The sequence below is a fragment of the Triticum urartu genome, chromosome 6A (genome assembly GCF_056163025.1).
Source record: "Triticum urartu cultivar PI428250 chromosome 6A, HENAU_Tu73, whole genome shotgun sequence".
NCBI lineage: Eukaryota > Viridiplantae > Streptophyta > Magnoliopsida > Poales > Poaceae > Triticum > Triticum urartu.
Window position 1 is genome coordinate 168,120,510 of NC_141878.1, and position 72,089 is coordinate 168,192,598.

A 72,089-nucleotide genomic window follows, 5' to 3' on the forward strand; every position below is an offset into this window, starting at 1 on the left:
CACAGCTTTCCACCCTCAAACTAGCGGTCAAGTCGAGCGTGTCAACCAGATTCTTGAAGATATGCTCAGGGCTTGTGTGATCTCCTTCGGCATGAAGTGGGAGGATTGTCTTCCTTATGCTGAATTCTCCTACAACAACAGTTTTCAAGCAAGTTCGGGCATGGCCCCATTTGAAATTCTGTATGGCAGGAAGTGCCGTACCCCTCTCAACTGGTTAAGCATCTTGAATGCATCCCTGCCATGTATTTTGTTGTCATTTTTGGGTGCCGTAGCATGTTCATCTCGTTGCATTTAGATGGCTACTTGCTGTAAATCGCAGACCGGTGTCAATTTTGAATCGCTTGCCATTTCCAAACCGTAACTCCGATTCCGGCGTTCTTTATATCGTTTTCAAGCGATTTCATCTCATCTTTCTAGTGGCACACTTGGAATTCCAAGTTGAGGCCAGGGTCATGCGTTTCCTGTCATATCTTGCATTTTGCATCCCGCATCGCATCCCGCATAGCATATCATCTTTGCATCATATTGTTTGAGTCTTGCACGTGGTTGATTGTATCCTTGTTGCTTGTTTGTCGTGTTTGGGTAGAGCCGGGAGACGAGTTCGCTAACGAGGAGCCCGTTGAGTTTGCTTTTGAGGATCCAGTCAACTCTGACAACGAGGCAAGATGATCATACCCTCGAAATCACTACTATCTTTGCTATGCTAGTTTGCTCGCTCTTTTGCTATGCCAATGCTACGATGCCTACCACTTGCTTTCAAGCCTCCCAAATTGCCATGTCAAACCTCTAACCCACCATGTCCTAGCAAACCGTTGATTGGCTATGTTACAGCTTTGCTCAGCCCCTCTTATAGCGTTGCTAGTTGCAGGTGAAGATTGAAGGTTGTTCCTTGTTGGAACATTTATTTACTTGTTGGGATATCATTATATTGCTATGTTATCTTAATGCATCTATATACTTGGTAAAGGGGAAGGCTCGGCCTCTCGCCTTGTGTTTTGTTCCACTCTTGCCGCCCTAGTTTCCGTCATATCGGTGTTATGTTCCCGGATTTTGCGTTCCTTACGCGGTTGGGTTATAATGGGAACCCCTTGATAGTTCGCCTTGATTAAAGCTTTTCCAGCAATGCCCAACCTTGGTTTTACCATTTGCCACCTAGCCTTTTCTTTCCCTTGTGTTCTACAGACTCAAGGGTCATCTTATTTTAACCCCCCCGGGCCAGTGCTCCTCTGAGTGTTGGTCCCACCGAGCGATGTCCGGGGCTACCAGGGGCAACTCTAGGCTGGCCTACCCGACGTCTTGCTCATCTGAGTGTGCCCTGAGAACGAGATATGTGCATCTCCTATCGGGATTTGTCGACACATTCGGGCGGTGTTGCTGGTCTTGTTTTAACCTGTCGAAGTGTCTCGAATTACCGAGATACCGAGTCTAATCGGAACGTCTTGGGAGGAGGTCTATTCCTTCGTTGACCGTGAGAGCTTGTCATGGGCTAAGTTGGGACTCCCCTGCAGGGATTTGAACTTTCGAAAGCTGTGCCCGCGGTTATGGGCAGATGGGAATTTGTTAATGTCCGGTTGTAGATAACTTTAACCTTAACTTATTTAAAATGAATCAACTGAGTGTGTTACCGTGATGGCCTCTTCTCGGCGGAGTCCGGGAAGTGGACACGGTGTTGGAGTAATGTTTGCGCAGGTTGCTCTCTAGTTTCTCGCTCGCGCTTTGCCTCCTCTTCTCGCTCTCTTTTGCGAATAAGTTAGCCACCATATTTGCTAGCCGCTTGCTGCAGCTCCACATATATTTATTTATTTTACCTTGCCATACCTATCAGCTTAAATAGTCTTGATCGCGAGGGTGCGAGATTGCTGAGTCCCTGTGGCTCACAGATTACTATTACACCAGATGCAGGGCCTGATGATTCCGCTCCAGAAGACGCACTTGAGCTCAAGTGGGAGTTCGACGAGGACTCTCAACGTTACTATGTTTCCTTTCCCGATGATCAGTAGTGGTGCTCAGTTGGGGGTGATTGGGACCGTGTCGCATGTTGGGTTCTCTTTTATTTTGGCGCCGTAGTCGGGCCATGAGTGTTTGGATGATGTAATGTTATTTATGTACTTGATTGACGTGGCGAGTGTAAGCCAACTATGTTATCTCCCCTTTTATTATCATATTACATGGGATGTTGTGAAGATTGCCTAACTTACGACATATGCCTTCAATGCGGTTATGCCTCTAAGTCGTGCCTCGACACGTGGGAGATATAGTCGCATCGAGGGTGTTACACATCATTAATACATGCCGGTTTAGCCAAAGAAGTGATTGCCTTAATCTTCTCCGGATTAGTCTCGATGCCCCTATTTGAGACCAAGAATCCCAAAAGCTTGCCTGCAGGCACACCAAATACACACTTCTCCGGGTTAAGCATCATTTTGTAAACCCGAAGATTGTCAAAGGTTTCTCTGAGATCAGATATCAAGGTTTCCGCCTCTGGACTTCACTACTATGTCATCCACATAAGCATGAACATTGCGCTCAATCTGATCGTGAAGACAATTCTGTACACATCGTTGATAAGTCACCTGGGCACTCTTGAGCCCAAACGGCATAGACACATAGCAGAAGGCTCCGAACGGGGTGATGAAGGCCGTTTTCTCCTGGTCCTTAACTGCCATCTTGATCTGATGATAGCCAGAATAAGCATCCAAAAAACTCAAACGCGCACAACCTGTCGTAGCATCAATGATTTGATCAATACGGGGGAGAGCAAAATGATCAGCCGGACAAGCCCTCTTTAGGTCTGTGTAATCCACACATATCCGCCAGGTGCCATTTTTCTTGAGTACGAGCACCGGGTTAGCCAACCATTATGGGTGAAAAACTTCAACAATAAACCCAGCCGTCAAGAGCCGGGCGACCTCTTCTCCTATAGCTTTTCGTCGCTCTTCATTGAATCACCGCAGAAATTGCCTGACCGGCTTATACTTTGGATCAATATTAAGAGTGTGCTCAGCGAGTTCTCTCGGTACACCCGGCATGTCAGAAGGTTTCCATGCAAAGATGTCCCGGTTCTCACGGATGAACTCGATGAGCGCGCTTTCCTATTTAGGATCCAAGTTGGCACTGATGCTGAATTGCTTAGATGAATCGCCTGGAGTGAAATCAACAAGCTTAGTCTCTGCAGCCGATTTAAACTTCATGGCCGGGTCATGCTCCGTAGTCGGCTTCTTGAGAGAAGTCATATCTGCCGGGTCAACGTTATCTTGATAAAATTTGAGCTCCTCCGCTGCACAGACAGACTCGGCGTAAGCCGCATCGCCCTCTTCACACTCCAGGGCCACCTTTCGGCTTCCTTGCACAGTGATGGTACCCTTGTAACCCGGCATCTTGAGCTGTAGATACACATAACACGGCCGTGCCATGAATTTGGCATAGGATGGCCGCCCGAACAAATCGTGATATGGACTCTTGATTTTGACCACCTCAAAAGTTAACTTTTCCGCCCTAGAATCATGCTCGTCTCCGAAGGCCACCTCTAGCTCAATCTTACCCACAGGATACGCCGACTTACCGGGCACCACTCCATGGAAGACGGTGTTGGAAGTCTTTAAATTCTTGTCAGTTAAGCCCATGCGCTGAAAGGTCTCGTAATAGAGGATGTTGATGCTGCTACCTCCATCCATGAGCACTTTAGTAAACTTATAACCACCAACTTGCGGTGCCACCACTAGGGCCAGTTGACCCGGATTATCAACCCGGGGAGGGTGATCCTCCCTGCTCCAGACAATAGGCTGTTCCGACCACCTCAAGTAACGAGGGACTGCCGGTTCAACAGAATTCACAGCCCTCTTATGAACTTTCTGATCACGTTTACACAAACTTGTGGTGAACACGTGATACTGCCCACTGCTTAACTGTTTCGGATGGCTCTGATAACCCGACTGCTGCTGCTGCTGACCTCCTTGACCAGACTGCTGTTGATTATAACCACCCTGGCTTCCCTGAAAACCGGATCCTGGACCACCGCCCGGGCCATGAAAGCCGCCGGCTCCTGAACCGCCGCCTGGGCCTTGATTGCCATCAAATGTGTTAGAATTCTTGAAAGCTTTCATGATTGCGCAATCCTTCCATAAATGAGTCGTTGGTCGTTTTCGGGTACCGTGTTTCGGGCAGGGTTCATTGAGTAGTTGCTCGAGAGACGGACCTGACCCACCAAACCGGGATGGCTTTCCCTTGCGCTTCTGATTGTTACCCTGTGCATTGGCCACAAATTCCGGGTTACTGTCCGCCTTACGCTTATTACCTCCTTGACTCGCCGTGTGCATGTGACATTAAGCAGCATACACTAATTTTTGAAGGGTGCCTACTCTTTGAGTTGGCGCCCACTGTGGGACCTGCGCACGGTGGTGTTCAGTTCTTGGAGGGATCTCTCCCAGGGATCGAGAAGTTTTGCACTCTTTCAGATAAGCCAGTCTTGAGGGATTTACATCAATTTCAAAGATCACTAGTCCAGATTCAAGATCTATGAGATTTAGGGTTCAAGAAAAGTTAGGGTTGCAACGGTGCGTCATCATAAGCTGTCGAGACCGACAGAAAATCAGCTTCCGCTGTTGTGCCGCCTTAGGGCATACACTATTCATCACCTCTTGCCGTTTATACAAAACGTGCACGCATAATCATCTGCTAGGCTGATTTAACTACGTGTGCCTGTGTATACGCACAAGTCCAGACGAAATTCACTGCGGCGGAGGCAGGCAAAACCAAGGCGTTTTGTGTTGGTATTTTTCTATGTGAAGGCAAAAATTGTCCAATCAGACTAGATGGAGTACTACTCCCTGGTATAAAGACCGAGTCATACAAGTCAAATTGCACTTTTTAAACATCCGTTTGCTACTAGGAGAGGTAAACTTACAAGGGCACAAATTCCCAGGCCAATTATTGCCTAAAAAGTTCATCTCACGTGAAGGATCAGGCTGATTCACTATTCCCAATTGCCAAAGCTAATGTACGAAAACAATACGTCTACACTGCTGCCAAATTATCATCAGTCTGAAGAAGGAAAGAAATAGCAAGGATTTCAGTGGACACCTCTGCAGCTGCTGTGGTTCACCCGCGCTGATTCGCCAATTCTCAGGCCTATAATCCACCATCACGGACCTGCCATCTTCGTCTCCTCCGAGTCGCTACCGCGCCTGGCTACCTGCGAGCCGCTCCTCCTCGCTCCCGCGTGAGCTCGCTGCAGGCCATCCGGGCCGCCTGGCGCGCCGTCCGTCTCCGCCACAGCCTGGTGCCTCTGAATCACTTTATTCCACGTCGAGCCGTTTTTTGCCGTCATCATCTGCAAAGAGCCGCCGCCCGGGGTTTGAATCGGGCCTTCACCAGTGGTTACACCAGCCGCCTGATTGGTTCCGCGCATGAGACGCCGCCCTGACGGATTGCTGACCCGTCTCCGCCTCGCATAGCCAGTGTAGTTCCACTGATGCTATGGCCGTGCCTGCCGCTTATTCTGACAAAACTGAAGAAACAATGAACACCTAGCTAACTGAAGGAATGTGCAACAGGATTCAGTGTTCAATAATGGACAAATTGCCGCTCCCAGCGTGCCCTGACAGCAGAGCTTAATCAACATCAACCAAGCTGGCTTGCACTGCGCCATCTATTCTCCTGTTCGGCGGTTTTTTCGGTTACACGTCTTCAAAAATTCCAGCTTCCGCCGCAGGCTCAAACCGTCAGCTGGGTTACCGATTTGTGATCCTACGCGGGATCATCTACTGCCTCACTGCGGTCGACCCCAACGGTCCGCTGGCTTATGCCACATCATAAAAACAAGCTAAGTCATTTTTATATTTAAATTTCATTTTTCTTCCAGTCAATTAAATATATCTGGCACCTTTGAGTTAATCTGGGGGGCTATCGTTTCTTCTCATAAAGTTGAGTCGTAAGGTTACCAAAGAGGACTATTTGCCACGATGCACAGTTCAAACATGGGTGCCTTACATATCAGCGAAATAATTTTACGTTCATTCTTTACTAAGTCAGATGCAACTCGTAACCGACCAAGTAGTGGGTATGGTATTGTCAATCGACTCTGATGCCTATCATGGACTTTGTCGACCCTGAACATATCATATTCCATGAAAAAAGTCCACGCGAAAGCCTACTTAGTCGAGTCGAATAATTAACAACTTGAACACAAGTTGACAAAGTCATTGAAATTACTATTTAATTTTGTTTTATACATCACGAACGGTGTAATGCATTCATGTGTTTTATTTCAGGAACAAAGAGCCTCAAGACAACTCCTCAAGTCGCCTTGAGCCTCGGGGGCTATCAAGCCAGAATTTGTGAAAAAGCGGACTTTGTTCGTTACCAAAACACAAGTTTACAGACCCCTGGGTTGTTAAAGGCCTAATCAAACCCAGCGCTCGGGGGCTACAGATGATATACATGCTATTCAGGTTGGAAAAAAAATTCGAAAGACCCGGCTTGGAGACAGAATCCAGCCTAGGAGGACAACCCGGCAACATCAACGTCGACGCTTCATGACCCGGCAATCTCTTCATCCACATTTCGGCATCCATTACGTCAACGATCCAGAAAAAAAAGCTCTGCGTTCAAGGAAGACAAAAGCATCAACAAAATCAAGACCTTCCGCTCGACTCTTCGAGTCACCCGAAAGCTCGGGGGCTACTATCGTGGATATGGGACACAGGTATCCTCACGGAGGTAGGCCGCGGCCCATCATGGGAGGTGGCCCAGCAGGCCGACTTAAACGGTTTGAATAAGATCTGGACTTGTATCCGGTTTGTATTAGAGATAGACCAGTCCTAATCCTAATAGGACTCTACATGTAACCCGCCCCTCCAACATATATAAGGAGGGGCAGGGCTCCCCAAAAGGGACAAGATTGACAAGTTCCACAAGTTGGACAAGTTAGGTTTAGACAATAGCTCTCGAGATAGAGCACTCTTGTAACCATGATCATCATCATCAATATCAATGAAGCAGGATGTAGGCTTTTACCTCCACCGTGAGGGGCCAAACCTGGGTAAAACATCGTGTCTCTCGTCCCGCTCAACCCCTCTCAAGCTACCACATAGATGTGTTGGCCTCGCGACTAAGTCCTGACACTAAGGACATCTGCCGTGATAATTCCACGACAGGCGTTGTAGGTCCCGGTGAAGCTTGGTATTCCGATGTTCAGGTACCTAGTGACTTCCTTCAAGTGGCGTCCAAAGGGTGTGTCTTCATCCGGTTGTGCAAACTTGTTCCTCGAATCCGCCATCCTAAGAGTAGAAAATGGAGAGGAGTCAGAAATGAGTAGAGAAGAGTGACCTATGGCTTATCTTAGTGGTCGTGTCCTACACTCAACGTGTGCTCTGATACCATCTTGTAGCGACCAGACCTCAGACAGTCAAGTCTCTGTGCTTCAGTGTCATCCCTGGATCGGTAATGCTGACACACACAATACTCGAAGGATTTATAACAGAGTAGCAATCATGCACTTATTACATCGAATGTCTCAAAAGAGAACTTATTACAATAAATATGGCTTAAGGCCATCTAATACAATAACAGCGGAAGGCTTGGAAGATAAAGTGAGTCCATCAACTCCAACAACATAGCTGAGCTGCACGGCAATGACCTAATGAACCTTACTTCTCATCTGAAAAGTCTGCAACATAATACGTTGCAGCCCAAAAACGGGTCAGCACATGGAATATGCTGGCAATATAACACAGTAGAGAAAGAACAGAATAATGCTATCACTACATGCATATTTGGCCGGTGGAAAGCTCTATGGTTATAGTTTTGCGAAAAGCCAATTTTTCCCTACAGCAAAGGAATAGATTTTACTTAACTATCATGGTAGTTGAAACATCATTGAGAAGGTTCCTCCAACTCAATCCCAATTAAAAGTAATTATCAACCCATCATATTAAATTAGAGTGATGAGATACATGTGATAGTCCAAGTACTAGATACTCAAGATGTCCATAACTGGGGACACGGCTAACCATGATTAGATTATACACTCTGCAGAGGTTTGCGCACTTTTCCCCACAAGACTCGATCGCCTCCGTTGAATTTCTCGCACTACAGGGTGTTCGAGAAACGGATGACCGAGACACAGTCTTTCAGAAGCATTAACTCTAACCCCGGGTAGACAGTACCAACCTACATCCCTCTACATCTGCTAGCCTACCACTGGAAGAGGTCATGCAACTTACTCAACTATGCTAGAGCCCATAATAGCTTGTGGCTGCACACGGAAGTTTCTAGCATGTAATATCTCAGTTCCCTTTGAGCCTGGGTGGCGGACCTTAGGATTATCACACGGGTACTCCGGGATATTCTAGGACAACACTGGATTCTCCAAGTGCCAGACAAGCAATCCACCCAGATGTGTATTAAAGTTTCCACCTTAAGTTGAACCATTAATTAACAATCCCATATTTGTCATGGATTCACTCACCCAATCCACGTCTACGAGCATAGCATAGCAATATAAGCAATACGTAGAAGTAACTCCCAAGGGTTTGATAAATAACAGGGCAATAGGTTCTACCTCATCAACGACTTCCCAATACCCACAAGTTAATCACATCCTAATCATGCAGTGTTTGAGGATTGGAGCTAATGCATAAAAACTGGGTATGAAAAGAGTATGATCAATGTGTTACTTGCCTTGCTGACGATCCGCAAAACCTAGGGACTCGTAGTAGCACGCTTCGCACTCCGAGAATTCTATCGCAAACAAACAATAGCATACATAAGCAATCAATCACACATGCACAAGTAAAACTCAAATAGGAAGATCTAACCAGAAAGTTCAACTTAAGAACTCTGGTTTGCAAAAAGAATCAAATCAAACAGAGCAACGAAACTCAAACTGCGAAAGAAGCAAGATCCGATGACTAATCTGGACTAAAGTCAAATTTTACAGTACCAAAATCTTGTTCAAGTTGGTTAAACATAAAGAGGGTTTCGAGACGAAGTCTAGGCGCTTGAATCGCCTGATTCTGATAAACGAGCGAAAAGATAAACTGAAACGAAAATCGGATCAGAAATCGCGATCGAAAATAATCGCGAAAAACCTGAGAAAAAGAAAAACTGACGAACAGGCTAACGAACGAATGTTCGTTGTCTGTGACCAACGGGCGAAAACCGTTCGTTAAAACGAACGTACGGACAAACGTCCGCAAAATAAACTAAACCGAGAAAAACCAGCGAAGCGAATAAAAAAATGTAACTAGGGTTTAAAAAACCGACGGTTTTTACCTAAACCGGAAAAAAAACGGCGGCTCCGGCGGGGCGAGGTGGGGCTGCGGGTGGTGCGGCGGGGCGGCGGTGGTTCGGCGCGGCGGCGCGGTTGGCGAGGCACGGCAGGCAGCGGTGGCTGCTGCTTGCGGCGGCGGTGGTGGCGATTTGGGGGCGGGGGCAGCGGCTTATAAAGGGGAGGGGGTGGCTTGCGGGAGGGGGCGGGAGGAGTCCCGGGTGGCGACGGCGGCGGCTGCCGAGTCCTGGCCGGACTCGGGCACGGCGGAGGCGGTGGCCCGGCGTGGGCCGGCGGCCTGGCTCGGCTGGGCCTTGGCCCAGTCGGGCGCGGGAGAAGTTTTTTTTAAACAGATTCCGCCAAAAATAAATCCTAGATAAATAAATAAAAATTTAAAATGCCAAAACAAATTTTCATCGTTTAAATAAAATATTTAGAACGAGATGAAGATTTTCTTGGTCCTAAAATGCAATTTTGAAAACACGCAATTTTTCTAATGCAAATAAAATAGCAATAAAATCCGAATAAAATCAAATATTTGATTTTAATATTTTTCCTCCAATATTTCATTTATTTTGGAGAAGTCATATTATCTCCTCTCATATATTTTAATATGAAATATTTTCGGAGAGAAAAATAATTAAAACAAATAATCCTCGTTTCAATATTTGATAAAATTCAAATATGGAAACAGTGAAATCGCCAATCTCTCCGAGGGTCCTTGAATTGCTTAGAATTTCGAGGATCGCGAAAGGAAATGCAACAAAATATGATATGCATGAATGATCCATGTATAACATTCCAAATTGAAATTTTGGGATGTTACAATATGCAAGAGGCAAAGAAATGTATAAAGAAAAAGGTATTAAAGCTGACGATGTCAAAAATTTACCTCCTATTGAAGAAATACATGGGCTTGATACATCACAACCCAAGGTGGTAGAGGTAAAATCTTTAATGAAATTAAATGATAATGACAATCCTTATAATATGCATCCTAGTCAATGCCTTTATGAGTTTGATAGCTACATTAGAAAACAATATCACTTCAATGCAAATGTTATGAAACAAGAAATACAATTCTGATATGATTGTGTTGGGTAATGTAGTAATTTCAAAAAAAATCCTACGCACACGCAAGATCATGGTGATGCATAGCAACGAGAGGGGAGTGTTGTCCACGTACCCTCGTAGACCGAAAGCGGAAGCGTTAGCACAACGTGGTTGATGTAGTCATACGTCTTCATGATCCGACCGATCCAAGTACCGAACGCACGGCACCTCCGAGTTCAGCACACGTTCAGCCCGATGACGTCCCTCGAACTCCGATCCAGCCGAGTGTTGAGGGAGAGTTTCGTCAGCATGACGGCGTGGTGACGATGATGATGTTCTACCGACGCAGGGCTTCGCCTAAGCACCGCTCCAGTATTATCGAGGTGAACTATGGTGGAGGGGGGCACCGCACACGGCTAAAAGATCAAACAGATCAATTGTTGTGTCTTTGGGGTGCCCCCTGCCCCCGTATATAAAGGAGGGAGGAGGGGGAGGGCCGGCCCTCTCTATGGCGCGCCCTAGGGGAGTCCTACTCCCACCGGGAGTAGGATTCCCCTTTTCCTAGTAGAACTAGGAGCCCTTCCAAGTAGTAGGAGTAGGAGGGAAGGAAAGGGAAGGGAAAGGAGAAGGAAGGAAGGGTGCGCCCCCCCCCCTCCCTAGTCCAATTCGGACCAGCCCATTGGGAGGGGTGCAGCCACCCTTTGAGTCCTTTCTCTCCTTTCCCGTATGGCCCATTAAGGCCCAATACGAATTCCCGTAACTTCCCGGTACTCCCAAAAATACCCGAATAACTCGGAACCTTTCCGATGTCTGAATATAGTCGTCCAATATATCGATCTTTACGTCTCGACCATTTCGAGACTCCTTGTCATGTCCTCAATCTTATCCGGGACTCCGAACTCCTTCGGTACATCAAAACACATAAACTCATAATATAACCGTCATCGAAACTTTAAGCGTGCGGACCCTACGGGTTCGAGAACAATGTAGACATGACCGAGACATGTCTCCGGTTAATAATCAATAGCGGAACCTGGATGCTCATATTGGCTCCCACATATTCTACGAAGATCTTTATCGGTCAGACTGCATAACAACATACGTTGTTCCCTTTGTCATCGGTATGTTACTTGCCCGAGATTCGATCGTCGGTATCTCAATACCTAGTTCAATATCGTTACCGGCAAGTCTCTTTACTCGTTCTGTAATACATCATCCCGCAACTAACTCATTAGTTGCAATGCTTGCAAGGCTTATAGTGATGTGCATTACCGAATGGGCCCAGAGATACCTCTCCGACAATCGGAGTGACAAATCCTAATCTCGAAATACGCCAACCCAACAAGTACCTTTGGAGACACCTGTAGAGCACCTTTGTAATCACCCAGTTACGTTGTGACGTTTAGTAGCACACAAAGTGTTCCTCCGATAAATGGGAGTTGCATAATCGCATAGTCATAGGAACATGTATAAGTAATGAAGAAAGCAATAGCAACATACTAAACGATCAAGTGCTAAGCTAACGGAATGGGTCAAGTCAATCACATAATTCTCCTAATGATGTGATCCCGTTAATGAAATGACAACTCATGTCCATGGCTAGGAAACTCAACCATCTTTGATTAACGAGCTAGTCAAGTAGAGGCATACTAGTGACACTATATTTGTCTATGTATTCAGACATGTATTATGTTTCCGGTTAATACAATTCTAGCATGAATAATAAACATTTATCATGATATGAGGAAATAAATAATAACTTTATTATTGCCTCTAGGGCATATTTCCTTCAGTCTCCCACTTGCACTAGAGTCAATAATCTAGTTTACATCGCCATGTGATTTAACACCAATGGTTCACATCACCATGTGATTAACACCCATAGTTCACATCGTCATGTGACCAACACCCAAAGGGTTTACTAGAGTCAATAATCTAGTTCACATCGCTATGTGATTAACACCCAAAGAGTACTAAGGTGTGATCATGTTTTGCTTGTGAGAGAAGTTTAGTCAACGGGTCTCCCACATTCAGATCCGTATGTATTTTGCAAATTTTTATGTCAACAATGGTCTGCACAGAGATACTCTAGCTAATTGCTCCCACTTTCAATATGTATCCAGATTGAGACTTAGAGTCGTCTGGATCAGTGTCAAAACTTGCATTGACGTAACCCTTTATGATGAACCTTTTTTTGTCACCTCCATAATCGAGAAACATATCCTTATTCCACTAAGGATAATTTTGACCGCTGTCCAGTGATCTACTCCTAGATCACTATTGTACTCCCTTGCTAAACTCAGTGTAGGGTATACAATAGTTCTGGTACACAGCATGGCATATTTTATAGAACCTATGACTGAGGCATAGGGAATGACTTTCATTCTCTTTCTATCTTCTGCCGTGGTCGGGCTTTGAGTCTTACTCAATTTCACACCTTGTAACACAGGCAAGAACTCTTTCTTTGATTGTTCCATTTTGAACTACTTCAAAATCTTGTCAAGGTATGTACTCATTGAAAAAACTTATCAAGCGTCTTGATCTATCTCTATAGATCTTAATGCTCAATATGTAAGCAGCTTCACCAAGGTCTTTCTTTGAAAAACTCCTTTCAAACACTCCTTTATGCTTTGCAGAATAATTCTACATTATTTCCAATCAACAATATGTCATTCACATATACTTATCAGAAATGTTGTAGTGCTCCCATTCACTTTCTTGTAAATACAGGCTTCACCACAAGTCTGTATAAAACTATATGCTTTGATCAACTCATCAAAGCGTATATTCCAACTCCGAGATGCTTGCACCAGTCCATAGATGGATCGCTGGAGCTTGCACATTTTGTCAGCATCCTTTGGATCGATAAAACCTTCAGGTTGCATCATATACAACTCTTCTTCCAGAAATCCATTCAGGAATGTAGTCTTTACATCCATTTGCCAAATTTCATAATCATAAAATGCGGCAATTGCTAACATGATTCAGACGGACTTAAGCATCGCTACGGGTGAGAAAATCTCATCGTAGTCAACACCTTGAACTTGTCGAAAACCTTTTGCGACAATTCTAGCTTTGTAGATAGTAACACTACTATCAGCGTTCGTCTTCCTCTTGAAGATCCATTTAATCTCAATGGCTCACCGATCATTGGGCAAGTCAATCACAGTCCATACTTTGTTCTCATACATGGATCCCATCTCAGATTTCATGGCCTCAAGCCATTTTGCGGAATCTGGGCTCATCATTGCTTCCTCATAGTTCGTAGGTTCGTTATGGTCATGACCTCCAGAACAGGACTACCGTACCACTCTGGTGCGGATCTCACTCTGGTTGACCTACGAGGCTCGGTAGTAACTTGATCTAAAGTTACATGACCATCATCATTAGCTTCCTCACTAATTGGTGTAGTAGTCACAGGAACAAATTTCTGTGATGGACTACTTTCCAATAAGGGAGCAGGTACAGTTACCTCATCAAGTTCTACTTTCCTCCCACTCACTTCTTTCGAGAGAAACTCCTTCTCTAGAAAGGATCTATTCTCAGCAACAAATTTGCCTTCGGATCTGTGATAGAAGGTGTACCCAACAATTTCGTTTGGGTATCCTATGAAGATGCACTTCTCCGATTTGGGTTCAAGCTTATGAGTTTGAAACTTTTTCACATAAGCATCGCCGCCCCAAACTTTAAGAAACGACAGCTTAGGTTTCTTGCTAAACCACAATTCATACAGTGTCGTCTCAACAGATTTAGATGGTGCCCTTTTTAACGTGAATGCAGCTGTCTCTAATGCATAACCCCAAAACGGTAGTGGTAAATTGGTAAGAAACATCATAGATTGCACAATATCCAATAAAGTACGGTTATGACGTTCAGACACACCATTATGTTGTGGTGTTCCAGGTGGCATGAATTTGTGAAACTATTCCACATTGTTTTAATTGAAGACCAAACTCGTAACTCAAATATTCGTCTCCGTGATCAGATCGTAGAAACTTTATTTCTTGTCACGATGATTTTCCACTTCACTCTGAAATTCTTTAAACTTTTCAAATGTTTCAGACTTATGTTTCATCAAGTAGATATACCCATATCTGCTCAAATCATCTGTGAAGGTCAGAAAATAACTATGCCCGCGGCGAGCCTCAACACTCATCGGATCACATACACCAGTATGTATTATTTCCAATAAGTCAGTTGCTCGCTCCATTGTTCCGGAGAACGGAGTCTTAGTCATCTTGCCCATAAGGCATGGTTCACAAGCATCAAGTGATTCATAATCAAGTGATTCCAAAATCCCATCAGCATTGAGTTTCTTCATGCGCTTTACACCAATATGACCTAAACGGCAGTGCCACAAATAAGTTTCACTATCATTATTAACTTTGCATCTTTTGGCTTCAATATTATGAATATGTGTATAACTATGATTGAGATCCAACAAACTATTTTCATTGGGTGTATGACCATTGAAGGTTTTATAAATGTAAACAGAACAACAATTATTCTCTGACTTTAAATGAATAACCGTATTACAATAAACATGATCAAATCATATTCATGCTCAACGCAAACACCAAATAACACTTATTTAGGTTCAACACTAATCTCGAAAGTATAGGGAGTGTGCGATGATGATCATATCAATCTTGGAACTACTTCCAACACACATCATCACTTCACCCTTAACTAGTTTCTGTTCATTCTGCAACTCCCGTTTCGAGTTACTACTCTTAGCAACTGAACTAGTATCAAATATTGAGGGGTTGCTATAAACACTAGTAAAGTACACATCAATAACATGTATATCAAATATACCTATGTTCACTTTGCCATCCTTCTTATCCGCCAATTACTTGGGGCAGTTCCGCTTCCAGTGACCAGTCCCTTTGCAGTAGAAGCACTCAGTCTCAGGATTAGGTCCAGACTTGGGCTTATTTACTTGAGCAGCAACTTGCTTGTCGTTCTTCTTGAAGTTCCCTTCTTCCCTTTGCCCTTTTCTTAAAACTAGTGGTCTTGTTAACCATCAACACTTGATGTTTTTCTTGATTTCTACCTTCGTCGATTTCAGCATCACGAAGAGCTTGGGAATTACTTTCGCCATCCCTTGCATATTATAGTTCATCATGAAGTTCTACTAACTTGGTGATGGTGACTAGAGAATTCTATCAATCACTATTTTATCTGGAAGATTTAACTCCCACTTGATTCAAGCGATTGTAGTACCCATACAATCTGAGCACATGCTCACTGCTTGAGCTATTCTCCTCCATCTTTTAGCTATAGAACTTGTTGGAGACTTCATATCTCTCAACTCGGGTATTTGCTTGAAATATTAACTTCAACTCCTGGAACATCTCATATGGTCCATGACGTTCAAAACGTCTTTGAAGTCCCGATTCTAAGCCGTTAAGCATGGTGCACTAAACTATCAAGTAGTCATCATATTGAGCTAGCCAAACATTCATAATGTCTGCATCTGCTCCTGCAATAGGTCTGTCACCTAGCGGTGCATTAAGGACGTAATTCTTCTGTGCAGCAATGAGACTAAACCTCAGATCACGAATCCAATCCGCATCATTGCTACTAACATCTTTCAACTTAGTTTTCTCTAGGAACATATCAAAAATAAAACATAGGGAAGCAACAACGCGAGCTATTGATCTACAACATAGATATGCTAATACTACCAGGACTAAGTTCATGATAAATTTAAGTTCAATTAATCATATTACTTAAGAACTCCCACTTAGAAAGACATCCATCTAATCCTCTAAGTGATCACGTGATCCAAATCAACTAAACCATAACCGATCATCACGTGAAATGGAGTAGTTTTCAATGGTGAACATCACTATGTTGATCATATCTACTATATGATTCACGCTCGACCTTTCGGTCTCAGTGTTCCGAGGCCATATCTGCATATGCTAGGCTCGTCAAGTTTAACCTGAGTATTCTGCGTGTGCAAAACTGGCTTGCACCCGTTGTAGATGGACGTAAAGCTTATCACACCCGATCATCACGTGGTGTCTGGGCACGACGAACTTTGGCAATGGTGCATACTCAGGGAGAACACTTTTATCTTGAAATTTAGTGAGAGATCATCTTATAATGCTACCGTCAATCAAAGCAAGATAAGATGCATAAAAAGATAAACATCACATGCAATCAATATAAGTGATATGATATGGCCATCATCATCTTGTGCTTGTGATCTCCATCTCCGAAGCACCGTCGTGATCACCATCATCACCGGCGTGACACCTTGATCTCCATCGTAGCATCGCTGTCGTCTCGCCAATCTTATGCTTCTACGACTATCGCTACCGCTTAGTGATAAAGTAAAGCATTACAGGGCGATTGCATTGCATACAATAAAGCGACAACCATATGGCTCCTGCCAGTTGCCGATAACTTGGTTACAAAACATGATCATCTCATACAATAAAATATATCATCATGTCTTGACCATATCACATCACAACATGCCCTGCAAAAACAAGTTAGACGTCCTCTACTTTGTTGTTGCAAGTTTTACGTGGTTGCTACGGGCTTAGCAAGAACCGTTCTTACCTACGCATCAAAACCACAACGATAGTTTGTCAAGCTGGTGCTGTTTTAACCTTCGCAAGGACCGGGCGTAGCCACACTCGGTTCAACTAAAGTTGGAGAAACTAACACCCGCCAGCCACCTATGTGCAAAGCACGTCGGTAGAACCAGTCTCGCGTAAGCATACGCGTAATGTCGGTCCGGGCCGCTTCATCCAACAATACCGCCGAACCAAAGTATGACATGCTAGTAAGCAGTATGACTTATATCGCCCACAACTCACTTGTGTTCTACTCGTGCATATAGCATCACCGCATAAAACCTGGCTCGGATGCCACTGTTGGGTAACGTAGTAATTTCAAAAAAAATCCTACGCACACGCAAGATCATGGTGATGCATAGCAACGAGAGGGGAGAGTGTTGTCCACGTACCCTCGTAGACCGAAAGCGGAAGCGTTAGCACAACGCGGTTGATGTAGTTGTACGTCTTCACGATCCGACCAATCCAAGTACCGAACACACGGCACCTCCGAGTTCAGCACACGTTCAGCCTGATGACGTCCCTCGAACTCCGATCCAGCCGAGTGTTGAGGGAGAGTTTCGTCAGCACGACGGCGTGGTGACGATGATGATGTTATACCGACGCAGGGCTTCGCCTAAGCACCACTACAGTATTATCGAGGTGGACTATGGTGGAGGGGGGCAACGCACACGGCTAAAAGATCAAACAGATCAATTATTGTGTCTTTGGGGTGCCCCCTGCCCCCGTATATAAAGGAGTGGAGGAGGGGGGCGGCCCTCTCTATGGCGCGCCCTAGGGGAGTCCTACTCCCACCGGGAGTAGGATTCCCCTTTTCCTAGTAGAACTAGGAGCCCTTCCAAGTAGTAGGAGTAGGAAGGAATGGGAAGGGAAAAGGAGAAGGAATGAAGGGTGCGCCCCCCTCCCTAGTCCAATTCAGACCAGCCCATGGGGAGGGGTGCGGCCACCCTTTGAGGCCTTTCTGTCCTTTCCCGTATGGCCCATTAAGGCCCAATACGAATTTCCGTAACTCTCTGGTACTCCTGAAAATACCCGAATAACTCGAAACCTTTCCGATATCCAAATATAGTCGTCCAATATATCGATCTTTACGTCTCGACCATTTTGAAACTCCTCATCATGTCCCCGATCTTATCCGGGACTCCGAACTCCTTCGGTACATCAAAACACATAAACTCATAATATAACCGTCATCGAAACTTTAAGCGTGCGGACCCTACGGGTTCGAGAACAATGTAGACATGACCGAGACATGTCTCCGGTCAATAACCAATAGCGGAACCTGGATGCTCATATTGGCTCCCACATGTTCTACGAAGATCTTTATCGGTCAGACCGCATAACAACATACATTGTTCCCTTTGTCATCGGTATGTTACTTGCCCGAGATTCGATCGTCGGTATCTCAATACCTAGTTCAATCTCGTTACCGGCAAGTCTCTTTACTCGTTCTGTAATACATCATCCCGCAACTAACTCATTAGTTGCAATGCTTGCAAGGCTTATAGTGATGTGCATTACCGAGTGGGCCCAGAGATACCTCTCCGACAATCGGAGTGACAAATCATAATCTCGAAATACGCCAACCCAACAAGTACCTTTGGAGACACCTGTAGAGCACCTTTGTAATCACCCAGTTACGTTGTGACGTTTGGTAGCACACAAAGTGTTCCTCCGATAAACGGGAGTTGCATAATCTCAGTCATAGGAACATGTATAAGTCATGAAGAAAGCAATAGCAACATACTAAACGATCGAGTGCTAAGCTAACAGAATGGGTCAAGTCAATCACATTATTCTCCTAATGATGTGATCCCGTTAATCAAATGACAACTCATGTCTATGGCTAGGAAACATAACCATCTTTGATCAACGAGCTAGTCAAGTAGAGGCATACTAGTGACACTCTGTTTGTCTATGTATTCACACATGTATCATGTTTCCAGTTAATACAATTCTAGCATGAATAATAAACATTTATCATGAAATAAGGAAATAAATAATAACTTTATTATTGCCTTTAGGGCATATTTCCTTCAGATTGCTCGCTTGAGTGACTTGTTATTTAGAATCTCAAATAATGTTAGAGGTGTACGAAAACATGCCTCTATGGTTCAAACTCAACTGGAACAAGTTTCTAAATCTCAAAGAGAATTGCTTGATGAAATGAACAATAATATAAAGGACTTTGCTGTTAAAGTAGAAACTACATGAGGTAAAATGACTCAGGAACCACTTTATCCCGAGGGACACCCAAAAAGAATCAACACTGATGCACCTAGTTCTTCTAAAAATAAAAATAAAAATGATAGGACTTTGCATACCTCTAGTTAACCTGAGATAGGAAAAGCTCCTGAAGCTAATAATGATATTTTTATTTCTGATGCTAAAACTCAATCTGGTAATGAACACTCACCTAGTGATAATGAAAAAGATAATGATGAGGTTCATGAAGACACTCAAACAAATAATAAGGAACCAGATAATGATGTTGAAATAGAACTAGATGTTGATCTTGATAACCCACGACCCAAGAATAAAAGATACGATAAAAGAGACTTTGTTGCTAGGAAATATGGTAAGGAAAGAGAACCATGGGTTCAAAAGCCTATGCCCTTTCCACCTAAATCAACTAAGAAAAAAGATGATGAGGAATTTGAACGCTTTGCTGAAATGATTAGGCCAATCTTTTTGCATACCCGCTTGACTGATATTTTAAAGATGGCCCCTTATGCAAAGTACATGAAAGACATCATAACCAATAAGAGAAAAATACCGGAAGCTGAAATATCCACAATGCTTGCTAATTATTCTTTTAAGGATGGAGTACCTAAAAAACTTGGAGATCCAGGGATACCAACTATACCATGCTCCATAAAAAGAAAATATGTGAAAACTGCTTTGTGTGATGTAGGAGCTGGTGTTAGTGTTATGCCTTTCTCTTTATACAAAAGACCTGATTTGAATAAACTCACACCTATATAGTCAAAAAACTCACACCTACTGAGATATCATTGCAAATGGCTGACAAATCAATTGCCATAGCTATCGGTATTTGTGAGGATGTGCCTGTTGTTGTTGCAAATGTTACTATCTTAACAGACTTTGTTATACTTGAGATGCCCGAGGACGACAACATGTCGATTATCCTTGGTAGACCCTTTTTGAATACTGCAGGGGTTGTTATTGATTGCAATAAAAGCAAGGTCACTTTTCATATCAATGGTAATGAGCATACGGTGCACTTTTCGAAGAAACAATTTCAAGTGAATGGTATAAATGTTATTGAAAAATCTCCGACACTCACTATTGGAAGTTTTCAAATACCTCTACCTACTGCCAAAAATAAATATGATCTACTTATTGTTGGGGACATACATATCCCTGTTGAGGTAACTTAGTTTTACGAAAGTTCTTCGGTTTCATGCTAATCGAAGGTGGTTGTTAATAAGACTTGATCAACCTTATTAATGGATCACTTTTGGGAGGTATGACGTCGATGAATCTAGTAGACACAACTTTCTGTCCTTACCTTTTATTTTCTGTTTTTCTTACTAAATAAAATAAAATGCCATATTTATCCTGTTTTCTGGATTTTCCGTGCAAATAAAAAAATGACCCAAAATAAAAGTTCACAGAATGTCCTGAAAATTTTATACGATTTTTTTATGAATATTTAAGAATTTTTGGTGCAAATAACATCAGAGGAGGGTGCACCATGTGGGCACAACCCACCTGGGCACGCCAGCAACCCCAGGCGCGCCCTGGTGGGTTGTAAGGATGGCAATTTTACCCATGGGTATGGGTACCCGTGGATACTGTACCCGCATGGGTAGGGTATGGGCACAATTCTATACCCATGGGTAGTACCCATACCCTACCCGTTAAGTCATGGGTAGGGCACGGGTATAGCCTTTTACCCATGGATATACCTATACCCTACCCGTTTATACTAACATGTGAACCTTACCCGTGATTTAACAAGTGTACCTATGTTAAAGTTGTGTCGTGAGCTTGTTAAGCTATGTTAAAATTGTCATCAATTTTTTATTAGAATTGAAATAATTGTAATGTGCTCATCTATCTATAGTTGAGTTGAGATCAATATTTTTGTCAAATGTGTTATGGATGAATGTAAAATTGTGAATAACATGTGTACTATTGGATCTACCCGTTGGGTACCCAATGGGTATGGGTACGGGTAAAGTTTCGTACCCATGGGTACGGGTATGGGTAGAATTTTAAACCCATTAACTACATGGGTATGGGTATGGTATTGCTCTACCCGTCCCATACCCTACCCATTGCCATCCTTTTGTGGTCCCCACGTGGGCCCTCTCACTTATCTCTTTAGCCCATGTCATCACCTACCTCCAGAAAAAATTCACCATTGCTCTCTCTCTCTCGTGTTCTTGCTCTCAAATCCACAAATTTCGATCTCTTTGCTCAAATCCGTTTCTGAAACTGTTTTGGGGGGATTGCTACTTGGTATGTGACTCCTCCATTGGTCCAATTAGTGTTTGCTTTAGTGGTTTATATTTTGAATAATTAACTACTCTTGGTGTTGTTGTAGATGAGCTTGCATGTTGAATTCTTAGAGTTCTAAGTAGTTTGAATGCTCAATATGGCCTCCATGCATGCTTATGAGTAGTTGCTATCAATCTTGTGAAGTTTGGTTGAGAAAAATTTTGTGGACTAAAAATTTCAGAATTTTGTTCATAGGAATAGGATGAGTTTCTTTAGGAAGTTTGCTTCCAAGAAGAACTCCAAGGGAGTTGTGGGTGAATCATCGCATAGTGACCTCCAAACTCGGAGAATGGTGGAAGTGCGGCCATGTGAATGGCCAGATAACCCCTTCATGGATGGAGCTAGAATCCGTCAAGAGTTCGCACAATTTGCTGCCAATGCTGGCCTCACCGACTTCATCGCAGCTGAGTGTGAACAATATCATCCCCTTACAAATTCCTTTGTGCAAAGTTTTAATTTCATAAGTAGGAATAACCCCCCAGAGGTGCGATTTAATTTATATGTCGAACCCTGTCAGATACCACTTACTGAATTTTGTGATATATGCTTGATCCCTTCTGAAGGGGAAATAAGAGAGACTAGGCCTGCAGAGTTTGAGGGCTTTTATCGCACTCTGTCAGTGGGAGATGAGAGAGGGGTGTCGAGTGTCACCGCTACTAGCTTGTAGTTTCCTTTAGTGCATTATTTTACTCTATTCATTGCGAAAGTGTTTACTTGCTAGAGAGAAGGTTGGTGCACTCAGTGCCCCCGATTTTGCTGTCTTGCACCGCACACTTTACGGCAATAACACTTACAGCTTAGGAGTTATTGTGACACGTCGCCTTCACCTTAACAGATCCAAGGGTAAAATTCATGGCGGTATTTATGCGACTCGTTTAGCGAGCCATTTTAACATTCAAATTCGCCAGCATGATTACCGTTTAACCAAGGTTTATTTAGATCACCATGTTATGGCAGCTCATCAATTTATTGATGGCGAGAACACTGCTATTCCAATTCCTTACAACCTGGTTTTCAGTGAGGATACTCGTGATATTGTCCCGTTGCCTGCACCTGCTTGTTTGATTCTATTGTCAGGGGCGAATACAGGATCATGCCAGAAGACATCGCCGCCTACCGGAACAACCAGGCAGCGACTGAGGAGGAGCCTCGGGAGTGGGATGCTTAGGTACCCGCTCCATAACACTTCAACATAGGACCTGATGGCTACTATGAGTGGTGATTACCAAGTTAGGCTAAAAGCCTAAACTTGGGGGAGTACGTATTTCCATCGACATTACATTCATGTTCGCACATTTCATTCTAGTTGTCGATGTCCACACTTTTTCATTGTACTATCCATGCTAGATTTATTTTCTCGCTTTCTTCTTGTGTGTTTTAAAAACTTTGAGAAAATCCAAAAATACTTCCTACTTCTTTTCGATCTTTCTTTTTAGTTTAATTAGTTGTAATATTAAAAGAAAACCCAAAAATATTTCTCGATTCTTCTTCTTGCTTGTTGGGAGCTTTCCCGTGTAAATAGTTTTTCTCGTTTTTAATTTTTTCTTCTTTAATTTGCTTTCTTCTAGAAAAACTAAAACTCCAAAAATATTTCAATGCGTTTTTCTGAATTTCTTTTCCGTTTGTTGAGTCATACTAAGGAGAAGACCACGATGAAAATGTTGAGTGGCTCTCATATGCACTATTGTTGATCTAACGAGGAGCCCAAATTACATTGTCTTCTCCTTTGAATAAAATGTTTGCAGACTCCAGCTTAGTCCATGGCACTCTTGCACTATTATTATTTTCAAATCGTTCGGTCGTGCAAGTGAAAAGTAATAATGACGACATTTGGTGAACTGGCTGTGGCAGAGAGAAACGGGTATGAACTCAACTTGTTCTGTTTTTGTAAATATGTTTAACCTAGTATCCATGATTCAAACATATTATGATCGAACATGTTTGCAATGATAATTAGTGATTATAGTTTCTAATGCCATGCTCAAGTAGCTAGGAGTGGATAATGATTTATCTTGGATGTCAACTTTGCGTTAAAATGATTGTGATGTAGTATGATGATATGGTATCCTCCTCTGAATGTTCGAGTGGCTTGACTTGGCACATGTTCATGCATGTAGTCAAATCAAAACAACATAGCCTCTATGATATTTACGTTCATGGTGTTCATATCCTACTCATGCTAGTATCCAATGTTCATTATGCATAATGAATGTTCATGACCGTTTTCGCTCTCTAGTTGGCCGCTTCCCAACCTATTTGCTAGCCTTCGCCTGTACTAAGCGGAAATACTGCTTGTGCATCAAAATCCTAAAACCCAAGTTATTCCAGATGAGTCCACCATACCTACCTATATGCGGTATTACCATGCCGTTCTAACTAAATTTGCATGTGTCACCTTGTCGTCCTCGGGCATTTCAAGTATAACAAAGTCAGTCAAAATAGTAACATTAGCAACAACAACGGGCACATCGTGACAGATACCGATAGGTATGGTAGTTGATTTGTCAGCCATTTGCAAAGATATTTCAGTAGGTTTGAGTTTATTTAAATGAAGTCTTTTATATAAAGAGAAAGGCATAACACTAACACGAGCTCCTAAATCACACAAAGCAGTTTTCACATAATTCTTTTTGATAGAGCAATGTATAGTTGGTATTCCCACGGGCTGCAATCATAAACGAAGAACATGTCCACTCTGATCACCGACCCCTTGTCTTGGATACAGAATATTATGATTGTAACATGTTTAATCAATCTAGAGGACGAGTAAAACAGTTTGAAGCTCGTTGGCTCAAAGAAGAGACAGTCCTAGAAATAGTACGTACATCATGGGAAAAAGCGAAGATGTTAGGCATTGGACCGTCTCTCGCTGAACGTACCAGGGCGATGCACGCGGATTTGCATACCTGGCATCGTGATATACTAAGGGGTCGAAAAATAGAATTAAAAACTCAAAAAAATCTAGAAAAAATGCAAAGGGGCCCTATGAATGTGGAAACTCAAGCGCGACAAAAGGAGACCCTAGTCCTTATTGAAAATCTTTTGGAACAAGAAGAGATATACTGGCTACAACGGGGTCGTGCAAACTGGCTATTACATGGGGATCGTAATACTTCTTTTTTCCATAATGCGGCAACGACGAGAAAGAAGAGAAACCAGATCAAAAAATTAATTGATGAGAATGGTGTCTAGGTACAAGACACGAAGATGAAAAAACACATTTTGGGGTATTTTTCAAACCTTTTCAAATCAGAAGTGGTTCAACCGAATCCGGAGGTTACATCCCTTGTCAAAAGGAAAGTGACTGATGAAATGAATAAGGCCCTTCTAGCCCCTTATACAGAAGATGATGTACGAAAGGCCCTCTTTGATATTGGAGATTTAAAAGCACCTGGGCCGGATGGTCTGCACGCCATTTTTTATAAAAGATTTTGGCCTATGTTGGGGGATGACATGACAAAAGAGGTACTCCAGGCGGTAAACACTTGCTCGATACCTGAGGGCTGGAATGATACTGCAATAGTAATGATCCCAAAGGTTAATTCCCCAGACAAGGTAACTCAATTCAGACCTATAAGTCTATGCAATGTGGTATATAAAGTGATCTCAAAAATGATTGTGGCGCGCATGAAGATAATCCTTTCAGAAACCATTAGCATGACCCAGAGTGCATTTGTGCCCGAACGTATGATTACTGATAATATTCTAGTGGCATATGAATGCTTCCATACAATTAAGAGAAAAAAAGAATGGTAAAGAGGGCATATGCGCAATCAAATTGGACACGCACAAAGCGTATGACAGGGTAGAGTGGTCTTTTTCTAAAGGAAATTATGCTCAAACTAGGTTTCCAAGAGAACTGGGTAAATCTTATTATGCAATGTGTATCCTCTGTGGAATACCGTGTTCGTTTTAATACGGAAGAAACTGAGAGTTTTAAACCCACTAGAGGATTGAGGCAAGGAGATCCTCTATCTCCATACTTATTCTTATTATGTACGGAGGGACTGACTGCCCTTTTAGCAAAAGCGGAGGAGAATGGAAATATTTCTGGAATAAAGGTTGGTAGAGACGCACCGTCGGTTTCGAACCTTCTCTTTGCAGATGATTCTCTGATCCTTATGAAAGCAAATGCTATGAATGCGGAGGCTTTGAAATCGGTTTTGGATCTATATTGTCGGGGCAAATGGTTAGTGTTGAAAAGTCCAGTATTTTCTTTAGTCCCAATACAAAGGTGGAAGATAAAGCGCAAATTTGTATAATTCTGAATATTATGACTGAAGCACTTAATGATAAATATTTGGGTTTACCTGCTAATGTGGGGTATGGACAAAAGTGATTGTTACATTGTTTCAACTTGGCTTTGTTAGCTAAACAGGCATGGCGCCTGGTTGATAATCCCGAGTCCTTATGTGCATCGATTTTGAGGGCTAAATATTTCCCAAAGGGGATTTAATGAATGCAAAACAAAGAAAGGGCTCCTCTTTTACTTGGCAAAGTATTGTGGCGGGAGTAAACTCGCTTAAAAATGGTTATATCTGACAGGTTGAAAATGGACAAAATATTGATATTTGGAGAGATGCATGGATCCTGAACTGTGCGAATAGGAGGGTCATTACTCCGAGAAGGGGGCACCTTCTGTCAAGGTTTCTGATCTCATTGATCCAATCACGAATTCTTGGGATGAAGATTTGGTGAATCAAACGTTGTGGCCAATTGATGCTCAAAGGGTGCTCGCAATTCCCCTCCCAATGCATAATATGTCGGATTTCATTGCTTGGAGTTATACAAAAAATGGTGTTTTCACTGTATGGTCAGCTTATTTGGAGGAATGGAACAAGCAACATGGAACAAAATTGCAACATGCTGATGGCATGGGAAGAATCAAGGCTAATCCTATTTGGGGTAAGGTTTGGAAATTATCTTGTCCGGCAAAGGTTAAAATTTTCATCTGGCTTATCTTGCATGGAACCCTCCCATGCCGTGTTACGCTTACGAATAGGCACATGAAAGTATCGCCCAATTGCCCATCATGCTCGAAGGAGGCTGTCAAAAGGCAAAAGAGATATGGGGCAAGTTAGGATTACATGAGGTGATCAATAAAACTTGTGCTACTGATCGTGCGGGAGAGACGTTTTTGGAATTCTTACTACTTATGCCAGAACAAGAATTAGCGATAATGGATTCTTCAAAAGCACGTGAACCGATCAGTGTTACAGCCTGGTACTTATGATGGGATAGACGCAAACTGGTTCATGAAGGAAAATTTCAAGATGCAAACCAAATTTTCATGGGTGCCCGGGCTATAATAGCTAACTATGTTAATGCACACTCCCCTAAGGCAACTACTAAATCAGGAGGATCAGGAGGATGGGCAAGACCTCCTATGGGTTTTGTTAAGCTTAATGTTGATACCTCTTATGACCATGATTTACTTAGGGGCACAACTGGAGCTGTTCTCAGAGATGATAATGGAAGATTCATTGTTGGTGAAAACTGAAAGATTGAGTGGTGTGTTGACATATTAACAACAGAAGCTTTGGCTCTTAGATTCGGCCTATTCCTTGCACAAAAGGCGGGTTGCAATCGTCTTGTCGTTAATTCTGACAATATGGAGGTGATTGTAATAATGGAAAATGGAGGACATTCGACGGAGCGGCGGCGGCAGTGTTCAATGATTGCTACTCCTTCCGTTCCAAAATAGATGACTTAACTTTGTACTAAGTTTAGTATAAAGTTAATGTAAAGTTGAGTCATCTATTTTAGAACGGAGGTAAAGTTGAGTCATCTATTTTAGAACGGAGGTAAAGTTGACTCATCTATTTTAGAACGGAGGGAGTATTTCATAGCTTGTGATTTTCCGCTTGTTAGATTTGAACATTGCAATAGGGAAGCAAATAAGGTGGCTCATGAAATTGCTAGGCTAGCGAAACTTTCAGTTTTTGAGGAGCCTGTGAGGGACATTGTACATTTACTTATTGACGATGTAACAATTGTTTCTAATAAATAAAGTACATGTTTATTTAAAAAAAACAGCCAACGGATCAGATGCACGCACAGTCTTCACCGAACGGATCACAGGAGGACATCGAACGGTTGCCGTTGCACCATCAGCAAGCCGTCCACTCCGGAGCACAGCTCGCCAGTCGCCGCCACTACGCCTCCGTCCCCCGATCAGCCATGGCGGGTGAAACCCTCGCGGCCTCCCCCGCCTCGTCACCAAAACCCTAAACCCTATCCCACCGCCGAACCCCGCCACCGTAGTCTACACGTCCGGCGCGGCGGCCATGGGGCCTCGTCGAGACGGCGTCCGCTTCATCTCCTCCGGCGTCAAGCTCCCGCGCGCCTCCCCGGCCCCGGCGCATGCCCTGCTCTCCGCCGCGCTACCCCCGTTCGCGCACATCGGCCGGGCCATCGACGCCGCGGCCCGCCGCGTCGCCGCTTCGTTCCCCCGCGTCCCAGCCGCGCGGGCCGAGACGCCGGCCGCGCCGTTGCCGCGGAGGCACGGGAAGGACAGCGGCGGGGCCGGGGGCGAGGAGCGGGTTCTAATCAGCGAGGTGGCGGTGCGCGGAAAGGACGGGGAGCCCCTGGAGAGGCCCGAGCTGGAGGAGGCGGCCGCCGGGGCCCTGCGAGCGTGCCGCCCCAACGCGGCGCTTACGGTGAGGGAGGTGCAGGAGGATGTGCACCGCGTGGTGGAGAGCGGCCTCTTCCGCTCCTGCATGCCCGTTGCCGTCGACACCCGCGACGGCATTCGCCTCGTCTTTGAGGTCAGGATTTTGCCTGTTCCCCAATCCCTTTCCCATGGCTTATTTTTGGAGTTGAAGGTTGCGACATTCGGGATGTTCTGTTGTTTAGGTGGAGCCGAACCAGGACTTCCACGGGCTGGTCTGTGAGGGTGCCAACATGCTGCCTTCCAAGTTCCTAGATGACTCATTTCGTGACCACCATGGTACTTGTTCTCATGTTTAAGAGTCTGTTACGTTAGATATGGTTATTCATTTGTGTAACTAATTGTGTTGATTTACTTTGCACAGTGCTACATGAACCAACGCTGCATGTTAGCTTTAGGCCATTTAAGTATGTAAATTTGTCTGGCACAGAAATATCTAGAATGCATAAGAGAATTACCACCACCGCACATATTTTATCACCTTTTTTGAGTTTTTGGTCCTATTATGATACCACTAGATTGAACTGTGCAGCAATTGAAGCATGCCTTTTATGTGGATTCACATGGTTCTTTTTCTTGGTTTAGTTCTAATCGTAAGACCTGTTTTTCCACACTGCATAGAAATCTATGGTAAAATAGGTCCATCTACAGTGACATAATCTCTCGGTATCCTTTCTTTATAGAGAAATGATGTAAAACTACTGAATTAGGAACTGAGCAGACCTCAGTTTGGTGGGGGAGTGGGTGTACAATTCTCCAACTTTGGTTCAAGTCCTCTCCACTTGAATTTGGGGTGTATATTTCTTCTTTAACAGAACATGTAGTTTCTCCTGCATGCTTCTTCAAATTTTATTTCTTTAGAAGAAAGAGAAATGTTTTTTTAATCTTAGTTTACTTTTATTAGCTTCTAAGATTTGTTCTTGAGACCTGTGTTTTGTGTTACATTATGCAGGTAAAATAATCAACATAAGACATTTAGATCAAGTGATTAAGTCCATTAATGGATGGTATCAGGAGCGCGGTCTTACTGGCATGGTAGGTGGGAAAAATAATTAGTATAATCCATGTTCTACCATTGTGCATAATATTTTGTTTTCTTCTATTTGGTGATGTGTTGGAATTTTTTTGAGAAGATTGCTGAACAATAGGCATCTGCTGCGCTTCTCTTAAGGAACAAGTAAATATGCTTTATATCTTCTTGGCCTTCTAGAGGCCTAGTACCACAAGACTTGAGTTGTCAATTTCTGGTTTTTTAATGCACTTGCATCATTTACATCTCACCTGTCACCAGTTCCAAATTGGTTGGGCATACAACATAGTTCTGGTTTACCGTGTTGTTTGTTACTTCCTGAATCCTGCTATGTATATAGAACTTCATTGTCGCTATGCTTTTGATTGTACATGTTCTTTAATTGTAACAAACTAGAAACATGACATGAGAAAAACGTGAATGTGTGGGAGTTGATAACCTGTTAGTTGTGTCTGGTAAGCATTTAGGTGCCTACCATTTTTTTTGGTAAAAAGCAACATCGTTTACAGTTTTAGCAAGTAAAAGAATATCTTATTGCTATAATGGTAAATCAATGAAGGCGCTTGATTTGATTTCAGGTTTCGTATGCTGAGATCCTTTCTGGAGGAATTCTAAGGCTACAAGTTTCTGAAGCTGAGGTTAATAATATCAATATTCGCTTTCTGGATAGAAGAACGTGAGAATCATAGCTTGACTTAGTGAGATTCTCTCTGCTGATTACTGTTTTATGGCATGTATTATTCTGATCATTTGTATATTCTTTCTGTTTCCATCTCTATCACTAGTGGTGAACCAACTACTGGAAAAACAAAACCAGAAACCATACTCCAGCAGCTTACCACCAAGAAGGGTCAGGTCAGAGCATTTTAGAAGTTACTTGCTGTATTTGTTTTAATCTACTTTGGACACACTATTGATGATATTCAACAACAGCAACAACAACAACAACAACAAAAGCCTTTAGTCCCAAACAAGTTGGGGTAGGCTAGAGGTGAAACCCATAAGATCTCACAACCGCTCATGGTTCTGGCACATGGATAGCAAGCTTCCACGCACCCCTGTCCATGGCTAGTTCTCTTTCGATACTCCAGTCCTTTAGATCCCTATTGATGACATTCATGAATGTTTATTTTCCTCGGTGCACAATTTTACATGGAATGATTTTATGAACAGTTCTCATTTCACACTTGGTGGTACGGTGATGTGCGTTTAAGTATTGTTAGTGTGGTGTGGAAGTTGCTATGCAAATACCATGACCAAAGCCTACTATTGTTAGAAGGATGTCAACAATAATATCAAGTATGGTCGGAATCGGATCATGCTTGTATAGTTTTTGTGTATGTAGGCTTGGTTTGATGACAATTTGAAACTGCTGTCCTGTAGCCTTGATGTTGTAACGGACATCTTATCTGTCTTATTAATGATGGAAATAGGCATACAATAGAGCACAAGTGAAAAGAGATGTTGAAACAATACTCACTATGGGAATTATGGAGGATGTCACAATAATTCCGCAGCCCGTGGGAGGTGAAGCTAATTTATACTTCCCATTTTCTTGAAGCTGGTCTACATTTTCTCAAGTACCTGTGCTCTTATCTATGGTCTTGTGCAGATTCTAATAAAGTGGATCTTGTCATGAATCTTGTCGAACGCAAATCTGGTGGTTTCTCTGCTGGTGGTGGCATTTCGAGTGGGTTAGTGCTGTTTATTTAGTGAACCCAATTGAGTGAATTGTATGCTTTCATAAAGTATGTTTCTTAACCAGTAAGGTGCTGAGGTGCTTTGTTATGTACTGGATTTCAAATACCATATGTAGCCTATATGCAAATTATATTTGAAATTTTAGGCTTAACATATATCATGCTGTTTTTGTGCAGGATAACAAATGGGCCTCTTTCTGGATTGATTGGCAGGTCAGTACATTCTTCAGTAAATAACATCTTATTTTCTCTGGAATGGAATGTACTTTCTTTAATTATATAATAATATTGCCATGGTAATATTTTAGAGATAACGTTTCTTAAGCTCGAACTGGGCTTTGGGCCTTCCTAAAATAAAAGTCCAAGAAGCAACCTGACATATAACCTGTGGATAATTAACTATGGGCTTACTTAAAAAATTATCAGTTAGAAAGGGGCGTGTGCTCATGAGTTGAGCTATTCTCAAGCCCCACCATCACATTGCATTATTATTATTTTGAGTGGACCCCCCCCCCCCCCCCCCTCACATTGTAGCGCCAAAGTTAAGATGACCCTCCAAAGCCCAAGGCCTTTATGAACTGGCAATTTGTAGATTTTGGTTTTAATTTTATTATTTACTCAGTACAGGATTTCTAATACCATATGTAGCCTATAAGATTTTGTTATGTATTTTAGATCTTGTACCTGCCTACAGGAAGTTCTACATCTATTTTTTTCCCTCACACTGGAGTTTTTAAACAGCTTTGCATATTCTCAGCGGAATGTTTTTGGAAGGAACAAGAAGTTGAATCTCTCACTAGAGAGGGGCCAAATAGATTCTATATTTCGTTTAAACTACACTGACCCTTGGATTGACGGTGACAATAAGAGGACCTCCAGAACTGTCATGGTTCAGGTATTTACCTTTAGTATGATATCACCACAGTTCCATGATTCCATCAGCTGCGAATCATGTGCATGCGCTTATGATAGTTTTCCTTGTCAGAACTCTAGGACCCCTGGAACACTTATCCATGGTGGGGAGCATCCTGACCATAGTCCTATTACAATTGGACGGGTAACTGCTGGCATTGAATATAGTCGACCTTTCAGGCCTAAATGGAGTGGTACTCTTGGATTGATATTTCAGGTAAACACGTGAATAATAGTTGTAGTAATCGATTCACCTTTCCCCCTGCATGTAGGCCTGCTAGCAAAAGTCTAAAGTAGACAGAGTCGTGTACTTGTGTGATGTCGGTACTAACTTTGTTGATTGAACCGTATAAATATGCATTACTGTTTCCTTTGCTTACCTCTCCATAAAAATAGCCTAATTGTGTTCTGTTGACACTTTCTATGCAGCATGCTGGTGCTCGTGATGACAAAGGCAACCCTATGATCAGAGATTTCTATAACAGCCAATTAACTGCAAGGTCTCAAATCCTGATTTCTCATTCAACTTTAGTTTGTACCACAAGTATATACATAACAGTGTACACCACGAATACAGTTGTCAGATTAAGTTACTATTAGAAATGTGATGGTCCTGTCATGAAAATGCAGCGGCAATCCTTATGATGACACGTTACTTGCTAAGCTTGAAAGTGTCTACACAGACTCTGGAGATCATAGCTCTACAATGGTTAGTTTTTATCCTCTGCATTTTACTATTTTCTAATCTTGCCGTGACAGTTTCTTATATCCTACTGTTGTTACTACTTCCAGTTTGTTTTCAACGTCGAGCAAGGTCTGCCCATTCTTCCAGAGTGGCTTAGTTTCAACAGAGTGACAGCCCGTTTGAGACAGAGCTATGAAATTGGTCCTGCCCGACTTCTTCTAAGGTATGTTTTAGTGCATGTCGTGCCGTTGATGGACAAGAGTGAAAACATCAGTTTAACCTGGACGTTTCCACACAGTGGACTTACATTTTGTTGTTATGTTACCTGATACATCATTTTATACTGTGATCCAGTGCTTCTGGAGGTCATGTGGAGGGGAACTTTTCGCCTCATGAAGCATTTGCAATTGGTGGGACAAACAGTGTAAGAGGATATGAAGAAGGTGCTGTTGGTTCTGGCCGCTCATATGCAGTTGGTAGTGGTGAAGTCTCTTGCCGCTTGGTAAGCCTTGCCTCTCTTTTGGCAATATTAAGTTATTTGTCTAAACTTAACATTTACATGAAACACCTCTAGATAAAATGCACACAACCATATGCTATTCTCATAAAAACCAGTCAGCAACATCGATACACACATATCAAGAAGAAATTCTTATAAAAAACAGTCGGCAACATCAATAAACGCATATCAAGAAGAAACTAAAAGTGTAGTATTTGAATTAGTTTGCAATTTTAAGATGAAGTCTTATTTGCTCGTTTTTAAGAATGTAACAGTAAATCGATTATTTTGTTTGAGACAACAACAAAAAACTACACATGAAGTTCAGTGTAACATCTCCAAATCCGTGCTGGACACCTATTAACTGCATCATGCACGCGTGCGACCAGGTACGTGTGCATGCATGGTGCCTGTTACTTCAGTTCTCCGTCACCTGATTTATGCTAACACTATCATGGTTTTCGCTATCTTATATTTGTTTCAATGACTACCAATTTGGAATTATTTCTATACTTGTGTCAACGATCCAATGATTTGTTACTTGTCATACATGATTTCATGGCTGGAAAATTAGTACTTTAATCGTGGACTTTTCATGATTGCTACCTGCAATGAAATCAAATGCATTTGCATTAAAGAAAAATGAAATCAAATGCATTTGATTAGTTCTTGTGATACTCTGATGCATGTCATGCTTGCCGTATGATTTGCATTAAAGAAAAAATCAGCCTGCTTTGATTACTCACAGTTGTCATTTCCATGTAGTTTGGTCCCTTGGAAGGTGTTGTCTTTGGTGACTATGGTAGTGATCTTGGCTCTGGTCCAACGGTTCCTGGTAAGTCATGTTGTACTCACATTTTGCTGTGATAGTATAATTTAGTCCAGGTCTGTGGTCTCTAAAGCAGGCTAGTTCTGTACTTGTACTCAAATTCTCGAAGCCACGTTAGATTCAGAATGAAGAAAATTATTGCTTTTAACCCTTATTCTAGTTAGAAGATTTTGCTGCTGCTGGAACAGGCCTGACAGGGCTCCACCTCCAGATTTCGAAGAGCAGATTTTATGTATTAGCTCTTCTTCTCACAAAAACCTCTTCTCACTTGCGCAATCTATCATCGTTTTGTCTTTTAGGTGACCCAGCAGGGGCCCGTGGGAAGCCAGGAAGCGGCTACGGGTATGGTGTTGGTATCCGTGTGGACTCCCCACTGGGACCTTTGAGACTTGAATACGCTTTCAATGACAAACAAGCAAGACGATTTCACTTTGGTGTTGGGCACAGAAATTAAATTATCGAGGTGGCTGTTGTTTGATCTCTGTCAGCCTTAATCTGATTTACTTGCACTGGTAGGGATAGTGCCATTGTCTTTGCGATGTCGATACAAGTTTCCGCAAAGCAAATTTTGTGTAGCCCAGATTGCCTGAACATATACAGTTCTTTGCTTCAATCTTGTAAACTTTGCTGGAAGCCGCAACCAGAGAAAGCTCTCCAGCTGACAAACCGCGGCGTTTTGTTGATATGAAATTTGAGCTAAGAAATCAAAATTGACGACCTGTGTAAGTAATGTGCACACACTTGCCTCAATCCAGCAAGCCAAGTCTGCATGTGATGCAGTGCCTCCAGGTACCCATCCTTGTGAGGTGGTTTGAAACTTTGAACAATTTGGCCAACCTATATTCCTGGGAATGTCACCATGTTCAGCTAGGACTTACCTCGTCTCCAAGTTTGTAATGATAATTTGCCTGGGAATTGTAACTAACTACGATACTCATGCGCAACATCTTGCGATTCAATCGGGGGTATTGTGAACGACAGCAAAACAGTCATGGCAGGAGAGAACTTGGTGAAGGTGATTGATTCTTCACCTACGGTTCATAATTTTTGCACCTACCTTTGGATGAAATCATAATCTAAGTAGACCCAGTCTAGAAATTCTAGCACCAAAGTTGCAACAGGCTGTTTGGAAACAATAACCCAAAGCAAGATTTTTTTAAAAAATACTCATGTCAAGAGCAAAAGAAATTGAAGATGTATAAACTTGGAACAGAATCAAGGGTTAACAGGGCAATTACAGCCTGCAGGCCATGATTGTGGGCAGGTTTTTAACGTGTCAAATTGACAAAAGAGCCGCAAATCTGTTCTAGTTGCATCCTGTTACTGGACAACAAGCCCGATGGTTGTATTCAGATACCCGTCACCACATATGGTTTTCTGAAACAACAAAGTGAGGGATGTCCAGCCACCACATACGGGTCGCCACACTGCTGTTTTTTCCTAGTAAAACTGTCAGACACAATGACCAGGAGTTATAGTGTATGCTACACGTGGCCAATGCAACGTTCTGGCCATAATTCTTGCTTCTGAGCAACGAACCTTCCAAACCCCACGCCCCTTGCCTTGCAGATCGCAAGAAACGGTTGATGTATGGCGAAGTTCTCAGGCTTCAGAGGACACTATGAACAGCTGGTATAGTTGCAGCGGTGCGGTCATATGTTACAAGCTGATCTCCTTGGGTAGGCTGATCTCCAGGAAATACAAGCTGCCAATGTGGAATCGCGAATTAGGCATGTAGAGAAAAGAATAATGTGTGCTGCTTATTTTTCAAAAATATAAAAATGTCCTCTGCTTTCAAGGCATGGGGCCATGTATAATAACCGTAATAATGAACAGCAATTTTGCGTCAAAATTAGCATGTACTCCCTCCGTTCGGAATTACTTGTCTCGGAAATGGATGTATCTAGAACTAAAATACATCTAGATACATCCATTTCTGCGACAAGTAATTCCGAACAGAGGGAGTACATAGTGATCTAAACGCTCTTATATTTCTTTATGGAGGGAGTACATGGAAGTGTGAAGGAATGTAGGTTATGCATTTGTACTGTGAATGCGTATGACAGGTTACTATTGATGATCACATTAATGCATATGGCTGCCGACCGAATTTACTCAGGTCAATATTTTTGTTTGGGTGAAGGGACCAGTATGTTTAAGCCTATTGTCAAACACTGCTGCAAACATATTATTATACTAATGCAACCTTCATGCCATAAATTCACCCTATAGATGATAGAACATAAGTCATTACTCATTTTCTCTACGATGCACTCACTGCCAACAACATATGATGTCAATCTCCTACGATACTGTCACCTACTCCCTCCGTTCTAAATTACTCGTCGCAGAAATGGATGTATCTAGAACTAAAATACATCTAGATACATCCATTTCTGCGACGAGTAATTCGGAACAGAGGGAGTAGAATACAAGAACTCAATTACCACCCTCTAACATGGATATTAGTCATTTTTTCTCAAATCACAGAGTAGAAGTGCTTCAGAACTATACAGACAAGTCCTTTGTGCAGAAACATCAACAAACCTCGCAGACATGACGGCCATGCCAACAAAGACTGCTTTGACAGCTTGCTTCTGACCAGCATAGTCAAATGCTAGAGGTAACAACTCATGCAAAGTGAGGAAAGCCATAACACCACCAACTGCGTAAAGACAAATGGGAAGTCAACAAAGTACTAAGCATGAAATATCACGGTTTAGCTCTACTAACAGACTAACCTGATGCAAGTAGGCCTTCAAGAATTTCAGGATTTAAGTTGCTCGGAAACAAGACAGCTGCAGTAATCACATTTGGCATCAGTGGTCGATAGGTTATTAAAGAATAAACTTACAGAAAGGCTCACAAAAATAGCATACCTACAAAAAATACCCCTAGTGGCTCAGCCAAACCAGAGAGTGTTGCATATTTAAATGCTTGCCATTTGCTTTGATATGCAAGAAAGAAGGAAACACAGAGAAACATTATCAGCTGCAAAAAAGTAAGTCCAATAATGACAATAGGAATAAAAGGAAATATTGAGCTATAAAGGGAAATTCTAATTTCCCTTCGTTCTAAAGTACAATGATTTCAAACATGGTCATGCTTTGTAGGTAGGGATGAAAACGGAGCGGAAAGGGACGGAACTGAGTGCTATCATATTTGTTTTCACATTTTTTTGCAGAAGCGGAAACGAATACAGAAACCCCGGAAATGAATACGGAAACATATACTACCAGAAACGGATACGGAGCGAATACAAAGCGGATACGGAGACAGAAATAGGCATTGATCGGAACTTAAAAACCCCTTGAATCATAGAGAAATACACACAAAAACAAACAAATTTAATGAGTTGTTAACATGGCTACAAAATAATATCATTATGTTAGCAACTTAGCGTAGTATTGTAGTAGTACCGGACAATTGCGTATAGGGTCAAGCTGAGTACATGTGTGGTAGTAGAAGTTGGGCCTCAGATCCATTCTACTAATTGTGTCATTGTGTTCTCTTTGGTGGTTGGGCTACAAAGCAGCTATAGGTCTATAGTAAAAACAGAAATTCCATATCCACGGAAACGAAAAGTTCCGTTTCCATGCATGTTCCACCAGAAAACACCGTTCCATTTTCGTTTCCGTTTCCGCATAAAAAATTCCATTTCCACTTCCGTTTTGTAAATTTCCGTTTCCGTTTTCATATTTCCTCTCCATTTCCATTTTTCCTCCGGAAAAACGGAAAGTTTCCACTCCATTTTCATCCCTACTTGTAGGTACTTTGGAATCCAATCACCCTTTAAGACTGGAGGAACAGATAAAGCTCACATAGCCGAGATCAGAGCGGCTCACCACATTTGAGAAGTTCTAAGATTGTATGTCATTTAATAATAATGCATAACAAGCATGACTTATATTTGTGTAACCAACTTATAACATTTGGCTACAGAAAACCAAGAATTCGTAGCATTTGCGCTAGTGGACTCAAGACTCGTTTTGAAAGATGGTGTGAACTACAAACTTCACTAATTATTCATCTCTACATGGGGAAAACAGGTACCTTTTGGTAGCAAAATAGAGTGGCAGAGCTACAGCAACCCCCTGAGAAGGTAAAAAGTGTCAACTAGTTAGGATAGTAGATCAAAAAGAAAATTGGCAACATGTCAGTCTGTCAGTAGTCTCGGATATACTCCCTCCGTCCCAAAATAAGTGTAACTCATTTAGTACAACTTTGTACTAAATCAGCGACACTTATTTTGGGAAAGAGGGGGTATGATTTTGTAGAACTATAGCTTCTTTTGAATGTCTCTCCATAAAATGGAATTATTTAATTTTCCGTGATAGATCCTGCTAACACAATTTGCAAACTCTCCCTTGTACATAATAATGTGTTTGATGCCAACTAATTCTAGTATGGTCACTAAGCATCAAACTGAACTACACAGATCAAAAGGAAAAATATAGAAGTTGGATAGTGCGGAGACCTAGCAAATATCAGAATACTCAAAACTTCATGGCAAAACAAGCACTGCAAATGAGTTAAGATTCATCATGGCCCTCTTGTCTTGTCATGAATTAGTTTGCCATGAGATTGAGCTTTCATATATCAAACCTATATATTGACTACCTGGTGCAGTATAACAAACAACTTTTTAATGGCAGTTGAATCTTCTTACAAAGAGCACCCCAAGGGCTATCCTAAGTGCCAAACTGCCAATGATGCAATATATAACTGCAGATAAGAATTCTTAGGCTACTTAACCAGAAAGGCTGATAGGTTGATTTATATACCTCGGGTATGTTATGTAAAGCAATAGCAATAGCCAAGTTAACTCCCACGCGAAGACCCTGCATTTTCGTTATAACCGAATATAATTAGTCCAAGCTATAAATAATAATAATAAGGTGCATGAACTCTTTGAAAACCAAAACAACCAAGCTATGCTCCAGTAATTTTTCTACTGTAACAAAATGCGAGGTGCAGAACGTCCTCTCAGCAAATCAATGATGCCACTACACTGAGATGAATGCACGACGGCATTACCTTCACGGATCCAAGAAATACCGCCATTCCCTCAGGAAAATTGTGCAAGCTAATTCCTGCAGCTCAGAATAAGTACAAAGTCAAATGATTGTGATGAATGTTTGACTTCAGTCAAAGCAAATATGCTGAGTATATAAAAACAGAGGCAGTAACTTACCAACAGCAGTAATGATGCCACTGAATAAGACTTGGCGGCGATGTTTTTTCATCATATCTTTGCCCGACCCGTCATCATCAGTCTGCTTTCCACAAAAGAAAACCAACTTCTATTCAGCCCACTTATTTTGGTTAGAAAACAGATTTGATATGAATGATGCTGGAAACATCCCCGAGGATTGTTCATTCCAACCTTTTTCTTGCTTGCATCAGTTGTTGGCACAAAGGTTGGCTCTGGAATAAACTTGACAACGAACCCAAAGAAAAGAACTCCTGCAAAAAACTGCAAAATACCGCAATGTGTTATCTGAGATAGACTGAAATTTCATTTCATGAAACAGATTCTAGAACTGCAAGAAAGATCCAACCGACCCATAGATTGGCCTTCAAGAAGCCAATGGAGTTGAGTGCGTTGTGTGCCAAGTCTAGAAACGAGATGCTCAACATAAGTCCAGCAGCAAAACCCTGCATGCAGCATGAGCAATACATAGAGCACGAACAATCAGACAACCATCACTAGTTCACTACTCACCTAAACGACAGATAATCAATAACTTATGAGAAGACAGTTGATGACCTGGAGGAGGCCGAGCCTCTTGAGGTCAGGGGAAGGGTTGACGATCACAAGCAGCGCACCTGAAGACACAAATCTCGGGCTCAGCTTAAGCGGTCACAAGGAATCCTCGCAGGATATCAAGTAGAAGCATGAGAAACTGCTAACTAGGACGTGGAGGCGCAATGGGCAACCGTGTTAGGCCAACAAGCAAGGTTTGCCGTTACTACCTGTATCTGAGCGTCGTAAAAACGATAGGAAAGCCATAATAGCCTCAGTGTGGAACTGGCTTTGGCGCTCTGTAAATCAGTCTGACAGGCCCCTGGACTACTAGCTTCATCTATCTATGCATTCTGATGAATGTTGGGCCGCGGCGATTGATGACTAGTTGTCCTGCTTGGGTTCATGTAACACGGCAAAAAACTCCGTCGCTTTGCAAATAGCAAGGCACTGGGTTCTTTTCTAATAATTCTGTAACACGACCGAACAAGAAGATGCTGGAATTATCCCCGAAAAGGCCGCGCAAACACTGAAAATCCTCAAGTCAGGCGGCACGGTGGCGGTCGAGCAGGCAAGCAGCCGAGTTGGTGCTCGGGGGGAGAGAATCCGTGGCGGGATGGCGCGTACCGAGGGAGGTGCTGAGGCCGCCGACGAAAGAGAGGGCGAGCGCCACCAGCACGTGCTGCTCCATCTCCGCCGCGCTCGCGCTCGGGGCTAGGGTTTGAGGGGCCGCCGGCCGAGGAGCGGGTGCGCGGGGAGAGGGGAGGGTGGGAGGAGAGCGGAGATACGACTAGTGGAGCGGAGGGATCATCAGGGAGGATGGGGATGGGTGGGAGGGAGGAATAGGGAAACTGCTAAATGCTAATCACGAACTGCTCAACTGCCTTTGTGGCATTTCAATCTATTTGTACTGTAGTATATATTGAAATAAATAAAAGGCATATTGAAATCGTGAAAATCGTGGCACTACTGGTCTGTGCGGCATGAATCATGGTGCTCACTGCACCTTCTCCCCCGACCAGTTTTGTCGAATTCTTTTTTTCCTGCTCTTGACGGCAATCAATTTATATATCTTCTCAAAGACTATAGATTCCGAAAACGATAATCTTCTCAAAGATTCCAACCCAAACAAGCCCGTTGGCAACCGTCACCACTGCCACAGGCTAATCAAGAACCCGATGTCATCATCAAAAGAAAAAAGGAAAGAATAGACGGAGGCAACACGAACAGGTAGAATAGAATAGAATCACAGCAAATATCATTCAATTGTTCGAATGAAATGATAACACGGCGCCATTAGCCACGGGTTACAGACGCGGATTGGGTTGAGTTTACCAAACGGGCCGAAAAGAAGAATTACAAGCGCAGTTACATAGTACCGATAGATAATGTGTGGTGTAATCATCATAGAGTGGTCATTAGTTGATCGGTGAATTGGAATTAAATTAAATTGAATCAACCGACGCGTCTGCGTGGCGCCGCGTGGGAACGTGGGAGCGCGAGCTCCGGCCCGTCTCAGTGCAGGTAGTAGGCGACGAGGGAGACGAGGAGCGCGGCGGCGCCGGGCGCGCCGGCGAAGGCGCCGCTGGTGGCCGGGGCGGTCGCTCCGGCCGCTCCGGCGGTGGCGCCGGCGGCCGCGCCGGTCGCGCCGGGGGACTCGGCCGGCGCCTCGGTGGCCGGGGCGGTCGCCGCGACCAGGGAGGCGGAGGCCACCAGGGCGATCAGCACGGCGCAGGCGATCTTCTTCATCTCCATGGCTTCTGCCTCCCTCTCCTCGCGGGTACGGGACGGTTGCACGGGGCCTGCGCAAAAGAAACAAACAGCAAGCGGCTAGGCGGTCGAGGAGGAGAGGTCGGCCGGCGAGGCGCGGTTTATTCCGGTGGTGGGAGCGGGGCGGTGGGGGGAGGGCGGCTCGGTCGCTCTCTGCAAGGCCTGGGAGAGGGTGGGGTGGCGCGGCGCCGCGTTTTGTAGGGCGCGCGAGCGGCCATGAGAGGGCCTCGCCTGGCCGTCGGTTGCCGCCCTGCCCAAATTAGGGTGCCCGGCTTCCGTGCGGGTGGCCATTAGCGCGCGGCGGGAGCGTGCGGCGGAGGGCATTGCCTTCGTTTGTGTGCTTGGAAAAATGGAACGGTGATGGTTAATCGGCCCGCGGAATATGAGTTTGATTAATTTAATCAGTTTTGATTGATTATCAAACGACCTACGGTCATCCCATGGATACTGCACAACTCCCCAACTATCGGGTGAACCTACGACAACAGCTCGTGCACGCAGTGGCGATTTCACTGTGCGGGCACCCTGGGCACGTGCCCGGGCTCGACCGCTGCGAATTTTACGAGCAGCCGGAGTCGATCGCTGAACAAAACGTACGATGTTTGGGCGAAGACGTTGACTGCGTATTTGGGCTTACTCACGTGGTAACGCACCATAGGCCTATCAATTAACTTTCTTATACATGGGCCGCAACAGGTAATCAACTCGTACAATGTGAAATAGGCTCAATCCATCGATCAGGTTAGCTCGCTCGCCTCGCCTGTTCGGCTGCCTCCTCGGTTGGCTTTTGTTTGTGCGCCGCGCCGCACGACCCCACGACCTACGACGTGCCCTAGGTGCTCGCCCCTAGCAACTCCAGCGTTGAAGGCGGCGGCCGGCGAGGTGGACTGGCGGAGCATCGACGGCCACCAAGACCGCAGGACATGGCGCACGGTCGGGCCTCAACAGATGATTGGGATTGGAAACGGAAGCGGGAGGTAAATCAGCAACCCCTCTGATGGGAATTTCACTCCTGTTCTGGTGGATGCTAGCTTGTCCTCGTCACCGGCAAGTGTCCACCTGCACAAGGCCACGGTCGGGTGGCAACAAGTAGCAGCAAACCCTCAACGACGAGGGCTACTAGTGGCAAGCGACGGCCAGGTGAGTTATTGACATTACCGCATATATTACACATGACGTTTATCCAAATATATGATGTGGTGATAGACCAAAGTAAATTTTAGCTTAAGACGTGCCCGGGCTTTGAAAATTCGCTAGCTCCACCACTGCGTGCACGCGCCCTAAGTCCATATGCGAGACATGACTGCTACCTTAAATGGATGTGTTATGCGTGTTCAGGTACCGAGGACGAAGCCATGGAGGAGCAAGGACGAAAAATGGAACGGTGATGATTAATCGGCCCGTGGAATATGAGTTTGATTAATTGAATTCAATTATCAAACGATTGCCCCTCCACGTTTTGATCTCATGTGACATAGAATGTGGAAGTATATTGTTTAGTAGCTTGTGACAGGAGGAAGAAAATCAAGCAGAAATAGCAGTGCCCAGTAACAGTTCAATCAAGTGCGATCGGGTGCCACTAGTACCTGTGAAGAACGTTCGAGTACCACGATATAAGAGCATCACTAGCCCATCCCTTGTACTCACCCGATCCATATCAATATCGTTGATTTAGTACAACTTTATGCTAAATCAACACTAAGTACTATGGATCATTGATAGTAACTTAATTCTCTGTCATTACTCATCCTTTAATTCTGAATTGAACGTGTTCTTCGTCTAGCGCGTCATCCAAAACTTAATCCTAGGCTGTCCACGACGTCCTCCATGGTCCTTGTCAATGGTTGTTTGCAGCGCTGTAAATGTTTGCGGCGCTGTAATGGATAGACCATATCTGCTGCTGCTGTTTGCGGCGCTGCAGATGTTGTTGTTACTATACTCTAGTCCTCTGTAAAACTCCTCTCACTTATTGAAATGAAAATTTGCTCCGTCAGCGTTTTGTCAAAAAAAAAAGGACTTGATATCCAGAAAAAATCAAACACACTTTCTTGATAAAGAATCATTTCAAACGCAAATTTAACTACTTCATTGCATAATTAAACAACATTACCAAATTAACACCATACATAGCATAATAAACAGTCCATTACCAACTACATTAACACTACATCAACATCGAACTATCTAAGATAAGTTAGATACTAGGCACATAATACCAGCTTGATTAATCAACATCAACTATCTAATATGATGATTAATCAACCCATGGTATGAGTTTGATCAATTGAATTGGATTACCAAACGATTCCCTTGCCCTTGAGGAAGAAAATAGTAGTACCAGCTTGATTAAAAATACGCGTATCAATGAGTTTGATCAGTTGAATAGTAATAATTCATACCCACAACCTGTCGTCTCACACCTCCTTTCGGCAGGCATCAAAACCACTTTGATCACACGCGAATTAAACAGACTATCACCTGGCCATGCCGGCATGCCGAGGATTTCATTTCATTCATGGGACAGGACATTTCCACAGTTGTTCACATCTAAAACCACACCACACTTGCATTCAGTTACTTACACACGCCCACTCATAAAACAAAGCGACACTAGAGTTGCGACACAACCCCTCCACTCCAGTCCACTCAACACCCATTTTTTCTCGAAGGGCCTGCATGCATGTCAAGATTCATATCATTTGCGCATGCATGTCAAGATTCATATCATTTGCGCCCCTTGGTGCGCTTCTTCTCAAGCCTCTGCCGAGCGCGCTCAAACTCCTCCTCCGTGGGCTCTGAGCTGCCCGCCTTGTTGTCGTCACACTTGGACATTATAGATGACAGAACAGAGTCAAACCGCTCCTTCCTCTGTTCCCTGCGCTGCGAGATCGCCAGGATGAGGTCGCTCTCCTGGCTCTTCTTTTTCCTATGGCAGTTTCAGGAGACAAAACAGTGCAGACTTCACATAAGCAGGTGATAGCGACTAGTATCTTGAGAGGATCAAACTGGAATGAAGTGTTTCAAGGGATGGATAAATGCTAGTAGGGAACTTACTTCACTCTCCTCTCCAATGGGTTTGTGGGTGGTTCTATCTCAGAAATCTTTTTAGCCCATTTCGCATACACTTTGGTGGACTTCAGCTCGCCTACAAAGAAAGGAGACGGTAAGATAATTGCACATACAGAGGTTTTGAGGAGCCGGTTGAGTCAAACATGTAAAATCAAGCACTTTACTAGCACCTCGTTGTAGATTGTAGAAGAAAATGGGACAAGAAATCAATTATATATGGAAAAATCATAGTGGCAACAGTATATGATTATTTACCTTCAGCAATTGCCTGATCAATTATATCTTTGAAGCGGTGAGAATCAAGCTTGGCATCTGAGCAAATCATAGAGCAGAAAAGTCTGCACAAAAAGGCAGAGAGTTAGAAAAAAGGAAATGAAACACAGTTGTTCAGTTGCAGTTTATCAAGCTTTGGAGCAAACATTTAATCCAGCATCAATCACCTGTTCATGTTGCCCTTAAATTTTGTGTACAGTTCCTTTAAATCCTTTTTCTCAGAGTCTGACCCTCTGTACTTAGCTTCAAATTCTTCAATGTCAGCCTCTGTGACCTGAGAATAATTTAGACAAAGCAAGTTCATCATGCATTGTATAAGCAAATGGGCAACGTAAGGTTCTCACTGGCATGGAGCAAACACATACCTTTCTGTACACTGTTCTGAAGTACGCTTGGAGATTGTCTGCAGCTTCTCCAACCAGTGCCTAACACAAGGGAAAAGATTCAAGAATATAACACAGAAACTTAAAAGGTGGAAACCAAATTGCTAGGATTAGGTGCTCACATCATCATCAGTAATTCCAGTCTCATCATACAATGCCCTTTTCTCCTGGTCTCCAAGAATAGATATCACCTTCTGCAGCTGCTGAAATTTTTCGTTGGCTTCCTGACAACACATAGCATTTCAATTCAGATACATGGTACGTATTTACTACAACAAAGGTTCAGGGTTGAAATCCTACCTCATCTCCAGGATTCTTATCTGGGTGAAGACGCAAGGCCAACTTGTGATATGCCTTTTTTATCTCCTGTTGTGAAGCTGTGCTCTCAACCCCTAATATCTGCAGAAAGAAGGAAAAACAAGCATATTAAATGAGATGTCTGTCATACTATGAGATCAGCAAAGTGGAGCATATCAGCATAACAATTGTTTATTAAAGTACTCCTGTAGAAATTCAGACTTAATCCAATTTGAGGTCGCTGCCATGTACCCTTGCAGCTCTCTGCATGTTTATTTAAACATGGGTTTTCTACCATAGTAAGTGCAATCAAGTTGTATCCACCAACTGACTGCAACTTTGCAGAAACAAAAAAAAACTAGTGATGATGTTTGAGAAGAAACCATGAATGCAAGCACAGTGCAGCTTTTGTTCTTGTAACAAAAAATTATATCTTGGTTTAACTGGACATGAACCAGAAACTTTATATAACTCATGGAAGTGAGGACTGAATTCTGATCCATAAAGTGAATAAAAATGTTCCTATTTGCTAACATATGACTTACAGGACAATTGACACCTTTAACTGAACAATGGTATGTTCCTGGATCGACGTATATATAGCAGCCCAGCAGATCCTAACTCCAAAATCCCAAGCAAACATCTCCCTTTCACATCCAGCCACATAACTGCTTGACCCCAGAAACAGGGCAAGGATAAAAGCCCTTTAGCACACTTACTAACCAATATGTGTGGCATGTGATCCTTTAACCCCGGCATATTTTGGATCCGAAATGGGCATGTGTCCGGTTTTGATATGAATTGACTGCGGTTCACTAGGCTACTGTTTTGTGTGAAAAAATGTCATGACAGCAGGGGAAAGATATGTGTCCAGGTTTATACAAGCAGGTAACTAGGTCATAGGACTCCATATCTCGGGGCTAATCTCCTGTGTGCGCATGTTTAATCACAATACCCAAATGCTACTAACACCTGAGTGATTAGCATGGAGATCCACGACAAATTCCTACCAAGGCCTTGTTCGGTTACATCCCTTCACAAGAGGATTGGAGGGGATTTGAGGAGGTTTTGACTTGTAGGGGATTAAATCCATTTCAATCCCTGCCAAAACCCCTCCAAATCCCTCCCAACCGAACACAGCCTAAGGGAGCACCTGACTTAACAACGGATAGCCCTGAGCAGCGACATCAGACAAGCGTACATACGACGCCCGCCCTTACTGCTCATCCACGAATCCTAAACATCCGCGCACGATTCGATCAAACGCTAGCGGTGGAATCCGAAGCCCTAGGGTCTGGATGGTGGTATTACCTCGTAGAGGCTCTTGCTCTCCGCGGCGGCGGGGGCGGGCTCATCGCCGTTCATCTCGACGTCGTCGCCGTCGCTGTCGCAGGAAACCCTAGCCCTCCTCTTACGGCCCATTCGGTGGGAGGCGGCGGAAGTGGGGGAAGTGGAGCAGGAGACCGTGGTGGTGCGATTCTTTCTTATAGCGGGCGAGGCTCGAGCGCGAGTGCGGGAAATTTTCCCGCGCGCCGGAAATTGGCGGACTCCCGTACCGGTACCGTCCCGATCAAAATGCTTGGGGTGCGGGGGGTGAGCAGGGAGATAATACTAGTATGTTTTTTTCCGATGAAAAGGGGTTCCCGGCTCCATTTCATATAGAAAGAAACCACACGACTGGAGTACCAAGTTATTATAGAAACTATCCAACTCCGAGAGAGCAGAATCGGCATTTTGCGCATAGGCAAACTAATGAGAGCTGCAAAGAGACTAAAGGTTTGTCCTTACCAAAGGGAAAACCATAATAATCAAGCCAAGACGCCTAGTCTGCATCTATTACAGAGGTAAAACGACCTTAGAAGAGACTCGCAGGCCGGTGAAGAAAATCAGCAAAACCCTGAGAACACCACTTGAATAGAATATTGTTCATTCGGATGTTTGAGCTGATATTCAATGGTGGTTCTCCCTTCATGGGCGGTTGTTCCCATTGAGGGAGTTCTAAACTAGGGGGTCCTCGGGCGTCTGGACTATGTGATGTGGGCCAGACTGATGGGTCGTGAAGATATGAGATCGAAGATCTTCCCTCGTGTCCGGATGGGACTCTCCTTTGCGTGGATGGCAAGCTTGACGTTTGGGTGTACAGTTTCCTTTCCCTGTAAACCGACCTTGTACAACCCTAGCCCCCTCTGGTGTCTATATAAACCGGAGGGTTTAGTTCGTAGAGACAATCATAATCAATCACCCTAGACATCTAGGGTTTAGCCATTACGCTCGAGGTAGATCAACTCTTGTAACCCCTATACTCATCAAAGTCAATCAAGTAGGAAGTAGGGTATTACCTCCATTAAGAGGGCCCGAACCTGGGTAAACATCGTGCCCCTATCTCCTATTACCTTCGATCCTAAGATGCACAGTTCGGAACCCCCTACCCGAGATCTGCCGGTTTTGACACCAACATTGGTACTTTCATTGAGAGTTCCTCTGTGTTGTCGACGGAAGGATCGATGGCTTGCCTCGTCGTCAGTGACAAAATCACCTCTGGAAGGGCCCTAGTTCCCGGGCAGATCCTCCAGATTGGCAATTTCTCCATAGGCGCCCACCCGACCATTAAGCCCAAGACGGTCCCTCGGATTGCCAAAAATCACCTCCGCATCAACCCTGAAAGTGTTGATAAGATGGATCCGGCGGATGTCTCGTCTTTAAACGAACTGCTAGATCGCATCGCCGCCCCAGGGGTCGCAATAGATTACGATCTGATTGGGCTTAAACCCGATCAGAAGGAAATCAGGTCTCCACCTGTCACCCACCTGGTGACTGTCGTGGAAGAACAACTTGAGGATACTACTCCTCCTATGCTGAAAACAAACTATGTCCGGATCTTCGAGCCCTACGAGCCGGACACTCATCGTCAAGATGAGATCATCTGTCCTCCGAACATAGAATTAGGTGCCGAGTCTAAAAAACCCCAGGACACTCCGGATCCTGGGCCAACGATCTCAGAAAATTTTCAAAATCCGGATTCCACAGTGGGTCAGGGTTCGGATTTAAGACCACCCACCCACCACAATCAATACTCTCCAAGCAATTCCGGTCCCCTGGACATATGCTATTTAATGTATATACGACAACAATCCCAGGAAACAGTCCATCACTTTTGGGCTAGATTCCTACTTGTTAAAAACAAGATCAAGGATTGTTGCGACGACGATGCAGTATCAACCTTTTGCCACAACTGTACAGACGAGGGGATCCTTAATGCCCTCAATCGGCGCCGCATACTGCACTTTGCAGATTTGGCACACATAGTACAGAAGTACTACGCAATGGAAAGCGCTTGGAAAGCCCAGACAGCTCGGTGGGAACCACCGACCGGGCAAAAAGGATGCACCCTTACGGGGCACCTGATCATTACTTCACGGAAAGGAAAACTAAGCCCTTACCGGGACACAAAACTATCCTTGAAGAATGGCTCGACAAGCCCTGTCAGATACACACGACGCCAAATTCTGAACCAACTCATAGCCTTCGGGCATGTTGGATACTCCGGCAGGTAGCCAAAAGCGGTGAGGCTATTCTCACCAACACTACCCCGGCGAGGCATTCCCCCGAGGATAATGACCTCAACGTGTTTACGGTCTTCGAGACCTTTTCTTCAAACAACCGGCATAAAAGGGCGCTCCGCGACCTCGCCGAAGTCAATCATGTAGCCACAATAAATCCTTGGAACGATATGGCGATAACCTTCAACGCCAATGACGAGCCAAGGGCCCGATCAGTCCGAGCACCGGCCGCTTTGGTTCTAAACCCAATTGTAGACGGCTTTCGTCTCACTAAGGTGCTCATGGACGGCGGCAGCGGATTAAACCTCATTTACGAAGACACGCTCAATAAAATGCAAATGGACAGGAGTCGCATCGAGCAAAGCAATACAACTTTTCGAGGAATTATCCCCAGTCAGGAAGCAAGATGCGCGGGGAAAATTAAACTCGACGTGGTATTCGGCACGCCAGAGAACTATAGGTCTGAAGAGATAATCTTCCAGGTGGCCCCTTTCAACAGCGGATATCATGCCCTGTTAGGGCGAAACGCATTCACACGCTTTCAAGCCATACCTCATTACGGGTACATGAGGCTCAAAATGCACGGGCCCAACGGTGTTATCACTATCGCGAGTGACCCGGACATAGCACTCGGCGCCGAAAACAAAACTGCATCCTTGGCCCTCGAGGCACTATCCAAAGCCCTGGCGGCCGAGGAGCTCACCGCTCTGCGCTCCACAATGGATAGAGACGACGTAATTCTTGATAAAAGGCCTAAATCCACTTCTTTCAAGCCAGCAGACGAGATAGTCAAATTTCAAGTTCACCCAGCGGACCCCAAGAAGACAACTTCCATCGGGGCACAGCTGGATCCTACGGTCGACGCTGCATTGCGCGCGTCCTGGCGAGAATTGGGACATCTTCGCCTGGCACCGTTCGGATATGCCAGGAATCCCACGCAGGCTGGCTGAACGCAGTCTCAATATATTGAAGGGATACAAACCAGTCAAGCAAACGTTGTGGCGCTTTTCTGAACCCAAACGACAAGCTATGGGGGAGGAGCTAGCCAAGCTACTTGAAGCCGGGTTTATCAGAGAAATTAAACATCCGGACTGGCTAGCAAACCTGGTGATGGTACCGAAGAAGGATAAATCCTGGCGCCTGTGTGTCGATTTCAAAGACCTCAATAAAGTCTGCCCTAAGGATCCCTTCCCCCTTCCTCGTATTGACCAGATCATTGATGCAACCGCAGGACACGATTCACTATGTTTCCTCGACGCATACTCCGGATACGATCAAATCAAGATGAAGGAATCCGACCAAGCCGCAACGGCATTCATTATCCCATACGGGCCCTTCTGCTCCAACACCATGCCCTTCGGGCTCAAAAACGCTGGCGCCACTTACCAACGCATGATTCAAACATTCCTGGAGAAGCAAATCGACAAGACGGTTGAAGCATATGTAGATGACGTAGTCATCAAAACTAAGCACGGCGAGTCATTGGTGGACGATATGCACCTCACATTCGACAACCTCCGAACACATGACATACGGCTCAATCCGAAAAAGTGTGTTTTCGGCGTCCCCGCCGGAAAACTGCTTGGGTTCATCATTTCCAATAGAGGAATTGAAGCAAACCCAGCCAAAATCCGAGCCCTGTCACAATTGGCTATACCAACAGACCTCAAGCATGTCCAAAAACTAGTCGAGTGCGTGGCAGCTTTAAGCCGCTTTATCTCCAGATTAGGAGAAAAGGCATTGCCATTGTATCGCCTGCTCTGACGCACCGACCACTTTGAGTGGATGAATGCTGCAACAGCCGGACTCGAAGAAATAAAAGCTTTGTTAGTGAAAGTGCAACTATCCCTGGGTGGCTTTGGTAATTACTAACAACATATAACTCATTGAACTAATGCTATTTCAAGATGATCATTTCAGAAAGTGCATGGCATGGATTAGGAATGTGGACCCCTCAAAATGCTAAGGACATATATTGGCTCAAGCTCAAGACTCTACATTTTCTTTTTAGTGATCCAAGATCACATCGAGTCCATAGGAAAAGCCAATACTATTAAAAGGGGATGAGGTGTTGCTTAATGGCTTGCTTGCTCAAAATGCTTAGTGATATGCTCCAAAAGCCCTCAACCACTTTCTCATATCCACATATGTCCAAAACCAAAAGTCAAACTCGGCCCCACCGAAATGTTCTATCCGGCGCCACCGAGTTCATTTGACATAGCCACTGCCAGAAACCCTAGTCACTTCGGTCTCACCGATAGGGATCTCAGTCTCACTGAGATGGGATTGCAAACTCTCTGTTTCCCTTCGTAACATTTCGGTCTAACCGAGATGAGCGATCGGTCCCACCGAGTTTGCAATGCAAACTCTCCGTTTCCCCTCCGTAACATTTCGGTCTCACCAAAATGAGCGAATCGGTCCCACCGAGTTTGCCTGACCAACTCTCTGGTTAGCTTATTACCAAAGTCGGTCTCACCGAGTTTGTGTAACCGGTCTCACCGAGATTACATTATGCCCTAACCCTAATGAAATCAGTCTCACCGAGATTACGTTATGCCCTAACCCTAATGAAATCGGTCCCACCGAGTTGTCATGTCGGTCCCACCAAAAAGCCTAACGTTCACATTTGAACTGAATCGGTCTGACCGAGTTTGGTGAATTGCGTGCAATGGTTAGATTTTGTGTGGAGGCTATATATACCCCTCCACCCACTCTTCATTCGTGAGGAGAGCCATCAAAACATTCCTACACTTCCAACATACATTTTCTAAGAGAGAACCACCTACTCATGTGTTGAGGTCAAGATATTTCATTCCAACCACATAAATCTTGATCTCTAGCCTTCTCCAAGTTGCTTTCCACTCAAATCATCTTTCCACCAAATCCAAATTTATGAGAGAGAGTCGAGTGTTGGGGAGACTATCATTTGAAGCACAAGAGCAAGGAGTTCATCATCAACACACCATCTATTACCTTTTGGAGAGTGGTGTCTCCTAGATTGGTTAGATGTCACTTGGGAGCCTCCGTCAAGATTGTGGAGTTGAACCAAGGAGTTTGTACGAGCAAGGAGATCGCCTACTTCGTGAAGATCTACCCTGGTGAGGCAAGTCCTTCATGGGCGATGGCCATGGTGGGATAGACAAGGTTGCTTCTTCATGGACCCTTCGTGGGTGGAGCCCTCCGTGGACTCACGCAACCGTTACCCTTCGTGGGTTGAAGTCTCCATCAACGTGGATGTACGATAGCACCACCTATCGGAACCACGGAAAAAATCTCCGCGTCTACATTGCGTTTGCTCCCTCCAAACTCCTCCCTTTACCTTCATGTGCAATGTTTTACATTCCGCTGCTATACTCTTAGACTTGCATGTGTAGGTTGATTGCTTGACTTGTGCTAAGTTGCTAAAATCTGCCAAGACTTAAAATTGGGAAAAGGCTAGATTTTTATTTGGTCAAGTAGTCTAATCACCCCCCTCTAGACATACTTTCGATCCTACAAGTGGTATCAGAGCTTTGGTCTCCATTTGCCGTGATTTCCATAGCATTTGGTGATCATAGCCTTGGTTTCACAACCTAGGAGAGTATGGCGTCTAGCGAGGGAAATTACCACCATAGAGGTCCTTACTTTGATGGTACTAATTTTGCTAGTTGGAAGCATAAGATGAAAATGCATATTCTTGGACATAACCTCACCGTTTGGGCTATTGTGTGTATTGATTTGCAAGGTGAATTCTTTGATGGGAGAGAACCGAATCGTGAAGCTACCGCGAAAGAGTTAAAGATGTTGCAATACAACGCTCAAGCTTGCGATATCCTCTTCAATGGATTGTGCCCCCGAAGAATTCAACAAAATCAGCCGTCTTGAGAATGCAAAGGAAATTTGGGATACTTTGATTGATATGCACGAGGGTACAGACTCCGTCAAGGAATCCAAATTGGATGTGCTCCAAAGTCAACTTGACAAGTTCAAAATGAAGGATGGTGAAGGTGTCGCTGAAATGTACTCTAGGCTTGCTCTCATCACAAATGAGATTGCCGGTTTAGGAAGTGAAGAGATGACCGATAGATTCATCATCAAGAAGATCCTAAGAGCCTTGGATGGAAAATATGATACCGTGTGCACATTGATCCAAATGATGCCCGACTACAAAGATCTCAAGCCTACGGAAGTCATTGGAAGAATTGTTGCTCATGAGATGTCACTCAAGGATAAGGAAGAGCTTCACAACAAGTCAAGTGGTGCTTACAAAGCCTCATGTGATGCTCCCACATCTTCAAGTGAGAAACAAACCTTCAATAAGGAATTGAGCCTAATGGTGAAGAATTTCAACAAGTTCTACAAGAGTAGAAGCAAGGAAAGAAGTTCCAAGTCAAGGTCCTACAATGACAAAAGATCTTCGAGTCGTGAACATAATTGCTACAATTGTGGAAGACCCGGACACTACTCCAATGAGTGTACGGCTCCCTACAAAAGCAGAGAAGATTCACCCAAAATAAGAAGAAGAGAAGAATCACCACCAAGAGAGAGAAGGAATAGGGATGATCGCTGTGAACGAAGAACCTCTCGGAGAAGCAAGGATTCGGAAAGGAAGGACAAATCATCAAGGAGCTACACAAAACAAAGACATCAAGCTCATGTTGGTGAATGGGTATCCGGCTCTGACTCCGACCATCACTCGAAAGAAGTTATCACTCCGACTCTGAATATACTCAAGATGAAGGTGTTGCCGGTCTATCACTTGTGTCAACCAACTCCTACGACATATTTGATTCACCAAATGAAGGAATTGGAAGATGCTTCATGGCTAAAGGCCCAAAGGTATCACACCCCGAGTATGTTGATTTCAATAGTGATGAAGATGATTTGCTAGGTGATGACGATTTACTTGTTGACAACTCTAGTGATGAAAACTGTGATGAACTTGCTATTAATCATGACAATCAAGATAAAACAAATGATGATGATGATAAGAAGGATATTGAGTGTCCAACTAAAGAACTAAACACTCTTAAGTTAGCTCATGAAACTACCTTGGAAGATCATTGGGAACTTTTAAAGACTCATGAAAAGTTACGCTTTAAAAAGCTCAACCTTGAGCAAGAGCATGTGTTCTTAAAAGCAATTAATGATGATCTTCGCAAGAAAAGTTCTTCTTACATTGTCAAGTGTTTACTCTTGTCTACTTACATGCCACAACTTAAATCTAGCAAGAAGAGTAAGAAAGATTCTTCATCTAGTAGTAAGAATAATCATGCTAAATCCAATGTTGTTGCTTCTAGTAGTTCTCTTGATTCCACTAATGATTCTCTTAGCCAAGTTACACTTGAGCAAGAAAATAGCTCATTGAAGGGAATCATAGAGAAAGGTGTTTACAAGAGCCTTGCTGGGAGTAAGCAATTTGAGGAAACTGTACGCAAGCAAGGAATACACCGGAAGAATCAAGGTGTTGGTTTTCAACGAAAGTTCAATGCCAATGGAGTTGAGTGGGAAGAAGATCAATACCCCAAGACAAAGTTTGTTCCTCAACAAGAGAAGTGTGATTCTACTTCTTTCCAAGGAACACAAGCTCAAGATGATCTTCCACCACAAGACCACAGGCAAAAAGGCAAGGGCAAGCTTCAAGAGGAGATTGATGCATTTGAAGAAGCTCCTAAGGCCTTGGTCAAGTGGGTTCCCAAGACTACATCAAGTTCTACTACGTCAAGTACGACTATAACTCCAAGGATTTCCATCAAGATGATGTGGATCCCGAAGAAGAACTAGAGAGTTCTTGAGGGTGACTCCGCCAACATACTTCACTCATATCATTTTGGCGAGGACAAGTGCAAACAACTTCCACATCTTGCACTAGTTCAAGGAGTCACAAACCCTCTTGTTGGTAAGACAAGGGACAAGGTAACCTAATGCTTTCATGGACATCATATTGTGTGAACATCACTCTATGTCTATGGATATCCTTGTTTGTTCCTTGTGGGACTAACCCGTGTAGGTATTGAAAGTGCAACTCACTCCAATGGACTGCTCCAAATGATCTACATAAACATTGAGCATCCACATCTTCAACATCTACATGAAGTCATCATCGACAAAACCCAAGGTTAGTTCATCCCTCTAAGGGGGGATATGACATCTAGGGGGAGCTTTACTCTAACAATCGAGCTAAAGCAACTCTAATGATGTGAACACGACAATGCTTTATGTAAAAGTGGTAACCCCACTTATGCTTTAACGATGAGTATGACTTATGATCAAATGTTCTCATTTGACTCCTAAGTCAATATACTCATATATAGATGACCTAGTCATCGCCAATTGCTTGATAGATGCTAGAGTGTTTGTGCATGCTTTGTCACATATTTAATTTGCCATTTTATTGTGTGAGCATGTTGATTGCATATTTTACTCATTCAAGGACATCCACTTGTTGCTTTGATTGATTGGCTCTTTTTTTCTTTTGCCAAGTGGATGGACAAGAATGCCTAAGAACTTCCTCTAGCTATCTATGCTTTTCTCGTCTCAAACTCTATTCATGCTACATCACAATGTTTGATCAAGTCATATTTGAACCACTCTGTGTGAGGAGCACTCGGAGTCCACGATTCATCATAGACTTAAACTTCCAAAACCTCTCTGTGCATTTCGGTATGACCGATTCATCCATTTCGGTCACACCGAGTTCACTGAGTTGATATAGGTTTTCAATCTCGGTGCAACCAATTTGAACCTTTTGGTCACACCGAGTTGCAGTAACCGCTTGCAATTCTGCATCTCGGTGCCACCTGTAAGTGCATATAGTGCCACCCCTAGCTAGTTGGTTTTGGAGTATTAACGACAAACCTGGTTGAGGGACTAATGTGTTTGTGAGAATTGCAGGATAACACAGGTAGTGGTCCCTCATTGATTCGGTTTACCTACCGGAGATGACCCCTAAAAATGTGTGAAGACATTGAAGACAATGGTGGTCTGTGAAGATATTCACAATGAAAACTATGACATGAGAAGACATCGCATGAAGACTATGGAGTGCAGAGACATAGTTGTTTCGTAGTTTCCTTTTATTCTTTGTTGAGTCATAGGAACCACCGTAATGTTAAGTGGGGTCCAACTGAATAAAGTCAGAGTGACTGAAGTGATGCTCAACCAAATCTATATCTTCGAGCGAAGACAATGAGAGCAAATCTTATCCAGAGCTGGATAAGTCAGCTTTACTTGTAGCCCAAGTCAAGCTGCCGCGTGTGTTTGAAATCTGACTTTTGGACGCGTGTCAGTTTCTTAGTGACCTAGGGTCATTTCGGACAAATCAGGTCGGGTTGCCTCCTGGCTATAAATAGCCCACCCCCTTGCTACCTCTTGAGCACTGCGTTGGTTTTCGCTTGAAGAGGAAAGGGTGAAGCAGTAAAGTAGCGTAAGTATTTCCCTCAGTTTTGAGAACCAAGGTATCAATCCAGTAGGAGACCACGCGCGAGTCCCATGCACCTACACAAACAAATAAGAACCTCGCAACCAACACGATAAAGGGGTTGTCAATCCCTTCATGGTCACTTACGAGAGTGAGATCTGTTAGATATGATAAGATAATATTTTTTGTATTCTTATGATAAAGAGTAAAAGTAAAGGTGCAAAGTAAAATAAACGGCAATAGAAATAGCTAAGTGTTGGATGATTAACATGATGGAAAATAGACCCGGGGGCCATAGGTTTCACTAGTGGCTTCTCTCAAGAGCATAAGTATTACGGTGGGTGAACAAATTACTGTCGAGCAATTGATAGAATTGAGCATAGTTATGAGAATATCTAGGTATGATCATGTATATAGGCATCACGTCCGCGACAAGTAGACCGAAACGATTCTGCATCTACTACTATTACTCCACACCTCGACCGCTATCCAGCATGCATCTAGAGTATTAAGTTCATAAGAACAGAGTAATGCTTTAAGTAAGATGACATGATGTAGAGGGATAAACTCATGCAATATGATATAAACCCCATCTTTTTATCCTCGATGGCAACAATACAATACGTGCCTTGCTGCCCCTGCTGTCACTGGGAAAGGACACCGCAAGATTGAACCCAAAGCTAAGCACTTCTCCCATTGCAAGAAAGATCAATCTAGTAGGCCAAACCAAACTAAGAATTCGAAGAGACTTGCAAAGATAACCAATCATACATAAAAGAATTCAGAGGAGATTCAAATATTGTTCATAGATAAACTTGATCATAAACCCACAATTCATCGGATCTCGACAAACACACCGCAAAAGAAGATTACATCGAATAGATCTCCAAGAAGATCGAGGAGAACTTTGTATTGAGATCCAAAGAGAGAGAAGAAGCCATCTAGCTAATAACTATGGACCCGAAGGTCTGAGGTAAACTACTCACACATCATCGGAGAGGCTATGGTGTTGATGTAGAAGCCCTCCGTGATCAATGCCCCCTCCGGTGGAGCGCCAGAAAAGGCCCCAAGATGGGATCTAACGGGTACAGAAGGTTGTGGCGGTGGAAATAGGGTTTTGGCTCCGTATCTCATGTTTCTAGGGTACATGGGTATATATAGGAGGAAGAAGTATGTCGGTGGAGCAACGTGGGCCCCACGAGGGTGGAGGGCGCGCCTAGGGGGTAGGCGCGCCCCCTGCCTCGTGCTCTCCTCGTTGATTGCTTTACGTAGACTCCAAGTCCTCTGGATCACGTTTGTTCCGAAAATCACGTTCCCGAAGGTTTCATTCCGTTTGGACTCCGTTTGATATTCTTTTTCTGCGAAACACTGAAATAGGCAAAAACAGCAATTCGGGCTGGGCCTCCGGTTAATAGGTGCTACCTCTTGAGCTTGCATTGGTTTTCCCCGAAGAGGAGAGGATGATGCAGCAGAGTAGCGTAAGTATTTCCCTCAGTTTTTGAGAACCAAGGTATCGATCCAGTAGGAGGCCACGCTCAAGTCCCTCGTACCTGCACAAATTGATAGCAACTCGCAACCAACGCGATTAGGGGTTGTCAATCCCTTCACGGTCACTTACGAGAGTGAGATCTGATAGAGATAATATTTTTGGTATTTTTGGTATAGAGATGCAAAGTGAAAAGTAAAAGGCAAAGTAAAAACAAAGCAAGATTAAAGTGATGGAGATTGATATGATGAGAATAGACCCGGGGGCCATAGGTTTCACTAGTGGCTTCTCTCGAGAGCATAAGTTTTCTATGGTGGGTGAACAAATTACTTTTGAGCAATTAACAGAATTGAGCATAGTTATGAGAATATCTAGGCATGATCATGTATATAGGCATCACATCCGTGACAAGTAGATCAAAACGATCCTGCATCTACTACTATTACTCCACTCATTGACTGCTATCCAGCATGCATCTAGAGTATGAAGTTAAAAACAGAGTAACGCTTTAAGCAAGATGACATGATGTAGAGAGATAAATTCATGCAATATGAAATAAACCCCATCTTGTTATCCTCGATGGCAACGATACAATACGTGCCTTGCTGCCCCTTCTGTCACTGGGAAAGGACACCGCAAGATCGAACCCAAAGCTAAGCACTTCTCCCATGGCAAGAACTACCAATCTAGTTGGCCAAACCAAACGGATAATTCGAAGAGACTTGCAAAGATAACCAATCATACATAAAAGAATTCAGAGAAGATTCAAATATTATTCATAGATAGGCTTGATCATAAACCCACAATTCATCGGTCTCAACAAACATACCGCAAAAAGAAGAAGATTACATCGAATAGATCTCCACAAGAGAGGGGGAGAACATTGTATTGAGATCCAAAAAGAGAGAAGAAGCTATCTAGCTAATAAGTATGGACCCGAAGGTCTGAGGTAAACTACTCACACTTCATCGGAGAGGCTATGATGATGTAGAAGCCCTCCGTGATGACGGCCCTCTCCGGCGGAGCTCCGGAACATGCCCCAAGATGGAATCTCGTGGATACAGAAAGTTGCGATGGTGGAATTAGGTTTTTGGCTCCTGTTCTGATCGTTTGGGGGTGCGTGGGTATATATAGGAGGAAGAAGTACGTCGGTGGAGCTTCGGTGGGCCCACGAGGGTGGGGGGCGCGCCTGGGGGTGTAGGGCGCGCCCCCCTACCTCGTGCCCTCCTCGAAGCTTTCTTGGCGTAGGGTCCAAGTCTCCTGGGTCTTATTTGGGAAGAAAATCACGTTCCAGAAAGGATTTTTCTGTTTGGACTCCGTTTGATATTCCGTTTCTTCGAAACACTAAAATAGGCAAAAAACAGCAATTCTAGGCTGGGCCTCCGGTTAATAGGTTAGTCCCAAAAATAATATAAAAGTGGAAAATAAAGCCCAATATAGTCCAAAACAGTAGATAATATAGCATGGAGCAATCAAAAATTATAGATACGTTGGAGACGTATCAGGCATCCCCAAGCTTAATTGCTGCTCGTCCTCGAGTAGGTAAATGATAAAAATAGAATTTTTGATGCGGAGTGCTACTTGGCATAATTTCAATGCAAAATTTCTTAATTGTGGTATGAATATTCAGATTAGAAAGATTCAAGACAAAAGTTCATATTGACATAAAGAATAATAATACTTCAAGCATACTAATAAAGCAATTATGTCTTCTCAAAATAACATGGCCAAAGAAAGTTATCCCTACAAAATCATATAGTCTGGTTATGCTCTATCTTCACCACACAAAGTATTTAAATCATGCACAACCCCGATGACAAGCCAAGCAATTGTTTCATACTCCAACTTTTTCAAAACTTTTTCAATCTTCACGCAATACATGAGCGTGAGCCATGGATATAGCACTATATGTGGAATAGAATGGTGGTTGTGGAAAAGACAAAAGAGGGGAAGATAGTCTCACATCAACTAGGCGTATCAACGGGCTATGGAGATGCCCATCAATAGATATCAATGTGAGTGAGTAGGGATTGCCATGCAATGGATGCACTAGAGCTATAAGTATATGAAAGCTCATCAAAAGAAACTAAGTGGGTGTGCATCCAACTTGCTTGCTCACGAAGACCTACGGCAATTTTTGAGGAAGCCCATCATTGGAATATACAAGCCAAGTTCTATAATGAAAAATTCCCACTAGTATATGAAAGTGACATAACGAGAGACTCTCTATCATGAAGACCGTGGTGCTACTTTGAAGCACAAGTGTGGTAAAAGGATAGTAACATTGTCCCTTCTCTCTTTTTCTCTCATTTTTTTATTTGGGCCTTTTCTCTTTTTTATGGCCTCCTTTTTTTGTCTGGAGTCTCATCTCGACTTATGGGGGAATCATAGTCTCCATCATTCTTTCCTCACTTGGGACAATGCTCTAAAAAATTATGATCATCACACTTTTATTTTTCTTACAACTCTACAATTACAACTCGATACTTAGAACAAATATGACTCTATATGAATGCCTCCGGTGGTGTACCGGGATATGCAATGAACCAAGAGTGACATGTATGAAAGAATTATGAACGGTGGCTTTGCCACAAATACAATGTCAACTACATGATCATGCTAGCAATATGACAATAATGGAGTGTGCCATGATAAACGGAACGGTGGAAAGTTGCATGGCAATATATATCGGAATGGCTATGGAAATGCCATGATAGGTAGGTATGGTGGCTGTTTTGAGGAAGGTATATGGTGGGTGTATGATACCGGCGAAAGGTGCGCGGTATTAGAGAGGCTAGCAATGGTGGAAGGATGGGAAAAAGTGCATATAATCCATGGACTCAACATTAGTCATAAAGAACTCATATACTTATTGCAAAAATCTAGAAGTTATCAAAGCAAAGTATTACGCGCATGCTCCTAGGGGGATAGATTGGTAGGAAAAGACCATCGCTCGTCCCCGATCGCCACTCATAAGGAAGACAATAAATAAATAAATTATGCTCCGACTTCATCACACAACGGTTCACCATACGTGCATGCTACGGGAATCACAAACTTCAACACAAGTATTCTTTAAATTCACAACTATTAAACTAGCATAACTCTAATATTATCACCTTCGTATCTCAAAACAATTATCATGCTTCAATCTTCTCTTAGTATTCAACGCACTCAAAAGAAAGTTTCACAAATCTTGAATACCAAGCATATTAATGTTAAGCAAATTACCATGCTATTACGACTCTCAAAATAATTTAAGTGAAGCATGAGAGATCAATAGTTTCTTTAAAACAAACCACCACCGTGCTCTAAAAGATCTAAGTGAAGCACATAGAGCAAAATTATAACGCTCAAAAGATATAAGTGAAGCGCATAGAGCAAAACTACATAGCTCAAAAGATATAAGTGAAGCACATAGAGTATTCTATCAAATTCCAATTTAAGTATGGCTCTCTCAAAAGGTGTGTACACTACTAGGAAAAGGGCTATAGATAGGATTGATACTAATGGCGCACCAGGGAAGCAGCGCGCCACTACTATATACTAATGGCGCACCTGTTGGTGATGCGCCATTAGTGTGGAAGACACCAATGGCGCACCGGAAACAGGGTGCGCCACTAGTATTAATTTTTTTCCATTTTTCCATACATACTAATGGCGCATCAGGTCGACAATGCGCCATTACTAGTTCTAACTAGTAATGGCGCACCAGGCAGAGAGTGCGCCATTACTGTAATTTTTTTCTTATTCTTTTTTTTGCAAAACTACTAATGGCGCACCTTTTCACAGTGCGCCATTACTAGTTTAAACTAGTAATGGCGCACTATTACCCGGTGCACCATTAGTATATATACTTATATTTTTTACTTTTTAAAATTTCATGGACACTTGATCTCGATCCCCCTCCATCTCGTTCGCTATCCCACCTCGCCAGATTCGGTCCCCCTCGCCGCCGAGCACCCCCTGCACCATCTCCCCCGCTCCACCGGCTGCCGCCGCCGACCCCCCGCACCCTCCCCCACTCCACCGCCGCCGACGACCCACCGCACCCTTCCCCGCTCCATCGGCCGCCGCCGACCCCCGGCCCGCACCCTCCCCCACTCCACCGTCGTCGACGACCCACCGCACCCTCTCCCCAGCACCCTCCCCGGCCCGCTCCATCGTCACAAATGAATGCAACTAAAATTGCAAAAAAAAACAAATTTGATTATATTTTCAAATAAAAATTTTGATGATATTTTCAAATAATAAATTTGATGATATTTTTTCATATTCATAAATATTTTCAAATAACAAATTTGATGATATTTTTTAAAAAATTATTACTGTTTTTATAAAAAAAATTACTGTCATGATTTAAACTAGTAATTGAAACAAAATTCTAATGGCGCACCAGGGGGAGGTGCGCCATTAGAATCATCGTACTTATGGCGCACTAGGGGGAGGTGCGCCATTGCTAACCCTCCCCCACTCCACCTATTCCCCTCGCACTGTGGCCTCCCTCCCTCCCTCGCTAGATCCCGCACTCGACCCCAACCCTACGCCGCCGCCCCTTGCTCCGCCCCCTCCGTCCGCTGCACCTGCACGCCGTCGGCGACGCCGCCGCCACTGTGGTCTTGCGCTGCCCCTGCCGCCGCTGCCGGCCCTCCGCCGCGGCGCGCCCAGCCGGCCGAACCCTTCGCGGCCCCCACCTCCCCTAGCGCGGCCACCGCGCGTCACCGCGGCCACCGACCACCCCGTGCTCCGTCGTCATGCCTAGGAGCTGCGCCAAGCTCTGCTACGCCGTCTTGGAGGATTCGTTCGAGCTCCACCTCAACTCCGGTCTCCGCTCCACCTCAACTCCGGCCCTACCCCAGCACGGCCCGGATCGCCGACTCCTCCTGCTTCCCCCAGTACACCGCCTCCCTCAAGTGTACGCGCATCCTTCCCCCACTACTCCTCTTCTGCGATTGGAAATGCTTTGCGTTACGAGCCTGCTAGGGATCCTGCAGTAGAATCATGCTTGATTTTCAGTATGGCCTTTAGTTTTGTAGGATTCATTTTACCGTGGCTTAACTGCTGAAGAATCTGCAAGTGCTCACAACTACAACTTCGATCTTCAAGCACTGTTGGTACGACATGAACTGGACTTCTTGTGCCAAAATCTTTGAACTGCGTATTTTTATATTAAAAAATGTTTGGTTCTATTCTAGAGGAAAATGATCTAGTGGTAGTAGTAGTAGTTCTGTGGTTGTTTGTCTATTAAAAAAAGTTCAACTAAAAAGAAGTGCAAGCCACTTTGGTGCTGAAATGTGACATTGCCATGGCTGATTGTTCTGAATGGTTCACCCACAACCAATGGGCATGTTTAAATGCAATGCAAGTGCAAATTTGAAACTTTAAAGGAACTGCACTTTTTTGCAAGAGAGAGATAGCACAAGAGAGAGATAGCACCTTTTTTACATGTCTCATTGTAGTTGCTTGAAATTTTAATACAATTAGCCCGAAATAACAGGTAAGTTGCCCCCTATGGGTTTACTCTTTTCGCAAACAGCACGATCCATGGCTCATACATGCATGAACTATTTTTTATGGCTATATACTTGAAGTCTTGAAGTACATATGGCGTAGTTTCTTTTTCAAGTTCTTACAGGAAATTGTGTCTTTTTCCCAACTGCTTATCTATGTGTGAAAGGAGCTAAACTAAGTTTTTACAAGTATCCCCAGTCATTTAGGGTCTGTTTGGATAGTGTCCACATTGAATCGTGTCTGGCTTGGAGCCTCCCTAAACTGTGCCTGGACAGTGTTTGGTTGCTGTCTTGGCACTGTTTCCATGCCTCGTTAAGCGGAGAGGGGTGTGCAAGTTTTATCACCTGTTTTTTGTTACATATACTTCGGGTGCTGTTGGGGGCTTCCTGCTCAATGATTTTGCAGGTACCCCGAGAGGCCCTTGAGTTTGCCAGAATGTCGATTAACTTCCGTTCCGGCAAATTCGGGTACTCCATATGTCCTATTTTCAGCAAAGGTCATGCTGAAATTTTCCGTGAATTTTAGCATGACTTTGCTAAAAATAGGACATATGGGGTACTTGCGACTAATGCATGGGCCGGGGTATCTTAGTACTTAATCTGTAGATTTCCAAAATTGTTCCTTGGCAATTATTGGAAACTAGCTGTATTCCTCTATCTGAGATATTCTATGTACATGCAATATATATCCAATCAGTGGGACAAAAAGCCACAAGAAAGTAGAGCTGGACATGTAAGATGCAATCTACTAATGCTTCATTATCACCCTGTTATGCTCAGCCCAACACTCCCAGTCAAGATTGGTGATAGATAGATATCATTCCCATCTTTTGTTACAAGCTAAATTATGTTCCTTGACTCCAAAACCCTTAGTTAGACCATCTGCTACTTGATTAAGTACTAATATACCCCGGCCCTAAATGATGAAAGCTTAGGCTTTTAGGGTGCCTTAGCGTCGACAAACCCTAAATGATTAAACCTTGGCTTTTAGGGTGCCTAGGTGTCGATAAAAACCTAAATGATGAAAGCTTAGGCTTTTAGGGTGCCTCGGCGTCGACCTAGGTGGCAATAGAGCCAAGTGATTAGTGCCAAGTGATTAGGCCCAACCTAGGGTGCCTCGGCATCGATAAACCCTAAATGATGAAAACTTAACTTGGCTGCCCCGGATGCCTCGGTGTCGATGAGAACCTAAATGATGTACGCTTAGGCTTTTAGGGTGCCTCGGCGTCGACAAACCCTAAATGATGAAAGCTTAGGCTTTTAGGGTGCCTCGGTGTCGACAAACCCTAAATGATGAGACCATGATCTTGTTCCTTGACAATAACCAACTTTTTGACCAAACTTTTTTCCTATTTAGAGCGAAACATGGCCCACAACGATGAGGCCGGTGGTTCGGGCGGCAAGCAATTCTGGGAGCTGTCCCAGGATATGTTGTCATCATCATCGGACAACGAAAGTCTCCCGGCGGAGTGCGACTGGTGCCACGACGATCGAGGTCTGTGCGACATGCCTCACCTGGACTATGATCGGCGCTTCAGCATTAAGCTCGAGGAGACCTTCGAAGTTGAAACGGTACACAATGACAACAAGTGTTATTTTCATAATTAAGCATGACTTCAACTATTTCAACGTGTAATTTTCATCTTTTACAATTCGAGTATAGCTTATCCCATGCCATGCAAGACGCTATGTCTTGGAGAGGATGGATTTTGAAGGCCATGAAATTTCTAAAACAAAGAAAATTCACCTAAGGACTCATCATGATGTGGACTTTGAAGTAAATCTATATAATTCTGAGAGCGTAACCCATTTTGGTTGCAAAAATTGGGAAGCATTTTGCAAGACGTATGGTTTTGATGAGGGTATGCTTATCACCATGGATCTTGGTAATCCTGACATCAACCAAGACAATATGGACATTTGGGTCCTTGTTGATACGCCTCCAGTTCTACCGCTATGTGAGTTTCTCAAACATAGTTATTAGCTAATTTATATTGTTTATTTCAAAATAGTTGACAGCTTATTTCCATTGACAGCTTATTTTTATTGTTCAAAGAATGTGCAGGAGATGGTAGACAAAACCCACTACACCGATGGCTCCGAATTAACAACTTACAAGGAGAAAAATCATTTGGTCGGATTTTGTACTGACATTGAGAATTACAATATCTACAATCAAACTCCTCAACATTATGGTAAATACGTGCCACTAGCGCATGTGTTCAACTACGGTAACTACCATGGAGATACCCTGGTAAGATTTTTACTATTACGACATCCGTGCATCTTTTGCATACTTCTAAAACTAGTACATCATTGCTAACTATGAAGTTATTACTATGTTTTTCAACAGATAATCCCAGAGAATTGTGTGCCTCATATGATGTATCTGAAAGGTAGTGTTAATTTTTTGAACATACAGCCAGGTCGTCCTACGAATCTCAACTGTCCATACGAGATTTCTAAAAGAAGTGGAGACATGAAAATCAAATGATGGAAAAAATGTATGGACAGTCGTAAGGAGCTTCTTGGAAGCAAAAGGAAACGAAGCACAAGAATTGGAGACAGGATGTTCTTCATTCTCCATAATGGAGAGTCAGGGTCTATATTGTTTTATGCTATTTTAGCTTAATAGGGTATTTAGGTCCTGCCTAATACTGATGATCATGTGCTAAGAACAATTAAGTAGGGTTGGTTCGAAGACTATCAAGATGATGATCGTATGACTTGTGTCCTTGGATTATCTTGGGGGTGCCATGGGCATCCCCAAGCTTAGGCTCTTGCCACTTCTTGTTCCATAATCCATCAAAAGAATTCACCCAAAACTTGAAAACTTCACAACACAAAACTCAATAGAAATCTCGTGAACTCCGTTAGAGAAAGAAAACATAAAACCACTTCAAAGTACTGTAATGAAATCATTCTTTATTTATATTGGTGTTAAACCTACTGTATTCCAACTTCTCTATGGATCATACCCTCCAATACTAGCCATAGATTCATCAAAATAAGCAAACAACACACGAAAAACAGAATCTGTCAAAAACAGAACAGTCTGTAGTAATATGTAACTAACGCAAACTTCTGGAACTCCAAGAAAATCTACCAAAATTAGACGACCTAGACAATTTTTTTATTGATCAGCAGCAATTGGAATCAGTATTTTATCACGTTCTGATGATTTTTAATAATTCGGGCACTGAACACAAAGTTTCTGGAAATTACAGCAAGATCAAATAACTATCATCCAAGAAGATCCAATAGGTCTAACTTGGCACAAACACTAATTAAAACACAAAACCACATCCAAATAGAAGGTAGATGGGTTATTTATTCCCTAACAGAAGAAAAACACAAAAAACTAAAAATAAAATTGGGTTGCCTCCCAACAAGCGCTATCGTTTAACGCCCCTAGCTAGGCATACAAGCGAGGATAGATCTAAGTATTGCCATCTTTGGAAGGCAATTCTTCAATGAGGCATCTACCTTTCTTAGAGATCTCTTTCTTTTTACTAATTATCAAACTTTTAGGAACAATATCGAAAAATTCATTTGTAGCAAAAGGTTCCTTAATGAAAGCAAAAATATCGGGATGAATACTTATAGATTTAAGATCTGCAGTTTCCTTACTAGATGATTCACCCTTATTCTTAGGAACATACATAAGCTTAGCAATTTTAGTGGGAGGACTAGGAGTATTCTTTACGGAAGAAAAAGCGGTTCCCAAGTTGGTAATGATACCCTCAAGTTTATCGATTCTAGTGGAATCTAGATTTATTTTCTCATTAACCATGGGTTCCTTCTCCTTAATATTTTTCAAAGTCATTCCTACCTTAGATCCATATTGGGTAATTTTATCATGGATCTTTTTATCTAGATTTTCAATTGATTCAATGGTAGCAACTTTGTTTTCAATAATTTCAAGCCTTTGCATAACATGCTCCAAAGTTAACATAGTTCCATTAACCAAAAGAGGTGGTGAGCCAAATAAATCTATCATAGCATTGTAAGAATCAAAAGTATGGCTACCCAAGAAATTCCCCCCGGTAATGGTATCAAGGATATATCTATACCAAGGATTAGCACCTACATAAAAATTGCGAAGAAGAACTGAAGTAGATTGCTTCCTGGTAGCTCAATTTTGAGCATTGCAAATTCTATACCAAGCGTCTTTTAGATTTTCTCCCTCCCTTTGTTTAAAGTTTAGAACTTCGTTCTCGGGAGATAACGGAGAAGATATAAGACTAGCCATGACGACAAGGCAAGCGAGAAAAGGGCAAACGGAAAGAAGGGAGAAGGAGAAGGAGAAGGAGAAAGAGAGGGCGAATAAAACGGCAAGGGTGAAGTGGGGGAGAGGAAAACGAGAGGCAAATGACAACTAATGCGAGAGATAGGGATTGTGATGGGTACTTGGTATGTTGACTTTTTGCGTAGACTCCTCGGCAACGGCGCCAGAAATTCTTCTTGCTACCTCTTGAGCTTGTGTTGGTTTTCCCCGAAGAGGAGAGGATGATGCAGCAGAGTAGCATAAGTATTTCCCTCAGTTTTTGAGAACCAAGGTATCAATCCAGTAGGAGGCCACGCTCAAGTCCCTCGTACCTACACAAATCGATAGCAACTCGCAACCAACACGATTAGGGGTTGTCAATCCCTTCACGGTCACTTACGAGAGTGAGATCTGATAGAGATAATATTTTTGGTATTTTTGGTATAGAGATGCAAAGTGAAAAGTAAAAGGCAAAGTAAAAACAAAGAAGATTAAAGTGATGGAGATTGATATGATGAGAATAGACCCGAGGGCCATAGGTTTCACTAGTGGCTTCTCTCGAGATCATAAGTTCTGTACGGTGGGTGAACAAATTACTGTTGAGCAATTGACAGAATTGAGCATAGTTATAAGAATATCTAGGCATGATCATGTATATAGGCATCACGTCCGTGACAAGTAGATCGAAACGATTCTGCATCTACTACTATTACTCCACTCATCGACCGCTATCCAGCATGCATCCAGAGTATTAAGTTAAAAACAGAGTAATGCTTTAAGCAAGAAGACATGATGTAGAGAGATAAATTCATGCAATATGAAATAAACCCCATCTTGTTATCCTCGATGGCAACGATACAATACGTGCCTTGCTACCCCTTCTGTCACTGGGGAAGGACACCACAAGATCGAACCCAAAGCTAAGCACTTCTCCCATGGCAAGAACTACCAATCTAGTTGGCCAAACCAAATGGATAATTCGAAGAGACTTGCAAAGATAACCAATCATACATAAAAGAATTCAGAGAAGATTCAAATATTATTCATAGATAGACTTGATCATAAACCCACAATTCATCGGTCTCAACAAACACACCGCAAAAAGAAGAAGATTACATTGAATAGATCTCCACAAGAGAGGGGGAGAACATTGTATTGAGATCCAAAAAGAGAGAAGAAGCCATCTAGCTAATAACTATGGACCCGAAGGTCTGAGGTAAACTACTCACACTTCATCGGAGAGGCTATGATGATGTAGAAGTCCTCCGTGATGACGGACCTCTTCGGCGGAGCTCCGGAACAGGCCCCAAGATGGGATCTCGTGGATACAGAAAGTTGCGGCAGTGGAATTAGGTTTTTGGGTCCTGTTCTGATCGTTTGGGGGTACGTGGGTATATATAAGAGGAAGAATACGTCGGTGGAGCTTCGATGGGCCCACGAGGGTGGGGGGCGCGCCTGGGGGTGTAGGGCGTGCCCCCCTACCTCGTGCCCTCCTCAGAGCTTTCTTGGCGCAGGGTCCAAGTCTCCTGGGTCTTATTCGGGAAGAAAATCACGTTCCAGAAAGGATTTTTCTGTTTGGACTCCGTTTGATATTCCGTTTCTTCGAAACACTGAAATAGGCAAAAAAACATTAATTCTGGGCTGGGCCTCCGGTTAATAGGTTAGTCCCAAAAATAATATAAAAGTGGAAAATAAAGCCCAATATAGTCCAAAACAGTAGATAATATAGCATGGAGCAATCAAAAATTATAGATACGTTGGAGACGTATCAATAGGTTAGTCCCCAAAACAATAAAAGTTTATAATAAAGCCCATTAAACATCCAAAATAGAATATAATATAGCATGGAACAATAAAAAATTATACATACGTTGGAGACGTATCAAGCATCCCCAAGCTTAATTCCTGCTCGTCCTCGAGTAGGTAAATGATAAAAACAGAATTTTTGATGTGGAATGCTACTTGGCATAATTTTCAATGTAATTCTCTTATTTGTGGTATGAATTTTCATATCCGAAAGATTCAAGACAAAAGTTTAATATTGACATAAAAATAATAATACTTCAAGCATACTAACTAAGCAATTATGTCTTCTCAAAATAACATGGCCAAAGAAAGTTATCCCTACAAAATCATATAGTCTGGCTATGCTCTATCTTCATCACACAAAGTATTTAATCATGCACAACCCCGATGACAAGCCAAGCAATTGTTTCATACTTTTGGTGTTCTCAAACTTTTCAATCTTCACGCAATACATGAGCGTGAGCCATGGACATAGCACTATATGTGGAATAGAATGGTGGTTGTGGAGAAGACAAAAAAAGGAGAAGATAGTCTCACATCAACTAGGCGTATCAACGGGCTATGGAGATGCCCATTAATGGATATTAATGTGAGTGAGTAGGGATTGCCATGCAACGGATGCACTAGAGCTATAAGTATGAAATCTCAACAAAAGAAACTAAGTGGGTGTGCATCCAACTCGCTTGCTCACGAAGACCCAGGGCATTTTGAGGAAGCCCATCATTGGAATATACAAGCCAAGTTCTATAATGAAAATTTCCCACTAGTATATGAAAGTGATATCATAGGAGACTCTCTATCATGAAGATCATGGTGCTACTTTGGATCACAAGTGTGGAAAAAGGATAGTAGCATTGCCCCTTCTCTCTTTTTCTCTCATTTTTTTCTTTGGGCCTTTTCTCTTTTTTATGGCCTCTTTTTTTAGTCCGGAGTCTCATCCCGACTTATGGGGGAATCATAGTCTCCATCATCCTTTCCTCACTTGGGACAACGCTCTAATAATGATGATCATCGCACTTTTATTTTCTTGATAACTCAAGAATTACAACAAAATATGACTCTATGTGGGTGCCTCCGGCGGTGTACCGGGATATGCAACGAACCAAGAGTGACATGTATGAAAGAATTATGACGGTGGCTTTGCCACAAGTACAATGTCAACTACATGATCATGCAAAGCAATATGACAATGATGAAGCGTGTCATAGTAAACGGAATGGTGGTAAGTTGCATGGCAATATATCTCGGAATGGCTATGGAAATGCCATGATAGGTAGGTATGGTGGCTGTTTTGAGGAAGGTATATGGTGGGTGTATGATACCGGCGAAAAGTTCGCGGTATTAGAGAGGCTAGCAATGGTGGAAGGATGAGAGTGCGTATAATCCATGGACTCAACATTAGTCATAAAGAACTCATATACTTGTTGCAAAAATCTAAAAGTTATCAAAGCAAAGTATTACGCGCATGCTCCTAGGGGGATAGATTGGTAGGAAAAGACCATCGCTCATCCCCGACCGCCACTCATAAGGAAGACAATAAATAAATAAATCATGCTCCGACTTCATCACATAACGGTTCACCATACGTGCATGCTACGGGAATCACAAACTTTAACACAAGTATTTCTCAAATTCACAACTACTCAACTAGAATGACTCTAATATCACCATCTTCATATCTCAAAATAATTATCAAGCATCAAACTTCTCATAGTATTCAACACACTAATAAGAAAAAAAATTACTAATCTTGGATGCCTATCATAATTAAAGCAAATTACCATGCTGTTTTGTAGGACTCTCAAAATAATATAAGTGAAGCATGAGAGAATATAGTTTCTATAAAACAAATCCACCACCATGCCCTAAAAGATATAAGTGAAGCACTAGAGCAAAAACTATATAGCACAAAAGATATAAGTGAAGCACATAGAGTATTCTAATAAATTCCGAATCATGTGTCTCTCTCTCAAAAGGTGTGTACAGCAAGGATGAATGTGGTAAACTAAAAATCAAAGACTCAAATCATACAAGATGCTCCAAGCAAAACACATATCATGTGGTGAATAAAAATATAGCTCCAAGTAAAGTTACCGATGGACGAAGACGAAAGAGGGGATGCCTTCTGGGGCATCCCCAAGCTTTGGCCTTTTGGTGTCCTTAGATTATCTTGGGGTTCCATGGGCATCCCCAAGATTAGGCTCTTGCCACTCCTTGTTCCATAATCCATCAAATCTTTTACCCAAAACTTGAAAACTTCACAACACAAAACTCAACAGAAAATCTCGTAAGCTCCGTTAGCGAAAGAAAACAAAACACCACATCAAGGTACTGTAATGAACTCATTCTTTATTTATATTGGTGTTAAACCTACTGTATTCCAACTTCTCTTTGGTTTATAAACTCTTTTACTAGCCGTAGATTCATCAAAATAAGCAAACAACACACGAAAAATAGAATTTGTCAAAAACAGAACAGTCTGTAGTAATCTGTAACTAACGCAAACTTCTGGAACTCAGAAAAATCTACCGAAATAGGAAGACCTAGAAGATTTGTTTATTGATCTACTGCAATTGGAATCAGTATCTTATCATGTTCTAGTGATTTTTAATAATTGTTTTCGTGAACAGAAAGTTTCTGGAATTTTCAGCAAGATCAAATAACTATCATCCAAGAAGATCCTATAGGTTTAACTTGGAACAAACACTAATTAAAACATAAAAACAAATCTAACCAGAGGCTAGATCAAATATTTAT

The 72,089-nt window shown here is 43.1% G+C and overlaps 4 protein-coding genes across 4 annotated transcripts; 1 reads left to right on the forward strand and 3 right to left on the reverse strand.

The window, feature by feature from the left end:
• Positions 1-27,546: 27,546 nt before the first annotated feature.
• Positions 27,547-34,480, forward strand: OEP80 (outer envelope protein of 80 kDa). Its single transcript, XM_048716262.2, has 16 exons — positions 27,547-28,208; positions 28,297-28,390; positions 29,064-29,146; positions 29,720-29,817; positions 29,927-29,996; positions 30,575-30,668; positions 30,754-30,835; positions 31,019-31,054; positions 31,583-31,736; positions 31,827-31,970; positions 32,183-32,253; positions 32,384-32,462; positions 32,546-32,661; positions 32,793-32,940; positions 33,703-33,772; positions 34,066-34,480. Exons 1-16 carry the CDS (start codon positions 27,729-27,731, stop codon positions 34,218-34,220), a joined length of 1,974 nt encoding a protein of 657 aa, XP_048572219.1. The 5' UTR covers positions 27,547-27,728; the 3' UTR covers positions 34,221-34,480.
• Positions 34,481-34,938: 458 nt separating this feature from the next.
• Positions 34,939-40,366, reverse strand: LOC125552652 (zinc transporter ZTP29). Its single transcript, XM_048716292.2, has 12 exons — positions 40,140-40,366; positions 39,537-39,595; positions 39,332-39,424; positions 39,153-39,242; positions 38,961-39,042; positions 38,804-38,859; positions 38,551-38,607; positions 37,820-37,860; positions 36,646-36,713; positions 36,508-36,564; positions 36,314-36,431; positions 34,939-35,471 (listed from the first exon to the last, which is right to left on the reverse strand). The coding sequence occupies exons 1-12, from the start codon at positions 40,201-40,203 to the stop codon at positions 35,426-35,428; spliced, it is 831 nt and encodes a 276-aa protein (XP_048572249.1). The 5' UTR covers positions 40,204-40,366; the 3' UTR covers positions 34,939-35,425.
• Positions 40,367-40,748: 382 nt separating this feature from the next.
• Positions 40,749-41,442, reverse strand: LOC125552669 (uncharacterized). The gene has a single exon (XM_048716301.2). The coding sequence runs from the start codon at positions 41,265-41,267 to the stop codon at positions 41,028-41,030; it is 240 nt and encodes a 79-aa protein (XP_048572258.1). The 5' UTR covers positions 41,268-41,442; the 3' UTR covers positions 40,749-41,027.
• A 2,302-nt stretch (positions 41,443-43,744) lies between these two features.
• LOC125552645 (chaperone protein dnaJ 6) lies at positions 43,745-46,919 on the reverse strand. The gene is made up of 8 exons (XM_048716275.2): positions 46,616-46,919; positions 45,308-45,406; positions 45,130-45,231; positions 44,990-45,049; positions 44,792-44,898; positions 44,607-44,689; positions 44,337-44,427; positions 43,745-44,208 (listed from the first exon to the last, which is right to left on the reverse strand). The coding sequence occupies exons 1-8, from the start codon at positions 46,724-46,726 to the stop codon at positions 44,007-44,009; spliced, it is 855 nt and encodes a 284-aa protein (XP_048572232.1). The 5' UTR covers positions 46,727-46,919; the 3' UTR covers positions 43,745-44,006.
• Positions 46,920-72,089: the final 25,170 nt, after the last annotated feature.

What these genes read in the sequence shown, in the direction of transcription:
- LOC125552669 (XM_048716301.2), bottom strand. Translation starts at nt 41,267, where the DNA reads ATGGAGATGAAGAAGATCGCCTGCGCCGTGCTGATCGCCCTGGTGGCC.
- LOC125552652 (XM_048716292.2), bottom strand. Translation starts at nt 40,203, where the DNA reads ATGGAGCAGCACGTGCTGGTGGCGCTCGCCCTCTCTTTCGTCGGCGGC. An exon ending in CTCTATTTTGCTACCAAAAG is followed by an intron (nt 36,714 to 37,819) that starts GTACCTGTTTTC and finishes TGCATATCAAAG; the next exon opens with CAAATGGCAAGCATTTAAAT. An exon ending in ATGGCCGTCATGTCTGCGAG is followed by an intron (nt 35,472 to 36,313) that starts GTTTGTTGATGT and finishes CCACATTGGCAG; the next exon opens with CTTGTATTTCCTGGAGATCA.
- OEP80 (XM_048716262.2), top strand. Translation starts at nt 27,729, where the DNA reads ATGGGGCCTCGTCGAGACGGCGTCCGCTTCATCTCCTCCGGCGTCAAG. An exon ending in GCATTCGCCTCGTCTTTGAG is followed by an intron (nt 28,209 to 28,296) that starts GTCAGGATTTTG and finishes TCTGTTGTTTAG; the next exon opens with GTGGAGCCGAACCAGGACTT. An exon ending in AGCGCGGTCTTACTGGCATG is followed by an intron (nt 29,147 to 29,719) that starts GTAGGTGGGAAA and finishes ATTTGATTTCAG; the next exon opens with GTTTCGTATGCTGAGATCCT.
- LOC125552645 (XM_048716275.2), bottom strand. Translation starts at nt 46,726, where the DNA reads ATGGGCCGTAAGAGGAGGGCTAGGGTTTCCTGCGACAGCGACGGCGAC. An exon ending in CTGGAATTACTGATGATGAT is followed by an intron (nt 45,050 to 45,129) that starts GTGAGCACCTAA and finishes CCCTTGTGTTAG; the next exon opens with GCACTGGTTGGAGAAGCTGC. An exon ending in CCATTGGAGAGGAGAGTGAA is followed by an intron (nt 44,209 to 44,336) that starts GTAAGTTCCCTA and finishes AAACTGCCATAG; the next exon opens with GAAAAAGAAGAGCCAGGAGA.